Here is a 57396-nt window from a genome sequence, read left to right as displayed (position 1 = left end):
GACAAAAGCGCTTTTGAAAGCACACCGCGATAACGATTTGGAGCCGGCAAGATGCAGCAATAGATTGCTACTCACACCAGGGAGAACAGAGAGCCTATCTCAAGGCACTGCCAATATCACACAATGATCTCGGCCAATAACGCTGCTGATCTGAGCTGCCTTCCCTCACTCACGCTGAGGGAGACCAGGGCAGCTGATAATGGTGCAGCTTTCACCTCACAAGGACAGAGGACAGGGCAGCTGATCGCCCTCACTTCAAGGCACCGTGGCACTACCTTCCCCTTGGCTCTGAGGCAGAGCAGCTTTCCTCAGTCAGCAGGAAAGCAGCAGCAGCCACAGTGGATGCGCATCTTCGCTGGCTGCCACTGCTGGCTGCCCCGCTGCTGACAGCAACTTGTCACCCACTCAAGCCATACAGTGGAGGTGACTCTGTTTCTTTCCCCCCACCCACTCACCTGATCTCCGTGACTGCTCCTTCCCTCATCCTGTCTGATCTCAAATTTCAGACATTGCGCTATATCACGATGCTTAGCTGCTGATATACCACAATGTTGAAAAACAGTTATCGCTCAGCCCTAGTCTGCTTTTTTTGTATACCTAAAATCCATTGCTTATTAGGGGTTATGCCACATTTCCCCCCCCAAAAAATTGCTTTGCAGAGGTAACTACCATAGTTAGCAAAATTTTCAAAAATGGGGGGTCCATGGCTTGGCTTTTGAAAAAGAGGGGGTCCTTAGTAATTAGCTAATTGGGAACCACTGATCAAGGTACCAAGCTGGTGAAGGCAGCCCTAAAGGGTCCACCCCTTCATCTGCAAAGCATTGCCCTCGATTTTCTTATTACTGTATTTTTGTGTGTATTGAACGAGGTTTTTTGACTCAAAAATCATGTCAAAAAACTGGGGTCGTCCAATACACAGATAGTGGCATATGGGGGGGGGGGGGGAGAGAGAAGCTGTGCACTGCTAGCCAGCTCATTGGCGGCAGTGCACAGGAAACTATCTAGGGAGTGTTCCCTGCCCGCAGCTGCATGGGGGGAGAGGCCCATCTTTGGCCCATCTCCCCTCATTTTCCTAAAAATGAGTTCCCCAAAATAAGGGGTGCATCTTATAGACAGAAAAGTACAGCAGTTGCGTGGGATGTGATGAGATAAAATCAAATGTGGGTCCATAGTAGTGTGCACCTTTTTGAGGGGGAAAGATTGTGTCTTTAGAATATTGTTTATAATAATGTCCCTTATCACTTCAGTTTAATCTGATGAATTTAATGCAGACCTTCCCAGATATGATTGCACTTGGGAAATGCATGATATAAAAGCAGAAGGATATAACTCACTTATGGGAAACAAACAAACAAACAAACAAACAAACAACAACAACTGAACAGCATCGGTGTAAAGATGATGACTAATTCCAAATGTATGATGACCAATGTCTGCGCTAAATGGGTGCTTTGTGCAAAGTTAATTGATGGGTCTTTGGAAGGAGGCTAAGGTAAATATGACATTAAAAGCAGGGAAAAGGCCAATGATAAATAATCATACCATTGGTTGAAAATTCTGGCATCAAGAACAGTATAACTCTGTGGATATAACATGGCTGATGCAACTCCATATTTACAGGCTTATGGCACAGGGAGAACAATGTAGTGGAAAAGTTTCAGACAGAACCCTAGCTATTTGAGTTCCCAAATATTTGGTCTCTGTCCTGAAATTTTCATGTGATTTCACCTTGCTGAACAATGTGGTGTGATGCAATATCTGTGTTTATTTATATGACTGGGAGAGTCAGAGAACTATTTCCAATTTACCTGTTTGTTTTTAAATTTAAGCACGTAGTCCATGTATGTTTGCTGAACTTTTCCTTCATTTCAGTCTCCTTCCTCCATTCATCATTTTGTTATTGACAAGGAGAAATATTTGTTCTCTGAGGAAAATCAAATCAGTATCTCGTGTCCTTAGTTTGGAACAATCCTAATTGGAGGATATCAGTATTCAGAAAGGTATATTAACATCTTCGAAATTCTCCAGAAGCATAGAAGAAGAGAGTGTTTTCCCAACGATTTCTCTTCTGAATTTTCTTTACAAAGCCATTGAGGAAGACACCATGCTTTTAAGAAGAACCTCCATATCTGTGGCATTTTATCTCTGTCTGCTGCTTATGACTCCTCTGGCAACGCTAACTTTCAGAGAAGGTATGTTTCTGAGCCTGGGCATCAGTTTCCCTCATTTCTTCTCTCTTTTTCAGTGATTCCACCAACAGCAGGATTCCATTTATTTATTTATTTATTGCATTTACACCCACCTTTTTCTCCAAGGAGCTCAACATGGCATACATGGTTCTCCTCATTTAATCCAAACAACAGCCCTGTAAGGTAGGTAAGGCTGAGAGGCAGTGACTGGCCCAAGGTCACCCAGTCAGCTTCATGCTGAGTGGGGATTTGAACTCTGGTCTGCCAGGTCCTACTCTGATACTCTAACCACTGTAACACATTGGCTCTCTTTCAGAGGCTCATCAGCCCACAGGTATGTTCCAATTCACAGCATTCTCAGCACCTCTCCAAATCTGAACCACAGCAGAGTGTTTCTCTGCTCTCCCGTGACTAGCTGAAGTGTATTTTACTTCCAAAAGCAGTTGTGGCTGTGGGGAGGAAGGGAGCCTTCCAGGGCATCACAGGAAACCTCAGCCATTAGCTCTTGATGGGGGCAAAGAACCAACCAGTCATTCCCGCCTAAATGACCACTGGGAAGGTGTCCCAAGGGGAAAGGATAGATGGAATCTTCCCCTCTGAAGTGTTAAGCAGAGCTCTAACACCAGAGTGGTAGATTCCTTACTTTCTCTGCCACTGGCTCTTCCAAAGCGCTGGCCTTACTGGCACTGGCTCTACAGCTTCAGAAGGGCTGGGAAGGGGGCATTCTGGGAAGCAATGTGGACCCGAAACATCCTAAGCAGGGCCGTCTTAAGCATATCCGGCACTGTGGTGCAAAGATCCCTCCAGCGCCCCCCCCCCTTTCCCAGAGTTGTCAACTTTTCCCCAAGCCTCTGTGGTGATTGCTCTCCTCCCGCGGAGGCTTGGGAAGGAAGCTGCATGCCCGCCAGCCATATAGTTGGCGGGGCACAGCTTCCATCCTAAGCCTCTGCAGGGTTCACTCTCCTCCCACGGAGGCTTGGGAGGCAAGCTACATGCCCGCCAGCCATATGGTTGATGGGGCACAGCTGGCGGGTGTGCAGGGAAAGGGGAGGCCGCCGGCAAAGCCGCACAGCTCCCCCACTCACTGGGGCGCCCCTGAGAGGTCAGCGCCCTGGCGCAATGCGCCACAATGTCCAATAGGAAAGACAGCTCTGACCCTAAGCCATCCTGGTTCCCTAACACACCATTAAAATGGGAAAATATTGAGTCATGTTCCTGAGCGTGACTAAATCTCCCCCTCTCCTTTGGAAAACATTTTTTTTTATGGTAATGCGATAAAAGGAGACAGGAGGGCATGTGTGTTCAAGCCTATTCTCACAGTAAGAGAATAATAACCTGTGCTACAGCCCTATGAGTCTCTCTTAGCCAGTCGATCAGATTTGTATTGTTTGTGGTCAGTGGACACTGCAATATTATCTGTTAACTCTGCTGCTACTTGCAGGATTCACTTGCCCAAAGAACTGGTTGAAGCGCGAAGGAAACTGTTATGGCTACTTCAAGGAACCTGTGACCTTTGCGCAGGCTAAGGTAAGAGATTGTTTATCATTGTATTAGCTGTGCATATGAGGAGTCAACATCCCTTTCCTCTCTGTAAAAGTAGAGAGGCTGGCTATACTGAGGCTGGTGGCCATTCATGGAGCTCATGGTTTGGCACCCTTCCTCTGTGACAGGAATCGCTTTGTGACACAGCGTGGCTGGCTCCACACAATGTGGGAAGGCTGGTGTTGGCCCCCAAATCCCACAAGATCTCACTTGCTCGTGTTGCATGGTCTTGCGGGAGTTCTGGGAGTGGGTGGAAAGGAGACTTCCTTAAAGATGGTTGCTGTGCCTCAGGTCGGTCCTTTCCTCAATTGAGTTTCAGATAAGAAGGCACAACAATCCTTGGGGAGAGTGCAGAACCTCAGAGGTTGGTATAGGAGTTGTGGGGCGTCAGGAGTGAACCTACTCTACACTGGACTATTGGTTTGTTTATTTATTTACTCAAAGCAAAAGGGGAGTATCGCCAAAGAGTAGATCCCCAATGCACAGCATTAATCCAGTAATATTAAAGCAGAAGAAATAGCAATGCATATACTAAAGAACAATTATCATTATTATTTATTACATTTGTTAGTTGCTTTATCTTGCCCAGGGTAACCCAAAGCGTCTTCCAACCAACCAACCAACCAACCAGATAAAAAAAACACAACCCCACATAGATACATTAGAACCAAGAGGAAAAAGAAATACATGAAAAATGTCCCAACCACTTCAAAAAGGCTACAGAGAGTTGAAGGCCAAAGGCCTGGTTATAGAGGAAAGTTTTTGCCAGGCACAAAATTATGACTTTTCATCCTTTGTAATATTTGTGTGTTTCTCTTTCATTCTTCTGCATTATTGTTTTAATGTAAAAAAAAAAAAAGATGAAAACTGGAACAATGACAAAACTGGTATTAAATTATGTGCACTTGGCACTAGTGTTTGCACAGGGCTGGAAGACTTATCCTGCAAAGGCTAAACTGCAATCGGGGGCAACTTAATTGATAAAAAGAAAGAAAGAAAAAAGAAGCTAAACATGACTCTGTTGACAGCCGAGCTCTAGCTGTTGCAGCAAGCAAACCTTTGTTCAATTTTGGTAGAGGATGTTTTGATAAAAAAAGAAAGTCAAAGCTAGCCGCTGGGGACTGTGTCTAGAAGCTGGTGCAACCAATAGAGTGAATGGCATTCTTTGTGTCCTTGTGTAGGAGAAATGCAAAAGGGAACATCACGGTGACCTAGCCTCCTTCCATAGCAAGCAAGAAGTCTGTGCAATTGCGAAATTTGTTGCTGGATTCAAGGACAACAAAGATGTTTGGATAGGTCTCCACGATCCTCAAAAGGTGGGTGCAGCAAGCTCCCTGGTGCTTAACATCTAGGGATGTTTCCAACATTCTTCTCTTCTGAATTTCTCTCTGGATTTTGGAAATCAGAAACAAGACCAAGTAATTAAAAAGTGGAACTGATCCATTGGAGATCTCCATGATGATAAATGTCAACTGTAGCCACACACAATCTGACCTAGAAAGCCTTCTTCAATAATTCCTTATCTGTAGGAACTTTCTCAGGGTTGGGGAGAAACACCTACTGTATTGGACTAGCTGTAATGTCGAAGTGAGAGTGTCAAACTGGGTGGAGGAAGGCCCGGGTTCTAATGTTGAGCCAGTCGCAATCTAACCCAGGGAAGGGGAATCTGTGGCCTTCCGGGTGTTGCTGGGCTTCAACAGCCATCAGCAATAAATCACACAGACTAAGTGAAGTTAACTCTTCATTTGAAGAAACAGGATCTGCTCAGGAGTGCCAGGCCTAATGAGCACTACAATTCTTATTCGGTACAACTTGTCGTTACGAGGCAGTTTGAAGAATGGAGGCTTCCCACAGCTGCCTAACCCTCCTCCTCTCCCATGTTTTCCCCAAGCCATCTGAGACTGGGGCTGGGTGTCTGCCTTTGCAGACATGGGAGACACCCATGCTTCTTCACCAGCCTAGCTCATCCCTGCCTCTTGGTCTCACTTCTCTCCAGCTTCTGTTTCTGCTGCAGCTTCTGGACTTCTCTCTGCCACAAACTCTCCCTGATCACTAAACCCTTCAGCTTCTGACACCTCCTCCTCCTCCTCCCTCTGACCACTCATCATTGTCCCAACACCAATCTCCCGTCTCTGAGCCTTCTTCCCTTGGGGGTTCCGCAGCTGGTTCCTCTTACTTCCTCTGCATCCAACCAGTCCATGGCACCCATCAACCCCAGCCAGCATGTCCAGTGCTCAGGATGATGAGCGTTGGAGTCCAACCTGCCAATCACCTGACTTCATAGTGATGTCAGGTGATGCTTCCCCTGGGAACCCCAATGAGCACGACTTCAAAGCAAACTGTGGGGCTTTCAAACAGCCCTTTGTAAACACAGCACACAGGGATGTTTACAAAGGGCTATCAAATTCCGTACCTGTGCTTCTCCATCAAACCTTCACAGAGATTGGATGGGAATGCAATGGCCTGCATCAAAATTATCCAGAATCTGAAGAAAAAGACCATGTTGCTTATTGGCTCCCAACCAAGGCATATCACATTATGGGCCTCCTACTTAGCTGTAAACTCATACCACAGATGTGAGGAATCTTTGACCCTCCAAATGCTGCTGAACTAAAACTCGTAAGCTTTTGAAAGCATGGCTGATAGCCAGGGATGGTGGAAATGTAGTCCAAAAACATCTTGGGGATGGGTACAGATTCCCAACCACAATTTTATTCCCAGGCAGACTGGTATAGGACTGCAACCTTGGTAAGTTTCTGAGCCATTCCATGAGCATTCTTCAAAGTATTCCACATGCTTGAGTCCCCTACTAACCACATTTCCTGCCTTCCACCTACAGGATAATGTATGGTATTGGACTGATTCCACCAGGGTTAACTTATATGCTTGGCTGAATGACGAAGACAGAGAGGATGAACACTGTGGGCTGTTGCTCCACGACACAGGTAAGTGTGCAGGGGCTTGGGCAGATGGGGACACAGGGGCTCAGGAAGGAGAAGAGCAAAATACGACTGCTTTTGTGTACCTTCCAGCTCTAACATTTTGAAAGCTGAGATTTATGGGTGTTTCCTCTAAACAGCTGCAAAGCACTGCTTGGGTAAGAGGTGGGAAGGATGCAGTTTGTAGCAAAAAAAAAGTGGCTGACACACGTAGACACTCCTCTTCTGTTGCAGCCTCTTCCCTCTGGCCACATTCACCCCAGCCAGGGTTCCAGGCATGTGCTTGCTAGGTTGTTAAAGCAAGAGCAAAGGGGGAAGAGGATTCCAGAGAAAATTCATTCAGCAAGTTAGGTAGCCGTTCACCACCTGCTGTTCAGCAATTGTACTGTGAAATTGCTTTGAGGTGCTTCCTAGGATTCATAAAGGACATAAAGGACACCACCGTCACCCCCACTTAGCAACTGTTCAGTATGTTCAGTAGAGGCTTGGACTCCCAAATCTGCCAGCTTTGTAGCTCAAACCAGTGGTAATCCTGATGGGCTTAAAGACTTTTGCCCGCCAGGAAAGTTGGCATATACATCAACCAGGTGGCTAGCACAGGTAGTTATAAACACATTTTTAATATGCTGCCAGTGTGTCCACCTTAAATACCCCGTGCTGCCACTTGCATATGTCTGTGCATTCACCTCCAGCCAAGGAGGCTAGAAATTTGGTAATTCTCAAAATGCAAAAGTTTAAATCAAAACCCAAAATTCTCAATTGCACAGAGGATTGCATTTTGCACATCACATCTGCAGCTTTGCTTTTAGCTTTTCTCCTAATGGTGCATTCATATGCTTGTAAAACTGTAAACAGATAATAACTCTTCTAGAAACTTAGAAGTAGTGCTGAAGAGCGGACATTGGGCTTATCCGCACTTACCTTTCCTCTGCGCTTCCCAGACCCAGGGCTGCATTTTAAGCTTTGTGTCTGAACTGCTGAATTGGAGCAAACAGCACACTGCAGAAAATCCAGTTGACATTTGTTGCACTTCAGCTTTAAAGGGCGGGTTTTTGTGGGGAATACTCCAGGGCAGGGGAAAGAGTGCTTGGATACAGAGTTGTGCCTGGAAAGCACAGCCCAAAAGGTAAGTGTGCATAAGCCCATTGTCTGTGGTTTCTTACTCTTGCTGCAGCCTGTAGTTTAGCCAGTTTTGGAGGTTTCTGTGGTGCTTCAGGTAATACTTATGACCTTTCCGGACAGCCATTCTAGACAGTATATTCATGGTTATTTCTGCTCGTGATGGCACAGGGCAGTCCGACGAAAACTTGCTTTCAGTACTCTTTGTGGTTAAGAGCAGTAGACTCGTAATCTGGGGAACCGGGTTCGCGTCTCTGCTCCTCCACATGCAGCTGCTGGGTGACCTTGGGCTAGTCACACTTCTCTGAAGTCTCTCAGCCCCACTCACCTCACAGAGTGTTTGTTGTGAGGGGAGGAAGGGAAAGGAGAATGTTAGCTGCTTTGAGACTCCTTCGGGTAGTGATAAAGCAGGATATCAAATCCAAACTCTTCTTCTTCTTCTTTGTGCCTGAAATGTTTTGGGGCAGATATCCTGCTTGGTTTCATATCAGCGCATGTCCTGCAGCTTCCTGCTGAAATCCGGTAGCTTTGTATACTTCAAATGTCCCAGGTTACTGTTGTCTTGCCTTTGTTGCCCTGTGGTGCAAGAGTGGCCCCTCCAAATGCCAATGATGCAACAACACTAGGGAAGCATTGCAGAACAACTAATAAAGCAAAATGATATGTTGCAGAACATCCCCTCACACAAAACCCCCATTCTGGAGGAGCCCTCAGTGAAGATGAAAAGAGGGGTTGAGTCAGCCACTCATGCTTAGCGTTTGAAATCTCAGGAGCCGAATCGGTGAACTTCATCTAGGTCAAACATTGTGTTTATGGTGAAAGATACAGAAATTCTAGCCATGGTTTTGATCTGTGACAGCTGTTTCATACAAATGCATTTTCCATATAGGAAAAAAGACCTACGTAGTAATGTTCTATTGCTTCAGATGGGCATTGAAGACAGTTTCCCCCTTGAGGAATCCTGCTCCCAGCTGAATTTGATACTGTTATCTCTCTTGATTTTATTTTATTCAACAGAAAACACCTATATGTTTCTGTTCGTCGTGTGTGTTGTTTCTTGTGCATTGTAGGTGAACTTGGATAATTCATAGAGGTGGAATATACAGTGTGTATTATTTCAAAAGAAAATAAATACTTGAGGCTGTGGTCACCCCACATGAATGTGTGAACAGGCCTTAAAAGGCTGTGGCATGAACAACACTTTTCTAATAAGACAGAGGACAGTTAATATTTTAATTATTAGTTTTAATAACCTATACTGCATTTTTAATATTGTTTTGCAGTACAGTATGTTGTCCAGGGAATGTTTGTGGATGGGTAGCTATAAACATGTAATGAATAAAATAAACAACCCTGGGAGGTTGCATCCAAAGGAGAGCACAAATCCTGCAACCCACAAATCACTCTGGTATCTCAGCTGCCTTATTTTTCTTTCCGCATAGATTACATTTCATGGGACAGCAGAAATTGTGAAACCAAGAGCCCCTACCTTTGTAGATCGACACCACAAATTATCGTTACTGACTGCTAACAAGGAGGAACCCTGGTTGGCTGTCTAGAAGAACCTGCACCCAGAGGGATGTCAACTCCTTCCATGACTGCTAAACTCACCTGCTACTCATCTATGGGCTGAAATCCCAAATAAACAGTAGAACTTGCAACTCTGTGTGGCTGGGTGTGTCATCTGTTACAAGATGGGGAAACGTATTCCTTGTTTTTTCTTACCCATTTCATTTATTTAAATAGTCACAATCCTTACTTTTACGAAGTGGTGGTGTACCCAGCAGAAATAATTTAGATAGCAAACAATCTTGGGGGTTGAACCCAAGACCTTCTGTGTGCTGTGGCCCTTCCTGTTGAAGATACTCACCTGTCCCACCTGTCTTCCGTCATGGAACCCTGTGATTCTCAGGTAGTCACATGTCCAGGCAGTTACTAAACCTAGACCTAGCTACTTCAAAGTGATTGTCTCCTGTGCCTCCACACCATAATAAAAGGCTAATAATAGCACAGTGCACACTGATGCATTTATTAATTTACTGCATTTATACCTCACCTTTTTCTTCAAGGGGGTCAAGGTGGCGTACATGGTTCTCCCTGCTCAATTATGCTCCACAACAACCCTGTGAGGTGGGCCAGGCTCAGATGCAGTGCCTGGCCTGAGGTAACCCAGTAAACTTCATGCCAGAGCTCCAGTCTCTCATGTGTTAGTCTGACACAAACCACTACACCATGTGGTACTGTGTTCTCTCAGTACCTTTGGGGGCAAAGAGCAGCAGGTGGAAGGAAATTAAACCTGCCAACAAAATGGCATGTTTCCATGGGGCCCTTATCTTTGTCCCACAGAGAGCGAGAAAAAGCTGTCTTTAGTACATTGTACAGTAAACAGAAAAGCCCATGAAGACAAAAACAGCACAGTGTGCTTGCCTATCAGGTAGAGAGGGACACATATGTCAATTTCAGTTTCTCTCAGTTTCTCATTTTTTCCAGTCTTTAGTTTAGTTCCTCATATCAGTTTCTGTGGTTTTTTAAAAGTACTAAGAAATTTAACAACATTTTCCTTCAGATTTAACCTACTGTGCATATTTTTGTGTGCATCTTGCCCATACAAATGCCTGGTTGCTTCAATAAAACCTTCCCAAGTGGAGGGAGTTTGGAAGAACCCTTCTGGATTTCTGTATAAATATACCATAACAGAGATATAATGCATGAAACTGCAGCATGGCTCATGGGATTGGTTTTTGGGTAGAATATATATGAGAGAAAACCAGCCATGTTATTCTGTGGTGGCAAAAACACATTTAGAATGAGCAAAATGGTGATTCTACCCAACAGGTGAGGCAAGGGTTGGTTATACAACTGAGCTTGGCTGTGGACCAGATTCTCCTTATTGGGTGCCATCCAGATGTTGAACTATAACCCCAGGAGCCCAAGTCAGTTTGGTTGGAGAAGGTTACTGTAGGCATACAGATTGAACTGCTTGTCTCCTACTGCCATTCAACTACAGGTAGGTAGCCGTGTTGGTCTGCCATAGTCAAAATAAAATAAAAAATAAAAAAATCCTTCCAGTAGCACCTTAGGTAAAGGTAAAGGGACCCCTGACCATCAGGTCCAGTTGTGTCCGACTCTGGGGTTGCGGCGCTCATCTCACACTATAGGGCGAGAGAGCCGGCGTTTGTTCGCAGACAGCTTCCGGGTCATGTGGCCAGCATGACTAAGCCACTTCTGGCGATACTTCAAAGCATCTGAAGAAGTGTGCATGCACACGAAAGCTCATGCTAAGAACAAACTTAGATGGTCTCTAAGGTGCTACTGGAAGGATTTTTTTTTATTTTTTATTTTTTTTTGCCATTCAACTGCCATTCCTCCCCCATGTTGAACAAAGCTGCCAAACAATAATCTTACTTTGTGCATCTGATAAAGTGAACACTCTCTCTCTTTTGCACAGCTAGTGTTTGTTCATAACTTGCAAACAGGTCCATCAGGCTGTTCCCAAGGCTGCCAGATTAGATTAAATCTTTTCGCCTTGAAACAATTTTGCTGCAGTTGAATAATGTTGACTTTCAGGAGCTGAAGTTGCTAGCCTTGAACTCTGTTGCAGAAGAAGTTGAACGTATATTGACAGTTTTCCAGAAACCACAAGGCAGCAGAGTTCCAGCTGTCTTTTGCTAGGCAAAATAAAACTATCTTGCATGCCTCCCACCCTGCTTTTACTCTTGGGTTGGGAAACAGGGGACATGGTCTTAAAACTGTTTAGGAATGGGTGCACCTGTCCATTTTAGTTTCTCTCTGATTTCCCTTCTTCCATTCTGAAGTTCCAATGATGCCAGCATGGGATGGGGGTCCCTGCATCCACCCACTCAATCCATTGGCAAAAACTGTTGCCTATTTACATATATTAACTCAGCCTAGTCTGCCTCACAGGCCTGTTGCAAAGATAAAAAGAGGGGAGTACAAGATACACAATCCTGAGCTTCTGAGCTGAATAGCAAGATGCAAATATACAACAAGGCGCAACAAATGTTTGCTGTTTCTCTCAGCAAAATAAACACATTCAGGGGGGAAAACACCCCCCACAATTTTGTCAGCCTCTATAAATAAAAAGCAACAACCTACAGGACTTTAACTTTCTCTTAGCTGTAAGGTGTGCAATGATTTTAGGGCTGCATTTGCTGAGTCGGAACAAAAAAACCCCTGGCACATCAGAATTTTTGCAATAAGGAAAATAAGGGGAAATGCACTGGGAATTGTGGTCCAGAACCTCTAGAAGAGTGGTTCCCAATTTAGGGGGTCCGTGGCCCCATCCCCCCAACTTTTTGTTGTTTTTGCATGGTAATATCACAAATTTTATGGTCTGTTTTAGCGCTATGTGATTTCTCACTTTATTGGACAAAAGCGCTTTTGAAAGCACACCGCGATAACGATTTGGAGCCGGCAAGATGCAGCAATAGATTGCTACTCACACCAGGGAGAACAGAGAGCCGATCTCAAGGCACTGCCAATATCACACAATGATCTCGGCCAATAACGCTGCTGATCTGAGCTGCCTTCCCTCACTCACGCTGAGGGAGACCAGGGCAGCTGATAATGGTGCAGCTTTCACCTCACAAGGACAGAGGACAGGACTGCTGATCGCCCCCACTTCAAGGCACCGTGGCACTACCTTCGCCTTGGCTCTGAGGCAGAGCAGCTTTCCTCAGTCAGCAGGAAAGCAGCAGCAGCCACAGTGGATGTGCATCTTCGCTGGCTGCCACTGCTGGCTGCCCCGCTGCTGACAGCAACTTGCCACCCACTCAAGCCATACAGTGGAGGTGACTCTGTTTCTTCCCCCCCCCCACCTGATCTCCGTGACTGCTCCTTCCCTCATCCTGTCTGATCTCAAATTTCAGACATTGCGCTATATCACGATGCTTAGCTGCTGATATACCACGATGTTGAAAAACAGTTATCGCTCAGCCCTAGTCTGCTTTTTTGTATACCTAAAATCCATTGCTTATTAGGGGCTATGCCACATTTCCCCCCAAAAAAAATTGCTTTGCAGAGGTAACTACCATAGTTAGCAAAATTTTCACAAATAGGGGGTCCATGGCTTGGATTTTGAAAAAGAGGGGGTCCTTAGTAATTAGCTAATTGGGAACCACTGATCAAGGTACCAAGCTGGTGAAGGCAGCCCTAAAGGTTTGCCTTTCAGAAGCCTAGCTCCACCGCTTCATTTGCAAAGCATTGCCCTTGATTTTCTTAATTACTGTATTTTTTTGTGTATTGAACGAGGTTTTTTGACTCAAAAATCATGTCAAAAAACTGGGGTCGTCCAATACACAGATAGTGGCATATGGGGGGGGGGGAGAGAGAAGCTGTGCACTGCTAGCCAGCTCATTGGTGGGAGTTCAAATTCCCCCCGATGCCACTGTGCACCGGAAACTATCTAGGGAGTGTTTCCTGTCCGCAGCTGCATGGGGGGAGAGGCTCAACAACTTTGGCCCATCTCCCCTCATTTTCCTAAAATTGAGTTCCCCAAAATAAGGGGTGCATCTTATAGACAGAAAAGTACAGCAGTTGCGTGGGGTGTGATGAGATAAAATCAAATGTGGGTCCATAGTAGTGTGCACCTTTTTGAGGGGGAAAGATTGTGTCTTTAGAATACTGTTTATAATAATGTCCCTTATCACTTCAGTTTAATCTGGTGAATTTAATGCAGACCTTCCCAGATATGATTGCACTTGGGAAATGCATGACAGAAAAACATAAGGATATAACTCACTCATGGGAAACAAACAAACAACTGAACAAGATCGGTGTAAAGATGATGACTAATTCCAAATGTATGATGACCAATGTCTGCGCTAAATGGGTGCTTTGTGCAAAGTTAATTGATGGGTCTTTGGAAGGAGGCTAAGGTAAATATGACATTAAAAGCAGGGAAAAGGCCAATGATAAATAATCATACCATTGGTTGAAAGTTCTGGCATCATGAACAGTATAACTCTGTGGATATAACATGGCTGATGCAACTCCATATTTACAGGCTTATGGCACAGGGAGAACAATGTAGTGGAAAAGTTTCAGACAGAACCCTAGCTATTTGAGTTCCCAAATATTTGGTCTCTGTCCTGAAACTTTCATGTGATTTCACCTTGCTGATCAATGTGGTGTGATGCAATATCTGTGTTTATTTATATGACTGGGAGAGTCAGAGAACTATTTCCATTTTACCTGTTTGTTTTTAAATTTAAGCACATAGTGGTCTCACAGAACACAAAGAGGAATGAAGAGGGTGGAGCAATGAGAGACTAGATGAAGGAGCCTGAGATTGTGTGCGAAAGACCAAGGGAAAAGTGCAAATCTTGAAGGATGACTGTGTTTCAGTTAGCTCATTGGTTTGGAAAGTGTGAATCAGACAGATTCCTTCTGCAAATGTGAACTGAATTATATTTCTCTCCTAACCTTGGAAGTGTTCTTGCTTCTTTTGCTTCTGCTTTGATGTTGTGCTAATATCTAGAGAGGGATTTTCCCTGCTACCCCACCCCTTGTCCTAGGAAGCCTTATAAGAAGCTGCTGCAGGAGAGGGACACTGAGAAACATAATGGGAGGGAGGTTTCTAGGACCAAGGTGAAACCGTGAAGCTCGGGGTTTTTTCTGTTGGATGCTGCATGTACTTTCAGTAATCTTGTTATGCAGGCTGGACCATTTGTGCAGGGGTTCCGTTCCTGACCCCTGCACTCAGAAGCCTGCCCTGCCCCAATTCCTCCCCATTTTTGGGCCACCTCCAGGTCAGCAGTGATGAACATGTGCATGACCGCACTTTGATCGGATGCGAGTAAAATGGTTGCTCTAACTTTTTTTCTGAAAGGAAGAACTGGACTTCTATTTATTTTCATTTCAGACCATATTTCATGTACTGTTTCTCATCTTTTACCTCGTTTACCTCAAACTCTAGGGACACAGGGCTTGCCAATCAGAAGGTCGGCGGTTCGAATCCCCGTGACGGGGTAATCTTCCTTTGTTCAGTCCCTGCTCCTGCCAACCTAGCAGTTTGAAAGCACATCAAAGTGCAAGTAGATAAATAGGTACTGCTCTGGCGGGAAGGTAACGGTGTTTCCATGCACTGCTCTGGTTTTCCAGAAGCGGCTTTGTCATGCTGGCCACATGACCCAGAAGCTGTCTGCGGACAAACTCTGGCTCCCACGGCCTATAGAGTGAGATGAGTGCCACAATCCCAGAGTCGTTTTTTGGCTGGACCTAGCAGTCAGGGGAACCTTTACCTTTACCTTTACCTCAGACTCTGGCCTTTGTCAACCCTATTTTGTTGTAACTGGCAACAGGTCAAATATTTCTTCAAGCCACAAAATTAACCTTTGAAATGTACCTTTGAATGGTCTTAATTTTGAACAGTTCTCTGATTGGAGGTGAGCAGCATCCACCAGAGTTGAGTAACCTCGTACCAATTCTGTTTGGGGCACTCAAATCAAGAGCGCTAATCACCCACAGAGGACCTCTGTGGGAAGTGGTCTCTCCTGAGCCTTGCCAGCCTCTTTTTACAGATCCTACACAAAAGAGGACACAATGCTTCCAAGAAGGACCCTGAAATATTGCCTTTCGCTGTTGTTTTTGACCATCCTGCCTTCCCGATCTGCGCTGGAGGGTGCGTTACCAAGAACTGGGTGTCTTTCCTTCCCCCTATTTTTCTTCACTGGTCTTTCTTTTTATTGTCCCTTGCTTTCTTTTTCCTGTTTCTCTTCTTTGTTTCTCTTCTTTTTGTTCTTTCTTTTGAGTCTGATGGCTGGGGCCTTTATTAATGTCCAGTGACTGTATTCTCATGGGGGTGGTAAATGGCAGACTCCTGGGTGAGAGACGGGGGAAAGTCGGTCTCCCAGGTGAGAGGCTGGGGGGAGAAATGAAGGATTCCTGGTGAGAGCTGGGACTCTGTGGGTGGTTAGTGCTAAGAATTACTTTTAAGAGATGGCTCTGTATTCTGCTTGCTTGATTTGTATTCTTGGTAGTTCTCATTTTACTGTTTTATGAATATTTTAAAATAAAGCCTTAAAAGCCAGCCAGCCAATGTTGTGTATTAAGTATGATATTCTGTCAGCCGGGTAGAGTAATGTCTTTTTTTTTAATATAAAGATTTTATTGGGTTTTTTTTCAAAACAAAGAACAACAAAACACATAACACAACACATACACAACATTCAAAACATAATGAAAAACAAATACAAACCACCGCCAAAAACACCAATAATTCTTTTTCTTGCTTATAAAACAAAAAAAAATAATTCTTGTTCGAATCTAGGTGGGGTGACTTCCCCCGTTTTCTCTCCTTTGGTTCCAATTCTAATTTATTTTAATAACTTCTAAAATTCAAATCATCCAAAAAATCTAAACAAACTTCTTAATCTTTACTTTTACTTCAAAATACATCCTATTACTTCTTAACTCAACTCTTATTTCTTATGTCACTTAAACTGCTGCTAATTAGACATTCACATATCTCTTCACTTGTTCAAATTCTTAAAATCTTAACACACTGACTTCAGGGTACCATAGTGAGCCATCCCAGTTATATTTTAAATATTCTCACCCTATCCCTTTTCTAACCATTTCCCTTCGCCATCTCGGGGTCTCCCCCCAGACATTTCTCCATCTCTCTCCAACAACAATGTCCAGAATGTCCTCTCTTTGTCTTTCCATAAATCCACAGGTCCAGACATAGTCCAAAAATGTCCTTGCAGGGTACTTCAGGGTACACAGATCATCACCTTCCAGCATCTCCGTTTCAAAATTCCGGTCATCTTCTAATTGTAGATTCACAAATCTTCTCCCCATCATTCCTGGGCTCTCACCCCAGAAATTGGATATAAATTGTTTTCTAATCCTGGGTCTCTCACCCCAACAGGATTTTCCTTCGTCTCGGAGTTGCATAGTCATTGTACTTTGTTTCTCAAAAATTCCCTCAAGTTCTCTGCCAAGGTTTCCTTCCAAATTAACCAAAGTCTCATAAGTCTTTCCTGTGGAGTATAACCTCTCCTCAACATCCTGGTTCAGCAAAATTAATTTCTGATTTAGCAATTCTAACTTCAAAAAAATAATCCTTTGTTCATGAGTCAATTCTGAGTCCAAAGCCAGTTTAAAAACGAAACCAATCATAGTGAAAGCAGGCATAGGGTATCAAGTTTCAGTATTTTTCCATCTTAAACCATAAGTTTCCGCCGCCATTTTCCCCAGAGTCAGGGTGAAAAGATTACATTCCAGCAACTTCAAGAAGAAATATTTCCATCAATTTAGTTCCCCTTAAGGGAATTCAATCAGTCTCACTTGTCAGAGAAAAACTCAATCGAAACTTTATATCCAGTACTGCAGCAGCAGTCACCATCGGAAACAATGTTATTTTCTCCGTTTAGCAAAGGGGAGGAACGGGCTTCCTTTTTAACGTCCCTCCCGGAGTGCCAATTGTCAAATTTAAATCCGATTAATCCCGTACTCACGGCCTCCGTGTTTCTTCATTTTTTTTCCTGATCAGGTAGAACGACGCGCTCATGCAGGCGGCAGCCGCCGCATCGCCGCCTGGTTGGGGCATTGCCTCCACAGCCCGGCGCTGGGGACCCTTCACTCCCTTTCCCCTTTTACAAGGAGATCGGGAGAAGAGCCCAGCGCCATAGCGGGCTCGCTGGAGAGCCCAAGCCGCGGGACGCTCTTCCCGCGGCTTATCGGAGCCCCGCTGTGCGGTAGCGGGGCTCCTACCCCCGGGCTGGCCTGGGTCGTCTCGCAACCGAAACGACCCACGACCGCCCAGCATGGCGTCCTCGCCGGAAGTCCGGGTAGAGTAATGTCATTGGTCAATTTAAAGAGTACAAGCACAATCCACAGCCTGATTGGGTCCCGCCGGAAAGTTTGAATATTATTGGTTCCCGCTTAAATGTATCTTTTCCCTCTGTACCAGTGTGTCTATAAATAGAGCTTTCCCTACCCCCTATCCCCCAGTCTTGTCCTAGCCTTACAATAAAGAGCTGTTCACTAAGAAGTGTTGCTGGACTTATTGCTACCAGAACCCACGACATAACAGCCAACCAACCAACCAACCCAAAGAAGACCGTCTTATTTCCTGCTGGAAATGAAAAGGACAAGTTCATTGCTATCCTGATAATTTCAATAGGGCTTCCTATGTGACTGCCAGCCTTTAGATTAGGTTCCCTGTTTATGCTAAGAAATAATTCTTAACAGTAGTTAATCAGAGTCAAGATAAATTCCCAAAGTACTCAATGTGCCCCCTTTCTTGGGAAACTACTGTTTCCCACCAGCTTCTGCCTCCCCCGGCTCTTTTGAATATGGACTACAGCTAACTCTTCAGCAACAATTCATAATTATGGGAACTAATGGAAGCACTCCTAACTTATTTACCTCAGAGTAAGCTGCATTGAACTATGTCTGCACAGGGGTTAGTTTAATTGACAATGGGACTTGAATTGGTCATAACTAATTTGTTACTTTGGCCACCTCATGAGAAGAGAAAACTCCCTAAAAAAGACCCTGATGTTGGGAAGGATGGAGGGCACAAGGGGAAGGGGACGACAGAAAACGAGATGGTTGGACAGTGTTCTTGAAGCGACTAGCATGAGTTCGGCCAAACTGCGGGAGGCAGTGAAAGATAGGCATGCCTGGCGTGCTCTGGTCCAAGGGGTCACGAAGAGTTGGACACAACTGAACGACTGAACAACAACAACTTGTTTCTTTGGTTTCAATGGGGATTTTAGTGCCACTAAAGTAAACCCCATTGTTTTAATGAGATTTACTCCAGGTAAGATAGTACAAGAATGCCGTCTTAGCCACAACTAACATTTTGATTTGGTTGGAGTATGCAGCTGTTGTGCTGCTTGTTGCAGTATCCTCAAGTTGAATATGACATCTGTTTAGCAGCATCATTACACTTCTAGTTTTATTTTGCACTGGAAGGTTTCATACTAAGGAATGAGGTATGGCAATAAAATGAAAACTTTCCACCTCTCTCTTTCAGTCTCCAATGTGGCCCTCACCGGAGAAGCTTTACAATCCAGCACCTACGACCATAATGGAGGAGCTATGAATGCCATTGATGGGTCTTTAGTAGGTGTATATACAGGGGGCTCCTGCTCCCACACAGATTATGAAAGTAATCCATGGTGGACGGTAGACTTGCAGGCGACGTATCTAGTAGTCCATGTAAGGATCACCAATCGGCAAGACTGTTGTACTCACCGTCTTAATGGGGCTGAAATCCTAGTTGGGAACTCCACAGAGAGAGGAGGCACAACAAACCCTAGGTACTGTATATTGATTGGATGTTTTCTAGCCAGGGAAGGAGAAGCTGCGGCCCTCCAGGTGTTACTGGAGTACCACTCCCATCATCCTTAGCCATTGTCCATGTTGGTTGGGGTTGTTGCGAGTTGGGAATTCAACAGTAATTTGGAGGGACACAGGTTCCTTATCTCTGCCTTACATATTGAGATGTCATGAGGTACAATTTTCTGTTTTGCCCTGTTTTTGTCACATCCAGGACTGTTTTGGCAGTTCACTGTCTGCCAAAAACTATGTCTTTGGTAAATAAATGCCAGTGGCGGGTGGCTATCAATTCTTGCTTCCACCCTTTCCCTGGTTAGAGAAACCCTTTGGAAAGACCCTCTGAAGAAGGCAAGTAGTGCTGATAACTGCATCTGTTTCTCCTATGGGAAATATTCCACCTGGAAACTTCTGTGATTGTCTCAAAAAGTTTTTTTAGGTTTTTTTTCCTTGGAAAATGTACAACTAGGCCAGGGGTCTGCAACCTTTAAGACACAAAGAGCCACTTGGACCCGTTTCCAAAGGGGAAAAAAACAACTGGGAGCCGCAAAACCATTGCGACATTTAAAACAAATATAACGCTGCATATATTGTTTCTTACCTTAATGCAATAATAATAAATAACGTATAGGAGCCAATGCAAAGTATAATTAGTAAAAACAACAAGAATAAGTTATTACTTTTTTGCATTGACTCAGGGGCGTACCCAGGATCAAAACTGGGGGGGGGGGCAAGCCATGGTCGTTCAGGTTGTGACATTTCAGCACGGAAAGGCGAATGAAACCAAAATTTTAGGGAAATTATATATAATTATAGCAGTGCTTTATTACAGTAGTTATTACAATTATTTGCTTGGTTTTTTTAAATTTTTATTCTAGTTACATGTCTTATACCAGGGGTGGCCAACTCCCAAGAAACTGTGATCTACTTTCAGCAGTGATCTACCCCCGTTTTTTTGGGTTCAGCTCAAAGTTGTTTTTTGGGGGGTGTGGTGGGTGGGAGAGAGGGCTTCCCCCTCTAAGATAGGTTGGCAAGCGAACTAATAAAGAAAGAAAAAGGGGGGGTGGGAATGGAAAAGTGGGGTGGAAAAATATAAATTGGGGGTAGGGTGGGGTGGGGAGAATATCTATTAAAATATGTAGTAGTTTAAAAAATAAAAATAAAGGGGGAAAATCTTTTTCTTCCTTTTCCTTTTTTTTGAAAACAAAAACAAAAGGGGAAGAGAAAAGAAAAAGGGGGGATAGAGGGAGAAAAGGGTAATAATAAAAATTCAAATAGAGTGGCTGCAGCAGCTGTGGGGGGTGTTTGTTTGTTTTTCGTTTGTTTGTTTGTTTTAAAAATGGGATTTCTCCCCTTGGATTAAAAAAGGAGGGGAGGAAGAAAAAGAGAGGGGGGTGGGAGAGCAAGCAAAAAAGCAAAAAAGCAAAAAACAGGTTTTTTTGGGGGGGGAATCACGCCAGGCACTGCAGCGCGCCGGCCTCGGGGCTCCGGGCCCCCGAGCCGCCCTTGGGGCCGTCTTGAGCATGTACACCGCCCGCAGCGAGCGCTGGCGAAGCACCGGTTGGCAGAGGTTTCAGAAGCAGCCTGGACGTTTTCGCCGCCGCTGCCCCAAAGCAGCTCTACTTCATCTTGTCAGCGACCATCACCGCCCTCCCGCCACGGCGACGCCTGGCCCGCTTGCTCCGCCCTCCGCGCGGCCGCTTTGAAAAGGATTCCGCCAGACAGGGGCCGCTCAGAACAGGGGCCGCTCCAATCGCCGCCACCACCTCCCGCCGCCTTTATTATCCCGACTCTTTTCTCTCTCTCTCTCTCGATAACTCGCAAAGCCCAGCTCCTTCTTCTCCCCGCCCTAACGCCACCCTCATTGGCATGTTCCCCTCAAACAGGAACAGGCATCCCGGCGGCTGATTGGCCGGACGAAGCATCGCTCTCCCGTGCCCACCTCCCGCCTTCATCCTCAGTGGCTACCTCGGCGGTAAGGCCCTGGCTCCGAGCCTATGCGCCAAGGCGGGCGATCTGTCCTGCCAATCGGCACGCCGAGGTGGTAAAAGCTCAGCCCTCCCCACACGCTTATTGGTGTGAAGAAGTCGCTTCCTCTCTCTGGGAGTGGTCAAGGTGGACATCAATCTTGGGTCTGTCCTCGGGAACCCCGAGAGGGCTGAGAAAGACCACCCAGCTGTTCAACGTTGATGCGGATTATTCATGGTTTTTTTGGCCCTTTTTTTTGCCGATAACCATTTAATTATTATTGAAAGGGCATTGAAAGGGGGCATGCCGGAGCCGCGAGAGACCTGTCAGAGAGCCGCATGCGGCTCCGGAGCCGCAGGTTGCTGACCCCCGAACTAGGCAATGAGTCAAACCAAAACCACATGTCTTGTATGAAGTTGATGTCTACATTAAAAGTGTTCTCTTGTGGCTTAAAAAAAAGTACATTATTTCATTTTGCTATCTGCTGTGGGAAAATTACATAATTTATGTAATTTATGTAATTTCGTATGTAAATTATATAAGTTACATTGTCCTATGATGCCACCCCATTCATTTATATGTAAAAGATATGCAATGCAAATTGGGGGATGTAATGTAATCAATTATATATTGTCTGTAGAATGAAAGAAGCCAAACCAAATATTCACCGGATCTATTTCTGTTCCACACATGGGGTGGATTTGTGAACTTTGGCCATTTCCACTTCTGTTTTTGCAACATCCTGTGGCACCCTTGCTTTACAGGATTATGGCACAGGGGAAAAAATGTAGAGTACAAGTTTCAGACAGATCCCTAGCTATTTGAGTTCCCAAAACATAACAAACTATCTGACCCGGCCACGCCTTGCTGTGGCTGATTTGGTGAAATGGAAAAGTAAGATACAGTATGAAAGAGAAAGCGTATGCTTACCTACACCTGATCTCATTGAAGTTCAGTCTGCGTGTTCTCCGTTTGCCCCTCCTGTTTTTGTCTTCATTTCTACAACTTATTATTGCTACTATTTTAGTCTATGAGGTTTTTTGTCCTGATTTTGTCAATGGCCTTCTTCGATGTTGTTGACGTGTAGTGGAGGGCTGCATGTTTGTTTTTATAGGAAAACGTTTATAGCTGTGCTAGGTTTGGTATCTGTAGAATGTAAGTACTTACAGACACTGATATGGTGATGGATCGCCTCGCTCTGGAGCCAGGAGAGGCAAGGCCCCAAATGTGAGTAGCGGCGTTGTCGTCTGGCCTCTCTCTACACCTGGTCGAGGCCGTGCCGCAAACCACAAAAATGGCGATTCCACCTGTCGTGGCTATATACCTGCTGGCGGAGGCAGCAGCAGCGTTTGCGGCTGGCCTGCCTGTTGATTGGATGGTGGCATTGAAGTCGGGAGAGGAGGAGGAGGGGTCAGAAATGGGTGTGCTGTGCTGTGCTGTTTAATGTCCACTAGAGGGCGCTATTTTTGCACAAAATCACATTTTTATCTGGGAAAGGTGTGGTATTTGTACAATCTAAGTACATATGATCGCTCCCATATGGCCATGGAACGTTGTGTCCAAATTTGAACAAAATCGATCAAGGGGTTACGGAGAAAGGCAATCGTTAACAAACATCCAACTTGAACGATTTATATATATATAGATATTTGCTCTCTTTCCTGAAATTTTCATGTGATTTCACCTTGCTGATAAAGCTCTTCAATTATTGTTTAATACCGTTTCTTGACGTTTTCTTTTCTTTTCTAGATGTGCTACAATAAGTTATTGGGACGCTGGGGAAACACGCAGTTTTTACTGCGAAGCGTCAAAAGGGCAGTTTGTTACAATTACCCTACCAAGGGCCGGATACCTCACACTTTGTGAAGTCCAGGTGTTTGGTCAGAAGATAGATTCGAGCGGTAAGTAGGAAAGATATTGGTATCTGTTTATGTGGAAAGATATTGGTATCTGTTTATGTGCAAAGAGACTGAGGCTGCATACATGCCATGTATTTAAAGCACATTTAAATGCATGCTCCCCCCCCAAAAAAAAAACAATTCCTGGGATCTGTACTTTATAAAATGGTGCTGGGAACTGTAGCTTTCTGTGAGGTAAATTACAGTTCTCAAGATTCTTTACAGGAAGTTACGTGCTTTAAATGGATGGCAAACAGATCAATAGGTACCGCTCCGGCGGGAAGGTAAATGGTGTTTCCGTGCGCTGCTCTGGTTCGCCAGAAGCGGCTTAGTCATGCTAGCCACATGACCCGGAAGCTGTCTGTGGACAGACACCAGCTCCCTCGGCCTATAGAGTGAGATGAGTGTACAACCCTAGAGTCATCTGCAACTGGAACAACTGTCAGGGGTACCTTTACCAGCAGAGGGGAGCCTAGCCGAGCGCCCTTAGGAATGCAGGTTGTCAAGGGAACTAACTTGAGCCAGCTGGTTCGCAGCCAGGTCCCTCAGGGGGAGGGCAAAAGGTGAGGAAAATTGACAGCCTGTCTTCTCAGGAAGAAGTTGGAGGGGAGCCGATGAGCCCATGGAGCCGTCGCTGGGGGAGGGTGTGTGATAGGAGGTGGAGGCAGAAACGTAAGGTGGAGGCAGAAACGCCAGAAGTCCTATTTAAATTGGAGGAAGGGTATGGACTCAGCAGAAGAGTAATCGTAATTCATGAGGCTGGCGTTATCTATGTATTTGGTGAATAAATCATCTTTTCTAATCAACTACGCTCTCTGTGTCAAGCTGGAGGCTGGATTCCTGACAGCAGGGTAGAGATGGAATGGTTCTTCAGCTAATAGAGTCTTAGAGTCTTAAGGTCGACATGTTCTAAGCAACCAGTACATGTCAACCTTAAGACTTTAAGACTCTATTAGCTGGCAAATTAATTTCACCTGGTATATAAACTTTAGAAATAAATCTATCCATAAGAGACTTGAAAAACTTGAATCAATTGAATCATCATTGAGTTCTTGTTTTTCTACGATTTTCTTCATCGCTTCTATCAAGAACTCCAACTTTTTTAGAGATGGAATGCAGAATAGAAGGGACTGCAGTGTGGAAAGCAGCCCTTTCAGAGCATTGGAAGTTAATCCCTGTTATCTCTGTTTCCCCAGAGATAATTCAATAACCAAGATTTATACCTTGGCTATCATTAATCACCACATAATAATCTCTGCCAGTAGAGAGTTGACTAGAGATATCTAGTCCACCATGTTTCCTCCCCGGAAGTCTACTTTCCCGGACTTTTGATTATGACTTTTATACGCTCTGCTGAATTTTTAGGATTTTATCTTTGCATGTTTTTAATTGTTGTGATTGACATATCATTCTTTTTCTCTGCATGCTCCTCTGATACTTTTATCAACGGGAGCCCAAGAAAAAATAAATAAATAAAACAAAACTTTCTAGACTGTGCTGAATGAATTATATCAGCAGATAAAGGCTCAGCTAAGCCTTTTGTTTCTTTTTATTATAAATTTCTTTGACAGCCGACCGTGAGCCAGAGAAGAACAAGCCACTCACACCAGGAGAACAAGTTAACACTTCTGGTAAGTAGACCATTGCATACTGCTAGTTGGGAAGGAATATTGCTGGTGGTGTATTCTTGTAAATGTAGATGCCAGTTTGAGCCACTTTTAAGCACTTTTTGCAATGTGAGTTCTTTAAAGTCACAAGTAAAGGCCATTTTCAGCGCTAATTCCTGATATCCTTTAACTCAAGGGAAGCTGTGGCTTTCCAGATGCCGCTGAACTCCCTCCATCTTTGGCCATTGGACAGTGGTTGGTGGTGATGGGAGTTGGACTCCAGCCAATCTGGAGGGCCATGGATGCCCCATCCCTGCTTCAACTGGAGATGCTGGTGAATGAATTTGGAACTTGAGAATTCAAGGCATTTGCTCACCCACTGAGTGATGGGCCCTCTCCTTTGATATTAAGACTAGCACTTTTAATTCATTCACAATTGCCAATAAAGAAATGCAGGATACAGCTATGCAGAAGAAAACAATTAATGGCCTATGATTACAAAGGGTTCCATGGTCCAAATCAAAACAATTACACCCCCCCAAAAAGAAGAAGATAAAAAGTAACCTTTAACTGTACTAAATCCAGACATTCACATAGACCTGCTGGACTTGACGCTCCTGAGCTGCTGTGTATGTATATGAAGTGAAATTAAACCAAATGGGGAATAAGCGATCTTGGGCTCATTGGATCCTGAACACTTTCAATATTTTTTTTCATGATTTTCTATTCTTTCTTATAGTCCCCAATGTGGCTCTTGAAGGGAAAGCATTTCAGTCCAGTATCTACAATGCACTTGGAAACCCTGAGAATGCCATTGATGGGTCTATAATTAGTGACTATATGCGTGGCCACTGCACACACACACAACTAGAATTTAATCCATGGTGGACAGTGGATTTGGCAGAAGAGTTTCGTGTGTCCAGGGTTAGCATCACCAATCGAGGAGACTGCTGTGCAAGGCGGATAAATGGGGCTGAAATCCGAATTGGAAGCTCGCCAGTAAAAGGAGGAATCACAAATCCATGGTACGGTAACAGAGTGATGATATTGAAGGGTCATACTTGACCTTTCTTCCTTAAGATCCTAAGAAGAGCCATGCTAGATCAGACAAAGGCCAAGATTGAATAGACTAGCACAGGCTTCCTCAAACTCGACCCTCCAGCTGTTTTTGGCCTACAACTCCCATGATCCCTAGCTAGCAGGACCAGTGGTCAGGGATGATGGGAATTGTAGTCTCAAAACATCTGGAGGGCCGAGGTTTAGGGAGCATGGTCTAGCACCTTATGTTCTGTAGTAGCCAACCACATGCCTGCTGGGACCCCATATATAGAACATGAAGACAACAGCCCTCTTCAGCCATTGTCCCTAGTAACTGATCATCAGAGACATGTTGTCTCTCACCTATCCTACAATATGACTTCTGTTTAATACTAACACACAAACTGGTTTCCATTCAAGGTGTGCGACAATCAGGTCATTGGTCTCAGGGGCAACAGCCTTTTTTGACTGTGGAAAAATGCGAGGACGTTATGTGACTATCACCATCCCAGGCATTCGTATCCTCTCACTGTGTGAAGTTCAAGTTTTTGGTGAAAAGCTACCTTCCTCGGGTAAGTGTAGGGGTTTCCTTGTCATGTTGTGGTTTGGTTGGCTGCTGATCGATGTTGTCCTTGAAAAGAAATGGATTGGAGATGTATAGGCTAGGAAGTCTTTAATGACAGGGGAAGTTCTGGAGAAGGAAGCCATCTCTTCTATGGGATGCTTCATGTCACATATGCTTCATTGTCTTTTAATAGCTGAAGTATCAAGTGATGATGTACACAAGATGTGGGGAATCTTTAGCCCATAGACCTATATTGGCTTGCTAGGCCTCCCTGTTTGGGCCAGGAAAGCCATACTCACTTGCCCTACAACAGACAACATATAGGTGACTTTAACATCTGCATGAATAAGATGCTGATGTCCTGAGGGAAAAGCTGTGCCTGTAAACCTCTGCCATGCTCTCCTAAAGGCATAGAAGCTTTATCAGTAGAAAGGTGGCAACTTTAGTTAGGACTAGAGATGTGAAGCCGTGGAAAAAACCCGGAAAAATTCAGAGAAAACCGTTTTTTCTGGTTTTTTCCTGAAGCCTTTTTTGTCCCCCCCCCCCGGAAAAATAAGAAATAGATTATGAGAAATAGCCTTTTTTCCAATTTTTCGGAAAATTTCTTATTTTTTCCAGAAAAAAACCACCTGGAAAAAACTGGGGTTTCCCCCCCCCCCAAGCTTCAAATTTTCCAGAAATTTTACATCTCTAGTTAGGACAAGGCTCAGAGTTCAATTGTTGACTCAGTCTAGAATGTTTGCACCTGTTCCTCCCTTTCCCCATACCCATTATATTCATTGACATTCCTGTGGGACACTGACAAAATTCTTCTCGACTTCTGTGCTATTTGGAGGTGTGTGAAACCAGTGATCACCATCAACCAAGTATGCTTTGTGTTATTTTAGTATGATCTGGCATGGCTCAGATATTTTTAATCACATAGGAAGTGTTGCTTAGATCTTCAATATATGTTTTGTCTAGGAGATGAAAAAGAGACCTCATCTGGAACTAGGCAAGAAGCAGAAGGTCAGTAAATGATCCTCACATTCATATGTTCCAAAAGCCTAAAACATTATATACAAGACATGAACAACCAGTATTTATTTAGCTGATTAGTTTGGATCAATATGGTAAATATGGTCTTTCTTCTTCACTTTAGCAAGCACTTCCAGCAACTCTACACTTGTCCCTCTTGTTCCTAAGCCTCTATAAGGTGGCTCATTTCACCTTTCAGGGCACAGCCCTCCTTCCCACCCAGCAATCCTTGTTTTTTTTTTTATGAAGAATTTATTAACATTTTCATAATACAACACATACCCAGACCCACACCTACAAATACAAAACAAATACAAATACACATAATGCCAGGATTCTTCTTCTTGCTTGTATACCTTACAAAAAAAAAAATTCTATTTCTGAATCTTGACGTTTGACTTCCCCCGCCTTTTCACCTTCGGTTTTAAATCCATATTTTACTTTCTTAACAGCTTTTCTCTATATAAAATTTAACTTCAGTTAAAAATAACACAATTCTCTTAATCATCCTAATATAACATAAATCTTAACAGAATATTCTTATAAAAACTAAACTTATTTCTTCTGTCCTTTATCATGCTGCTTTTAACTTAAAATCCAATATCTCCTTACTTATTCAGAATAAACTTATAATTAACAAACTTCACTCTCCGATTTCAGATACCATAACAGACCATTTGGGTTTTACATTTAATACTTCATCCCACACCCCCTCTGTCCATTGTCTTTCTCTGTCTTTCGCCAGAATCCATCCTCCAGTTGTCTTCTTTTTCCAAATGTCCACAGATCCAGGCAGCGTTCACAACAGACCTTGCATCGAGCTTCAGGGTACACATCACATCCTTCCTGGGCTCCTCCGCTTCTTTATACCATACTTCTACTTCTTGTAGATATCTTAATTCCATGTCCCTTGCCCCCGAGCTCCCACCTCGGGGTCTGGATATTATAAATTTTCCCGTTCCAGGGCTGCCACCCCCAGAAAACGGTTCCTTTTCCCAGAGTCGCCCAGCCATTTCAGACCATCCTTCAAGCACCCCTTCCAGCTCTTTGCCAAGGTTTGCTTCCATTGTGTAAAACTTTTGAAAAGCCTCCTCTGTGGGAGATAGATCCTTTTTATTTATAATCCCACTCAAAACTTGCAATTTCCGATTAAGCAGTTCCAGCCTCAAGACAGTAAACATTTCTTCATCCTTTAGACCAGAGTTCAAAACAAGTTCGAACACAAAGTCCAGCATTTTGGAAGGGAGGGTGAGTGTCAAATTTCAATTCCTGTCTCTTCCTTCCTTTGTTTCAATTGTTTCCCATGTCAGTCCAAATTTTCCATCGCCATTTTTTCTGAAGTCAGAGTGTAAAGTCCAAAACTTTAAATGGAGATATTTTCTCCCCACTTAATCCCCAAAGGGAAAACTCAGTAGTCTCAGTTTTCAAATTCCAAGCACTTTGTATCCATTATTGTGGCAGCAGTCACTTAAACTGGTTACTTTCTTTCTCTCCCGAAGGGAGGGAGGCAGGCTCCCTTTCCTCTTCCCCCCAGATCGTTCCAAAGGTAGAAAAGTAAATCAAATACTCACAGCCACCGGGTTCTTTCAGATCGCTAAAGACAGGTAGAACTTAGACGCTCATCACAGGATTTGTCGCCGCATTTACATCCCGGTTGGGGCATGTCCCCTATAGCCCGGCTCCGTCGTCCCTTCACCCCCACTCCCCCTTTACAGGGGGAGCGAGGGAAGGGTTCGGAGCCACAACGGGCACAGCCGGGGAGCCCAGGGTGCGGGACGCTCTTCCCGCACCCCACCGGAGCCCCGCTTTGCGGTAGCGGGGCTCCAAACCCCCGGGATGGACTGGGCGCTTCGCAGCCGAAGCAGCCCACGAACACCCGCAATGGCGTCGCCGCCGGAAGTCCCAGCAATCCTTAAGGCAATGACCTGGGACCCTTCAGATCTTATTGGACTCTAACTCCAATCAGCCCCCACAAGCATGGCCAATGGCCAGGGATGATGGGAGTTGGAGTTCATTTTTTTCTTGGAACTAAATTTGCTTCTTGGAGCTGGATTCACCCTGAGCTCATTAAGGCTTGCTTCCTGGTATGTTTGCTTAGAAAAACAACAAGCACCCAGAATGAAATCATTGTCATATATTGCTAATCTTTAACTTACATTTATTTCTTCCACTAGTTTCTTCACCAATTGAACAATGGGAAAAGCCAAGAGAACCCAAACAGCCATGGGAAGAAGCAAAAGAGAAGTGGCAACCCTACACAACAGGTAAGCTGACCTTTGTACTGAAGATGGATGTGAAAGATAAGAGCTGGTGGTGTATGTATTTTGTTTTTATGGATTGCATAGGAAACTGGATAGTTTTGCTAAGCTGTTTATTAGTTGAAACACCTCTCTTCCTTTGGTTTTTTTTTCTTGTAGTCTACAATGCAGCTCTTGAAGGAAAGGCATTCCAGTCCAGCATCTATGACCGTCTAGGATCTGCTGAGCATGCCAATGATGGCTCTACATCTGCTAACTATTTGCGTGGACACTGCACTCACACCCAACAAGAAGCTAATCCGTGGTGGACAGTGGACCTTAGGGAAATATTTGATGTGTCCAGTGTAGTGATCACCAATCGAGGGGACTGTTGTGCGGAAAGGATAAAGGGTGCTGAAATTCGAGTTGGGGACTCTGATGAGGAAGGAGGCATCAGAAATCCCAGGTATTGCCAATGTCAGCTACCTAAGGATGCGAGGCCTAGGACTGGTCTGATTTAGTCAACAGGCCAATCAAATACGGGAAAGCAATGATAAAGTACTTCTTAAAGCATTAACTTTATTAGAAGAATAAGCAAGACACTTTATTCATCAGTAGGTTTTATACTCGTGGCAGCTATTGCCAAACAAGTTAGTCTACCAAATATGCCAAATATACTTGAAGAACTTGCCTGTTGCCTTCTTAGTACAACTACCTTAATAAACAGAATTTTGCTTTTTCAGTGTTTGCAGTTACTTTGTTTCATTCCAGGTTCCATGCATTTTTGTAATGTGCTGCTGTAAGCAGCGTTCCAGAATAAAAGTCAAATGCAACAAGTGTTTTGTAGCATTGTTTAAAGTTATAATAATGCTCTATTTTAAAAAAAGAAATAGACTCTTTCACACTCAACAGATGACTAGCTTTTTTAACAACAAGAATACAAAGCTGAAAATGAATGAACTGCAGCTAAAATCTTACGTTCATTTTTCACATGGTCTAGTCCTCATCTGAAGACTGCAAAAAACAAAACCAAATAATACTTGGTCGGTTTACTGGCTAAGTGTGAATGGCTAAGTGACAGTATTTGACGAGTGAATTGACTGGTATCCTTGCCCTATATTGGGTAAAGCATTTGTTCACATAAGACCTTGTTCATGCTTGGCCCTCATCCCCAGTAGGTATTGAACTTGTTACTCATTTTATGCTTTAAATCTCTCATTAAGGCTAACATACTGGTTTCTTTTCAAGGTGTGCCACCATCACTTCATTGGGTTTGGGAGAAACAAAAAAATATGACTGTGAAGGAAAGATGGGACGGTATGTGACTATTACCATTCCAGGTGAAGCCAAATATCTCACCCTCTGTGAAGTTCAAGTTTTTGGTCACAGGAGAGCTCCCACAGGTATGTATAAACATTTCCCAACAAATACCTGAGTTGGTATTTGTTGGCATAATTCCTTTTTGCTGGAGAAACAGTTGTCTGAGCTGGGTATGGGCACTGTCAGGTGTCTGAAATAAGAAGTTCTTAGTACTCTAGGCTGGAATATATTGTTACGGCTTTGAGGGCTCATTCTGGTTGATGATTCCCTTCAAAATCTGTGATCCTGCATATATGAGGTTAGACTCTACACAAGGAGACCCGTCAAACCAGTTACTTTGTTCAGGTAAGTACTGCCATTCATATTAGAAAGACTCATGTCTCACAACAAATGTAACTGATCTGTAGAAAACACAACCTGATAAAGAGACAATGCATGTACTTTTGTAAACTAAGAAAACCTTTAATAAAAATTATTTTTAAAAAGAAAAGAAAGAGTTTGCCCTGTTGCCATAGAGACAAAGCGGGGTAAACTCATTCACCTAGTTGGAAGTGACACCACTTTGTAAGGTAGAAGAAGAATAGCCAGGGTTTGGGGTGTGAGTTTTGGCTGCTGCTGGAAGATGGACACACGGAGGCATGTATGCTTTGTACTGGACCCAAAATGGAGTTAGGGCTTCCATGGAAACCCAATGGAAGGAAACATCTATTGGAGTGTTAATGCTGCAAAGCCCTTTGTCTTGTGCTCAGGTGTATGTATTTATAAATGCAACCATATATCCTAAAGACATCACAGTCTCCAAAGATCTTCATTCCAAGGAAACTGAACCCTGGGTAAGTGGCAGCACACCTGGAGTCCCTTGCTGCTTGGAGATTGGGGTGCACACAACAATATCCATTAGCCTTGTGACATTTGTCTATCATCTATCTATCTGTCTATCTATCTATCATCTATCTATCTATCTATCCTATTTATTTTTCCCTAACAGGGACTTAAGGTGGCTAACATGTAAAATAGGAACAGCTAAAAACACTGGGGGAAATATCATTAAAAACAATTAAGTTTAATATCTCTATCTCTTTCTCTATCTCTGTCTCATCTACACACACTCAAACACACTATCAACCAAGAAAAAGGGCCAGTCACCAGATGACCATACCATGGGCACGTCCATATTGGTGACTCATGTTGCTATGCAATCATTTGTTTCTCTACTGAGAGCTACAAGTTGAATTTTGTGTGTGTATGTGTGTGTGTGCGTGCGTGCGCGCGGCTCGCACACAATCTGCTATGTTGCATCCACACTAGTGGGTGTGGCAAAGCTGAGATAGGGACACTGCATTGTTCAAGCAATATCTGGAAACCCAGAACCAGTTTTCTTGTTTAGTTGTGTGAGCATTACTTTTCCTTTCCTGCAGTTCCCAATGTGGCCCTCAAAGGTGAGGCATCCCAGTCCAGTACCTACAACCGACTAGGAGTTGCAAAGAATGCCATTGATGGGTCCACCTCCACTAATTTTATGCGTAGATCATGCACTCACACGGATAGAGAGCCGAATCCATGGTGGGCAGTGGACTTGAAGGGAGAATATGATGTGTCTAGCATAAGCATCACCAATCGAGAAGACTGTTGTGCAGACCGGCTGGATGGGGCTGAAATCCGCATTGGCAACTCCTTTGAGAATGGAGGTTCTGCAAATCCCAGGTACCTGCTGGTTTAATTTTCTCAAGGGGATCACAAGAATCAGGCACAGAGAAGACAATAAAATGGGAAAGATGAGAAAATGCAGAAACCACAGATTAAAAATATATCTTTGTAATACAATGATCTCCCACTATTCATCTGTATCTTTTATTATTTTCAGTGTGGATCAGGTTGACCAGTGGTCAGCCAGATGTGAGTGGACTACAACTCCCATCACCCCTGACCTTTGGCCTCTGGCTGATGGGAGTTGGGTCCCTGCAACATCTAGAGGTCCACTGGTTAGCCATTCCTTGCATAAATCATGTTGCAGTTGATGGTGTCCTTCAGTCACCTAATATTAATAAATATGAATGGATTTCTTTTTCAAGGTGTGCCACTATCACCTCACTGGGTGCTGGAGAAACCCGCAATTACAATTGTGGAGGATTCAAAGGGCAGTACGTGACACTGACCATCCCAGGCACTCAGTATCTCACCCTGTGTGAAGTCCAAGTGTTTGGTGTGAAGGTGGATTCATCTGGTGAGTAAAAAGTTTTCTTGGGTGTCAGATCTGGCATGCATGGTGGCTACCCTTTCTTGGAGATGCTTTGGTTCTGGAGAGACAGTGATTTCTGTGGAGTAATGTAACATCTTAGAGTTTGCACACACTTCTGCCCTGGGGGAAGGCAATAGGATGAGAAGAAATGTGGATAAGCCCTTAGTGGTGCAATTGATGCCTATCCCCATTTGGTGATAACTGAGCACGAGGATCAGCATTATTGACAGTAGGCATGAGTTCAGCACTAAACGGTTCTAAAACAATTGTGCTTCTAGTCAAGACATACCCATTTGGAATGCACAAACTGTGAAAGTGAATGGGGACTTTTATCCCAACACCCAAAAAGAAGCCACCCTAAAGAGACAGGTGGAGATTGGGCAGATGGGGACCCTTTCCCCTCACCATCTGAGGAAGCTCAATGTTGTCAGAATAGGACACTTCTTGTTGTTTTGGATGTAGACACATATAATCATTCTCCCATCTTGAATTCTGTAGGACATCCAGACATCCCATCTGAAAAGGAAGAAGCATAATTGAAAGTAAGTTCATTTCTCTTAAAATTCACAGATCTCAAAGCTATGGCTCTACCATTTTTGCAGAGGTCTACAAGGACTGGTTCTGAACTCTGCCTTGGAGACTGATTTTTGGGTGAAATTTTGGGGTTCCACTCAGACAGGTTCCTCAAATTTGGCAGGGAGGCTTGCTTCAAATTGGCACCATTATTTCACGTGCTTAGGAGCTACAAACCTATAGGGAGGGGAGTTTTAGGCTATGCAGGTCTGACTTCAGTCGCATCTTTCCCTATAAGAACAAAGACCTCAGGAGCTGAATCAGAGAACTGCCTCTTTGGTCAAATGTTGTGTTTATGGTGATATATACATTTATTTTGATATAAATCTGTCCATGGTTTTAATGTGTGACAGCTGTTTCATTCATATGTATCCTTCCATATAGCAAATAAGACCTGGTAATGTTCTATTGCTTCAGATAGGCAAATTTCCAGTTTGCAAGATTTGCGAAGGATTGCTCCTAACTGAATTTCATATCGTTATCTCTCTTGAGTTTATTTTATTAGGCAGAAAACCCTGTGTGTGTTTTTTTTGTATTGTGTGCTGCTTGTAGTCCTTGTGTATCCTTGGTGAACTTGTATAATTCATACAGAGGCGGAAGATACAGTATATATTATTTCAAAAGAAATGAATGTGTGAACTAGCCTTAAAAAGTAGTGGTGTGAACAACACTTTTCTAATAAGACAGAGGACGGTTAATATTTTAATTATTAGTTTTAATAACCTATATTGCATGTTTAATATTGTTTTGCAGTACAGTATGTTGTCCAGGGAATGTTTGTGGATGGGTAGCTACAAACATGTAATGAATGAAATAAACAACCCTGGAAGGTTGCATCCAAAGGAGAGCACAAATCCTGCAACCCACAAATCACTCTGGTATCTCAGCTGCCTTATTTTTCTTTTCGCATAGATTACATTTCATGGGACAGCAGAAATTGTGAAACCAAGAGCCCCTACCTTTGTAGATCGACACCACAAATTATCGTTACTGACTGCTAACAAGGAGGAACCCTGGTTGGCTGTCTAGAAGAACCTGCACCCAGAGGGATGTCAACTCCTTCCATGACTGCTAAACTCACCTGCTACTCATCTATAGGCTGAAATCCAAAATAAACAGTAGAACTTGCAACTCTGTGTGGCTGGGTGTGTCATCTGTTACAAGATGGGGAAACGTATTCCTTGATTTTTCTTACCTATTACATTTATTTAAATAGTCATAACCCTTACTTTTACAAAGTGGTGGTGTACCCAGCAGAAATAATTTAGATAGCAAACAATCTCGGGGGTTGAACCCAAGACCTTCTGTGTGCTGTGGCCCTTCCTGTTGAAGATACTCACCTGTCCCACCTGTCTTCCGTCATGGAACCCTGTGATTCTCAGGTAGTCACATGTCCAGGCAGTTACTAAACCTAGACCTAGCTACTTCAAAGTGATTGTCTCCTGTGCCTTCACACCATAATAAAAGGCTAATAATAGCACAGTGCACACTGATGCATTTATTAATTTATTGCATTCATACCTCACTTTTTTCTTCAAGGGGCTCAAGGTGGCGTACATGGTTCTCCCCAGGACCGGTGCTAGGGCTTCTGGCGCCCTAGGCGAGACCAATCTTCTGGCCAAGCAGACCAAGGGCTTTAGCAGAGACGCAGCTACTCTCCCGTCCCACCCCCTGCCCCCCGCCAAAGCCTGCTTTAGCGGGAGCCGGGGGCTGGGGTGCCTCAGCATCCTCCAGCGGGCAGCCAAGGCGGCAGCCTGCGGGCTGCTGGGCAGCGGGCAGCCCTTGGTCTGCTTGGCGCCCATGCTGGATGGAGCCCAGCCGCTGGCCGGCCTTCAGCGGGACATCGCAGGCTCCGGCCCACGAGGAGCAGGCGCTGCTGTCAAAGCGCGGGGCAGCCGCTGGCCCACGAAACACCGTGGAGACGAAGAGGGGGAAGCAGTAGCTACGATGGCAGCGGCTTCTCCAGGCATCTCCTGCGCGCCTGACAACTGCCCCCTACCTCCTGCACGCCCGGCAACTGCCAGCCTCGGCCTCCAGAGGGCACGCCGCCGGCCAGGCAAAGAGAAGTGGGCGGGTGCAGGCAGGCCAGCAGCTCCCACTCCATTTTGGCGCTCTAGGCAGTTGCCTAGTTCGCCTAAATGGACGCGCCGGCCCTGGTTCTCCCTGCTCAATTATGCTCCACAACAACCCTGTGAGGTGGGCCAGGCTCAGATGCAGTGCCTGGCCTAAGGTAACCCAGTAAACTTCATGCCAGAGCTCCAGTCTCTCAGGTGTTAGTCTGACACAAACCACTACACCATGTGGTACTGTGTTCTCTCAGTACCTTTGGGGGCAAAGAGCAGCAGGTGGAAGGAAATTAAACCTGCCAACAAAATGGCATGTTTCCATGGGGCCCTTAACTTTATCCCACAGAGAGCGAGAAAAAGCTGTCTTTAGTACATTGTACAGTAAACAGAAAAGCCCATGAAGACAAAAACAGCACAGTGTGCTTGCCTATCAGGTAGAGAGGGACACATATGTCAATTTCAGTTTCTCTCATTTTCTCATTTTTCCAGTCTTTAGTTTAGTTCCTCACATCAGTATCTGTGGTTTTTTAAAAGTACTAAGAAAATTGAACAACATTTTCCTTCAAATTTAACCTACTGTGCATATTTTTGTGTGCATCTTGCCCATACACAATGCCTGGTTGCTTCAATAAAACCTTCCCAAGTGGAGGGCATTTGGAAGAACCCCTCTGGATTTCTGTATAAATATACCGTAACAGAGATATAATGCATGAAACTGCAGCATGGCTCATGGGATTTGTTTCTGGGTAGAATATATATGAGCGAAAACCAGTCATGTTATTCTGTGGTGGCAAAACATATTTAGAATGAGCAAAATGGTGATTCTACCCAACAGGTGAGGCAAGGGTTGGTTATGCAACTGAGCTTGGCTGTGGACCAGATTCTCCTTATTGGGTGTCATCCAGAGGTTGAATATAACCCCAGGAGCTCCAGTCTGCTTGGTTGAACGAGGTTACTCTAGGCAATGGTTATTTGACATCACAGATTGTACTGCTTGTCTCCTATTGCCATTCAACTGCCATTCCTCCCCCATGTTGAACAAAGCTGCCAAACAAGAATCTTAATTTGTGCATCTGATAAAGTGAACACTCTCTCTTTTGCACAGCTAGTGTTTGTTCATAACTTGCAAACAGGTCCATCGGGCTGTTCCCAAGGCTGCCAGATTAGATTAAATCTTTTGGCCTTGAATCAATATTGCTGCAGTTGAATAATGTTGATTTTCAGGAGCTGAAGCTGGTAGCCTTGCCTCCCACCCTGCTTTTACTCTTGGGTTGGGAAACAGGGGACATGGTCTAAAAACTGTTTTGGAATGGGTGCATCTGTCCATTTTAGTTTCTCTCCGATTTCCCTCCTTCCATTCTGAAGTTCCAATGATGCCAGCATGGGATGGGGGTCCCTGCATCCACCCACTCAATCCATTGGAAAAAACTGTTGCCTATTTACATATATTAACTCAGCCTAGTCTGCCTCACAGGCCTGTTGCAAAGATAAAAAGAGGGGAAGACAAGATACACAATCTTGAGCTTCTGAGCTGAATAGCAAGATACAAATATACAACAAGACGCAACAAATGTTTACTGTTTCTCTCAGCAAACATTCAGGGGAAAAACACACCCCACAATTTTGTCAGCCTAGATAAACAAAAAGCAACAACCTATAGGACTTTAACTTTCTCTTAGCTGTAAGGTGTGCAATGATTTTAGGGCTGCATTTGCTGATTCGATTGATATTTTACACTTTTGTTTTATGGTTACTGCATATGAATCAATAACAGCCCAGTGATGACATGCAGGCCAGGAGTGGCTGTGTGGGTGACATGAAAAACTGCCTTGGGGTGGGGTGGACACTGCAATATCAAGTAATCATACCAGTATCAAGTAAATCATACTCAAGCCAGCCAGTTGTGTTTTCCACTGTAAAGGCAGTACACTTGGGCAGTGGATGAAATACTGTGGACATGGAGGACTGCACTTAAACATGCGTATACAGTAGATATGATCCTTCTCCTTGCAGCATCAGACTAGCAGCAATAACAATATATTTATTTTTCCATACTGCTCTGGGGGGGGGGGGGGGCGTCTGGGAGACCCAGGCAGTGTCACGAGAGGATTGGGCCAAGAGGCAGAGATCAGGCTGGCTGCTGAAGAATCCAGGGAGTCTCTCACTCCAGTTCTGAGCAGCTCCCCTTCCCCCTGGTCTCACAGAACACAAAGAGGAATGAAGAGGGTGGAGCAATGAGAGACAAGATGAAGGAGCCTGAGATTGTGTGCGAAGGACCCAGGGAGAAGTGCAAATCTTGAAGGATGACTGTGTTTCAGTTAGCACATTGGTTTGGAAAGTGTGAATCAGGCAGACTCCTTCTGCAAATGTGAACTGAATTATATTTCTCTCCTAACCTTGGAAGTGTTCTTGCTTCTTTTGCTTCTGCTTTGATGTTGTGCTAATATCAAGAGAGGGATTTTCCCTGCTACCCCACCCCTTGTCCTAGGAAGCCTTATAAGAAGCTGCTGCAGGAGAGGGACACTGAGAAACATAATGGGAGGGGGGTTTCTAGGACCAAGGTGAAACCGTGAAGCTCGGGTTTTTTTTTCTGTTGGATGCTGCATGTACTTTCAGTAATCTTGTTATGCAGGCTGGACCATTTGCGCAGGGGTTCCGTTCCTGACCCCCGCACTCAGAAGCCTGCCCTGCCCCAATTCCTCCCCATTTTTGGGCCACCTCCAGGTCAGCAGTGATGAACATGTGCATGACCGCACTTTAATCGGATGCGAGTAAAATGGTTGCTCTAACTTTCTTTCTGAAAGGAAGAACTGGACTTCTATTTATTTTAATTTCAGACCATATTTCATGTACTGTTTCTCATCTTTTGCCTCATTTACCTCAAACTCTAGGGACACAGGTGGCACTGTGGACTAAACCACAGAGCCTAGGGCTTGCCAATCAGAAGGTCGGCGGTTCGAATCCCCGTGACGGGGTAAGCTTCCTTTGTTCAGTCCCTGCTCCTGCCAACCTAGCAGTTTGAAAGCACATCAAAGTGCAAGTAGATAAATAGGTACCGCTTTGGCGGGAAGGTAACGGTGTTTCTGTGCGCTGCTCTGGTTTGCCAGAAGCGGCTTTGTCATGCTGGCCACATGACCCAGAAGCTGTCTGCGGACAAACTCTGGCTCCCACGGCCTATAGAGTGAGATGAGTGCCACAATCCCAGAGTCGTTTTTTAGCTGGACCTAACAGTCAGGGGAACCTTTACCTTTACCTTTACCTCAGACTCTGGCCTTTGTCAACCCTATTTTGTTGTAACTGGCAACCTTTACCTTTACCTCATACTCTGGCCTTTGTCAACCCTATTTTGTTGTAACTGGCAACAGGTCAAATATTTCTTCAAGCCACAAAATTAACCTTTGAAATGTACCTTTGAATGGTCTTAATTTTGAACAGTTCTCTGATTGGAGGTGAGCAGCATCCACCAGAGTTGAGTAACCTCGTACCAATTCTGTTTGGGGCACTCAAATCAAGAGCGCTAACCACCCACAGAGGACCTCTGTGGGAAGTGGTCTCTCCTGAGCCTTGCCAGCCTCTTTTTACAGATCCTGCAAAAAAGAGGACACAATGCTTCCAAGAAGGACCCTGAAATACTGCCTTTCGCTGCTGCTTTTGACCATCCTGCCTTCCCGATCTGCGCTGGAGGGTGCGTTACCAAGAACTGGGTGTCTTTCCTTCCCCCTATTTTTCTTCACTGGTCTTTCTTTTTATTGTCCCTTGCTTTCTTTTTCCTGTTTCTCTTCTTTGTTTCTCTTCTTTTTGTTCTTTCTTTTGAGTCTGATGGCTGGGGCCTTTATTAATGTCCAGTGACTGTATTCTCATGGGGGTGGTAAATGGCAGACTCCTGGGTGAGAGACGGGGAAATGTTGGTCTCCCAGGGGAGAGGCTGGGAGGGGAAATGAAGGATTCCTGGTGAGAGCTGGGACTCTGTGGGTGGTTAGTGCTAAGAATTACTTTTAAGAGATGGCTCTGTATTCTGCTTGCTTGATTTGTATTCTTGGTAGTTCTCATTTTACTGTTTTATTGAATATTTTAAAATAAAATCTTAAAAGCCAACCAACCTACCCAGAGAAGGCCGTCTTACTTCATGCTGGAAATGAAAAGGACAAGTTCATTGCTATCCTGATAATTTCAATAGGGCTTTCTATGTGACTGCCATTCTTTAGATCAGGGCCCCTGTTTATGCTAAGAAATAATTCTTAACAGTAGTTAATCAGAGTCAAGATAGATTCCCGAAGTACTCAATGTGCCCCCTTTCTTGGGAAACTACTGTTTCCCACCAGCTTCTGCCTCCCCCGGCTCTTTTGAATATGGACTACAGCTAACTCTTCAGCTGTAGTCTAATCGAAGCACTCCTAGCTTATTTACCTCAGAGTAAGCTGCATTGAATTTGATAGGACCCTCGGGGCAATTCTAACTATGTCTGCTCAGAGGTTAGTTTACTTGACAATGGAACTTGAATTACCGGTAGTTGTAACTAATTTGTTCCTTTGTTTTCGATGGGGATTTTAGTGCCACTTAAGTAAACCCTGTTGTTTTAGTGAGATTTACTCCAGGTAAGTGAGTACAAGAATACCGCATTAGCTACAACTAACATTTTAATTTGTTTGGAGTATGCAGCTTTTGTACTGCTTGTTGCAGTATCCTCAAGTTGAATATGACATTTGTTTAGCAGCATCATTACACTTCTGGTTTTATTTTGTACTGGAAGGTTTCATACTAAGGATTGAGGGATGGCAATAAAATGAAAACTTTCCCACTCTCTCTTTCAGTCACCAATGTGGCCCTCACTGGAGAAGCTTTACAATCCAGCACCTACAACCCACTAGGAGGAGCTATGAATGCCATTGATGGGTCTTTAGTAGGTGTATATACAGAGGGATCCTGCACCCACACAGATTATGAAAGTAATCCATGGTGGACGGTAGACTTGCAGGCACAGTATCAAGTACTCCGTGTCAGCGTCACCAATCGGCAAGACTGTTGTGCTGAGCGTCTTAATGGGGCTGAAATCCTAGTTGGGAACTCCACAGAGAGAGGAGGCACAACAAACCCTAGGTACTGTATATGGATTGGATGCTTTCTAGCCAGGGAAGGGGAAGCTGTGGCCCTCCAGGTGTTACTGGAGTACCACTCCCATCATCCTTAGCCATTGTCCAGGTTGGTTAGGGTTGTTGCGAGTTGGGAATTCAACAGTAATTCAGAAGGACACAGGTTCCTTATCTCTGCCTTACATATTGAGATGTCATGAGGTACAATTTTCTGTTCTGCCCTGTTTTCGTCACATTCAGGACTGTTTCCGTTCCACTGCAGTTCACTGTCAGCCAAAAGCTACATTATTTTGTTTTGCTGTCCGCTGTTGCAAAATTACATAATTTATGTAACTCCATATGTAAATTCTATAAGTTACATTGCCCTATGATGCCATCCCATTCATTTAAATGTAAAGAAAATGCAATGCACATTGGAGGATGTAGTGTAATTAATTAAATTGTCTGTGGACTGAAAGATGCCACACTAGCAAATGCTGATTGTATTCACCGGATCGATTTCTGTTCCACACATGGGGTGAATTTGTGAACATTGGCCATTTCCACTTCTGTTTTTGCAACATCCTGTGGCACCCCTGCTTTACAGGATTATGGCACAGGGGGGGAAATGTAGAGTACAAGTTTCAGACAGATCCCTAGCTATTTGAGTTCCCAAAACATAGCAAATATTTGCTCTCTTTCCTGAAATTTTCATGTGATCTCACCTTGCTGATAAAGTTCTTCAATTATTGTTTAATACCGTTTCTTGACGTTTTCTTTTCATTTCTAGATGTGCTACAATAGGTTCTTTGGATGCTGGGGAAACACGCAGTTTTTACTGCGAAGCGTCAAAAGGGCAGTTTGTTACAATTACCCTACCAAGGGGCGGATACCTCACGCTTTGTGAAGTCCAGGTGTTTGGTCAGAAGATAGATTCCAGTGGTGAGTAGTAAAGATATTGGTATCTGTTTATGTGCAAAGACACTGAGGCTGCATACATGCCATGTATTTAAAGCACATTTAAATGCATGCTCCCCCCCAAAAAAAATAATTCATGGGATCTGTACTTTATAAAAGGGTGCTGGGAACTGTAGCTCTCTGTGAGGGAAATTACAGTTCTCAAGATTCTTTACAGGAAGTTATGTGCTTTAAATGGATGGCGTGCACCCAGCCTAATATGCAGGAGAAACATAATGTCTATAATGCTGACTTATTCATTAATGGTCATTCAGGATGCTGTAGTAGCAGATTTTCTTCATTGATAAGGTATTGGAGCAGATTACCTTTGGGGTTCCTTCCAATGCTATGATTCTGTCATGCCAGAGAACCCTCGGAACTGTAGTGTTATATGAGGGAATTTTTCATTAAAGTAATTCCCCCCACAATTCTATGGAGGAAGTCATGACAGTTACATCATTATAATCCATTCCAAAGCCAGCACAATATTTTCTAAAATTCCCCCGCCTCCTCCCTTCTACACTGTTTGTTCATTTCCCAGGTGGGGGAACAACCTTTTAAATAAAAAAACATGGAGCCAAGAAAATAACAACAACAGATTCAGTAGAAACTGGGTTTATTAACACTATTGCAATAGGACAACCTTGCTAACCAGTTGTTCAGCAGAACTGCTAGTTGGAATAGACCAGGGCCATCTTAAGCATATCTGGCGCTGTGGTGCAAAGCTCCCTCCGGTGCCTGCTCGCCCCCCGTTTCCCAGAGTTGTCTACCTTTTTTTAAAGGGAGAATGGCGTTGCTGGCGGAGCTGGAGGAGGTGGGCAGCAGCTGGAGGGTGGCTCCTCCGATGGGGAAGAGTCAGAGGCTGGCCGCTTCGTGCCACGATGGACAGGGCAGATGGAGGCTCCAGACGTGGTGCTGCTTTGGCACGGCATAGCAGAGGCAGGCGATGGCGGTGAGCTCATGCCAGGAGGCGCCACATCCAGCCTCTGCCTCTTCCCTGGCACTCTCCAGAAATTGGCACCCCGGCGCCCCACGCCACTAGCCTCTATGGGTAAGATGCCCCTGGAAAAGACTGACATGAGGCACATCAGAACAATATATAGCAGTTTCAAAAACAGCACACACACAAAAAGTCACAAAATTTCAAAACATCCTTCTACGTGCATCAAGAAAGTTTACAAGTCATGGGATGTAAAGATATGTACATGACTCCACTTTGGAATCAACCTCCTTGGGGTGCCCCAAAACATTAGGTCTCAACTATCTCATTTTAACCCCAGTTACCTTGGCAAGCAAGCTTTCAATAGGGACTGTGGGCATTCCAATCCCACATTTTACTTCTCTGTTCCCAAAACATGTAAAAGAGCTTCAAGAAGAGATGCTGGATTAACACCCTGGTGCTGACTCAAAACAGAAATAGCAAAAAGTTTTGCCTGACCATTTGTGTCACTTTCCAGGTCAGATAAGAGAGATGGAATGCAGCATTGAAAGGACTGCAGTGTGGAAAGCAACCCTTTCAGAACATTGGAAGTTAATCCCTGTTATCTCTGTTTCCCCAGAGATAATTCAATAACCAAGATTTATAGCTTGGCTATCATTAATCACCACATAATAATCTCTGCCAGTAGAGGGTCGACCAGAGATATCTAGTCCACCATGTTTCCTTCCCGGAGGTCCACTTCCCCAGACTTTTGATTATGACTTTTATATGCTCTGCTGAATTTTTAGGTTTTTATCTTTGCATGTTTTTAATTGTTGTGATTGACATATCATTCCTTTTCTCTGCATGCTGCTCTGATAATTTTATCAACGGGAACCCAAGAAAATAAATAAATAAATAAATAAATAAATAAATAAATAAATAAATAAATAAAACAAAACTCTCTAGAATTATCAGCAGATAAAGGCTCAGCCAAGCCTTTTGTTTCTTTTTATTATAAATTTCTTTGACAGCTGACCATGAGCCAGAGAAGAACAAGCCACTCACACCAGGAGAACAAGTTAATACTGGTAAGTAGAACCTTGCATACTGCTAATTGGGAAGGAATATTGCTGGTGGTGTATTCTTGTCAATGTAGATGCCAGTTTGGGCATGATTGAGCTACTTTTAAGCACTTTCTGCAATGTGAGTTCTTTAAAGTCACAAGTAAAAGCCATTTTCAGCGCTACTTCCTGGTATCCTTTAACTCAAGGGAAGCTGTGGCTTTCCAGATGCCGCTGAACTCCCTCCATCCTTGGCATTTGGCCAGTGGTTGGTGGTGATGGGAGTTGGACTCCAGCCAATCTGGAGGGCCATGGATGCCCCATCCCTGCTTCAACTGGAGATGCTGGTGAATGAATTTGGAACTTGAGAATTCAAGGCATTTGCTCGCCCACTGAGTGATGGGCCCTCTCCTTTGATATTAAGACTAGCACTTATAATTCATTCATATATTTATTGCAGATCCATTTCGTGTATTCTCACCACCATTGCTCATTGATTTAAGTGCAGACAGGTTACATAAAAAAGAAATAAAATAAGCATTATTTAAAAAATAATCACAATTGCCAATAAAGAAATAAAAGATACAGCTTTGTGATTTACTAAGTCAATAATAAAACATATGCAGAAGAAAACAATGACTTGCCTATGGTTACAAAGGGTTCCATGGTCTAAATCAAAACAATTACACACACACCCCACCAAAAAGAAGATAAAAAGTAACCTTAAACTGTACTAAATCCAGACTTTCACATAGACCTGCTGGACTTGATGCTCCTGAGCTGCTGTGTATGTATATGAAGTGAAATTATTTTTTTTTAACAGAATTTATTGGCATTTTCACAAAACAACATAAACCCAACCCCCACACCTACAAATATCAAAACACACACAAATACAAATACACATACACATAATGTCAGGATTCTTCTTCTTATCTGTATATCTTACTATAGAAAAAAAAAAAAAAAAAATTCTAGTTCCGAATCTTGACACTTGACTTCCCCCGCCTATACACCTTCGGTTTTAATACAATACACTTTCTCCTTAACATCTTTTCTCCATAGAAGTTTAACTTATCTTGATATAGAAAGAAAAAACACCTTTGTCTTATCTTTTGCATTATAACCTAAAACTTAACCAAATATTCTTAGAGCTAAACTTATTTCTTCTATCATTTAGCATGCTGCTTTTAACTTAAATTCAATATCTCCTTACTTATTTAAAATAAACTTATTTAACAAACTTCACACTCCGATTTCGGATACCATGGCAGACCATCTATGTTATACAATGATTAATTCAACCCACTCCCCTTTTGTCCATTGTCTTCTCCTGTCTTTCACCAGAACCGAATCCCCTATTGTATGCTTCTGAATGTCCACAGATCCAGGTTACAACCACAACAAACCCTGCATCGAGCTCCAAGATGTTCATCCTCTGCATTCTGAGCTTCTCCGTAGCTTTGTACCAAAATTCTTCTTCTTGTAGAAATCTTAATTCTCTGTCCCTCGACCCCGAGCTGCCACCTCGGAATCTAGATATTAAAAAACTTTCCGTTTCAGGGTTTCTGCCACCCCCTGAAAACAGTCCCTGTTCCAATCGGATTTGCTCTGCCATCTCAGACCATCCTTCCAGCACATCTTCCAGCTCTTTGCAAAAGTCTGTTTCCATTGAGTAGATTTTTTGGAAAGCCTCCTCTGTGGAATACAGATTATTTCCATTTATAATCCCACACAAGACTCTTAATTTTCGATTAGCCAGCTCCAATTGAAAGACAGTGAGCTTTTCCTCTACCTCCCAGTCCTTCTGTGCCAGCATGAGCGCAAAGTCCAACATCTTCGGGGAAGGGAGGTGGGTATCAAATTACATTTCCTGTCTTTTTCCTCCTTTGTCTCAATTTTCTCCTGCGCAATTCCAAATCGCCGCCATTTCTTCCGAAGCCAGAGTATAAAGACCAAAACTTCAAATGGAGATATTTTTCCTCAATTAACCCCTGAGAGGGAATCTCTACAGAGTCAGTTTTCAAATTCCAAGCACTTTCAAGTGATTAGTGTAGCAGCAGTCACTTAAAGAGTTAATTCCTTCCAACCCCCGAAGGGAGAGAGGCGGGCTGCCTTTTCTTTTGATCCCAGAGCTTTTCCCGAAGTACAAAGAGTCAGTCAATTACTCACAGCTTCTGGTTTCTTAGCAACTTCTTAATGACAGGTAGAACAGAGACGCTCCTCACGGACTTTGCCGCCGCATGTAAACATCCCGGTTGGGGCATATCCCCTGAAGCCCGACTCCGTGGTCCCTTCACCCCCACTCCCCCCTTACAGGGGGCGCGGGGGAAGGGTTCGGAGCACAACGGGCATAGCCGGGGAGCCCAGGGCGCGGGACGCTCTTCCCGCTCCCCAACCAGAGCCCTGCATGCGGCTGCAGGGCTCCTAACCCCCGGGATGAACTGGGTGCCTCGCCACCGAAGCAACCCAGGACCATCCGCAATGGCGCCAGCCGCCGGAAGTCGTATATGAAGTGAAATTAAACCAAATGGGGAATAAGTGATCTTGGGCTCATTGGATCCTCAACACTTTCAAGATTTTTTTCATGATTTTCTGCTCTTTCTTATAGTCCCCAATGTGGCTCTTGAAGGGAAAGCATTTCAGTCCAGTATCTACAATGCACTTGGAAACCCTGAGAATGCCATTGATGGGTCTATAATTAGTGACTATATGCGTGGCCACTGCACGCACACAGAACTAGAATTTAATCCATGGTGGACAGTGGATTTGGCAGAAGAGTTTCGTGTGTCCAGGGTTAGCATCACCAATCGAGGAGACTGCTGTGCAAGGCGGATAAATGGGGCTGAAATCCGAATTGGAAGCTCGCCAGTAAAAGGAGGAATCACAAATCCATGGTACGGTAACAGAGTGATGATACTGAAGGGTCATACTTGACTTTTCTTCCTTAAGATCCTAAGAAGTGCCCTGCTAGATCAGACAAAGGCCAAGATTGAATAGACTAGCACAGGCTTCCTCAAACTCGACCCTCCAGCTGTTTTTGGCCCACAACTCCCATGATCTCTAACTAGCAGGACCAGTGGTCAGGGATGATGGGAATTGTAGTCTCAAAACATCTGGAGGGCCGAGGTTGAGGGAGCATGGTCTAGCACCTTATGTTCTGTAGTAGCCAACCACATGCCTGCTGGGACCCCATATATAGAACATGAAGACAACAGCCCTCTTCAGCCATTGTCCCTAGTAACTGATAATCAGAGACATGTTGCCTCTCACCTATCCTACAATATGACTTCTGCTTAATACTAACACACAAACTGGTTTCCGTTCAAGGTGTGCAACAATCAGGTCATTAGCCCCAGGGGAAACAGCCATTTTTGACTGTGGAGAAATGCAAGGACGTTATGTGACTATCACCATCCCAGGCATTCGTATTCTCTCACTGTGTGAAGTTCAAGTGTTTGGTGAAAAGCTACCTTCCTCGGGTAAGTATAGGGGTTTCCTTGTCATGTTGTGGTTTGGTGGGCTGCTGATCGATGTTGTCCTTGAAAAGAAATGGATTGGAGATGTATAGGCTAGGAAGTCTTCAATGGCATGGGAAGTTCTGGAGAAGGAAGCCATCTCTTCTATGGGATGCTTCATGTCACATATGCTTCGTTGTCTTTTAATAGCTGAAGTATCAAGTGATGATACACAAGAGGTGGGGAATCTTTAGCCCATAGGCCTATATCAGCTTGCTAGGCCTCCCTGTTTGGGCCAGGGGGCTATATCAGGAAAGCCATGCTCACTTAACCCTACAACAGACGACATATAGATGACTTTAACATCTTCATGAATAAAATGCTGATGCCCTGATGTTAAATCTGTGCCTGTAAACCTCTGCCCTGCTCTCCTAGATGCAAGAGAGATTTACCAGTAGAAAGCTGGCAACTTCAGTTAGAACAAGGCTCAGAGTTCAATTGTTGACTCAGTCTAGAATGTTTGCACCTGTTCTTCCCTTTCCCCATACCCATTATATTCATTGACATTCCTGTGGGACACTGACAAAATTCTTCTCGACTTCTGTGCTATTTGGAGGTTTGTGCAACCAGTGATCACCATCAACCAAGTATGCTTTGTGTTATTTTAGTATGATCTGGCATGGCTCAGATATTTTTAATCACATAGGAAGTGTTGCTTTGACCTTCAATATATGTTTTGTCAGATGAAAAAAAGACCTCATCTGGAACTAGGCAAGAAGCAGAAGGTCAGCAAATGATCCTCACATTCATATGCTCCAAAAGCCTAAAACATTATATACAAGACATGAACAACCAGTATTTATTTAGCTGATTGGTTTGAATCAATATGGTAAATTTGGTCTTCTTCACTTTAGCAAGCACTTCCAGGAACTCTACACTTGTCCCTCTTGTTCCTAAGCCTCTATAAGGTGGCTCATTTCACCTTTCAGGGCACAGCCCTCCTTCCCACCCAGCAATCCTTAAGGCAGTGACCTGGGACCCTTCAGATCTTATTGGACTCCAACTCCCACCAGCCCCCACCAGCATGGCCAATGGCCAGGCATGATGGGAGTTGAAGTTCATTTTTTCCTTGGAACTAAATTTGCTTCTTGGAGCTGGATTCACACTGAGCTCATTCAGACTTGCTTCCTGGTATGTTTGCTTAGAAAAACAACAAGCACCCAGAATGAAATCATTGTCATATATTGCTAATCTTTAACTTACATCTATTTCTTCCACTAGTTTCTTCACCAATTGAACAATGGGAAAAGCCAAGAGAACCCAAACAGCCATGGGAAGAAGCTAAAGAGAAGTGGCAACCCTACACAACAGGTAAGCTGACCCTTGTACTGAAGATGGATGTGAAAGATCAGACCTAGTGGTATATGTATTTTTCTTATGGATTGCATAGGAAACTTACCCAGGAGTTCCTGTATGCTCACACAGGCGACACTTGATTTATAAATGCCAGTGTTAAAATATTACTGTTGATATCATAAACCACTCTTCCCTAATTACATCCTATCAAGCAGTTCCTACACCTGTGGATGGGAACATGAGATTTGGGAGGCATAAAGTAAAACGTCTCGTGTGGATGGAGGTGCTCAAATACACACACAGAAACAATGACTCATGAATCCATGAATGCAATGCCCTGGTGTGCACAGAACCCCCAAATGTTCATTATTCATTCCATCAACATTTGAGAGCCTACTTTACAAGTTCCTTTTCCTTCTGGATAGTTTTGCTAAGCTGTTTATTAGTTGAAACATCTCTCTTACTTTGGTCTTTTTTTCTTGTAGTCTACAATGCAGCTCTTGAAGGAAAGGCATTTCAGTCCAGTATCTTCAATGATCTGGGATCTGCTGAGCATGCTAATGATGGCTCTACGTCTGCTGACTATTTGCGTGGACACTGCACTCACACCCAACAAGAAGCTAATCCGTGGTGGACAGTGGACCTTAGGGAAAGATTTGATGTGTCCAGTGTAGTGATCACCAATCGAGGGGACTGTTGTGCGGAAAGGATAAATGGTGCTGAAATTCGAGTTGGGGACTCGGATGAGGAAGGAGGCATCAGAAATCCCAGGTATTGCCAATGTCAGCTACCCAAGGATGCCAGGTCTAGGACTGGGCATTTGACTGGTCAGATTTAGTCAACTGGCCAATCAAAAATGGTAAAGCAATGATAAAGTACTTCTTAAAGCATTAACTTTATTACAGGAATAAGCAGGACTCTTACACAATTAACAGAAGACTAGCTTTTTTAATAACAAGAATACAAAGCTGAAAATGAATGAACTGCAGCTAAACTCTTACATTCATTTTTCACATGGTCTAGTCCTCATCTGAAGACTGCAAAAAACAAAACCAAATAATACTTGGTCGGTTTACTGGCTAAGTGTGAATGGCTAAGTGACAGTATTTGACGAGTGAATTGACTCGTATCCTTGCCCTATATTGGGTAAAGCATTCGTTAGCATAAGACCTTGTTCATGCTTGCCCCTCACCCCCACCAGGTATTGAACTTGTTACTCATTGTATTCTTTAAATCTCTCTCTCTCTCTTTTTTTTTAAAGTAAATATTTTATTATTGGTCACAGAATACACTGTTGAGTCTAGAAGGTAAGAGCCAATCTGCATTCAGTTGAAGCAAACTCATGAGTCACAGTATGGCAGCTTGTATTCTTCTGGTCCATCAAGCTTCAGTGATACTTCCTCCAGCGATCATGCTTTATATGGTCAAAGGTCCAGACGTAGCTCAAAACCACATAGGCAGTTAGCATCATGGCGAGGCCACCAATTCCTGGTTTCCTCACATCAATGTACTTTTTGACAAATCTGTCATAGCCTCCACGGACACCCGTAACAAACCCAGCTGGGGTGTAATCTCGAGTTGCTAACCAGGCTGGCAACTGCCCCACTTTTACATCCAGCAGCCTCATATCTTTTACTGGAACGGGTCGGTCCGCCATCTTGAAGCTGCCACAGCGTCTCCCTGTATTCTTTAAATCTCTCATTAAGGCTAACATACTGGTTTCTTTTCAAGGTGTGCCACCATCACTTCATTGGGTTTGGGAGAAACAAAAAAATATGACTGTGAAGGAAAGATGGGACGGTATGTGACTATTACCATTCCAGGTGAAGCCAAATATCTCACCCTCTGTGAAGTTCAAGTTTTTGGTCACAGGAGAGCTCCCACAGGTATGTATAAAAATTTCCCAACAAATACCTGAGTTGGTATTTGTTGGCATAATTCCATTTTGCTGGAGAAACAGTTGTCAGAGCTGGGTATGGGCACTTTCAGGTGTCTGAAATAAGAAGTTCTTAGTACTCTAGGCTGGAATATATTGTTACGGCTTTGAGGGCTCATTCTGGTTGATGATTCCCTTCAAAATCTGTGATCCTGCATATATGAGGTTAGACTCTACACAAGGAGACCCGTCAAACCAGTTACTTTGTTCAGGTAAGTACTGCCATTCATATTAGAAAGACTCATGTCTCACAACAAATGTAACTGATCTGTATAGAAAACACAACCTGATAAAGAGACAATGCATGTACTTTTGTAAACTAAGAAAACCTTTAATAAAAATTATTTTTAAAAAGAAAAGAAAGAGTTTGCCCTGTTGCCATAGAGACAAATCGGGGTAAACTCATTCACCTAGTTTGAAGTGACACCACTTTGTAAGGTAGAAGAAGAATAGCCAGGGTTTGGGGTGTGAGTTTTGGCTGCTGCTGGAAGATGGACACACGGAGGCATGTATGCTTTGTACTGGACCCAAAATGGAGTTAGGGCTTCCATGGAAACCCAATGGAAGGAAACATCTATTGGAGTGTTAATGCTGTGAAGCCCTTTGTCTTGTGCTCAGGTTGTATGTATTTATAAATGCAACCATATATCCTAAAGACATCACAGTCTCCAAAGATCTTCATTCCAAGGAAACTGAACCCTGGGTAAGTGTCAGCACACCTGGAGTCTCTTGCTGCTTGGAGATTGGGGTGCACACAACATTATCCATTAGCCTTGTGACATTTGTCTGTCTGTCTATCTATCATCTATCTATCTGTCTGTCTGTCTGTCTGTCTGTCTGTCTGTCTGTCTGTCTGTCTGTCTGTCTGTCTGTCTATCTATCATCTATCATCTATCTATCTATCTATCATCTATCTATCTATCTATCTATCTATCTATCTATCTATCTATCTATCTATCTATCATCTATCTATCATCTATCTATCCTATTTATTTTCCCCTAACAGGGACTTAAGGTGGCTAACATGTAAAATAGGAACAGCTAAAAACACTGGGGGAAATATCATTAAAAACAATTAAGCTTTAATATATCTATCTCTTTCTCTATCTCTGTCTCATCTACACACACTCAAACACACTATTAACCAAGAAAAAGGGCCAGTCAGCAGATGACCATACCATGGGCACGTCCAGATTGGTGACTCATGTTGCTATCCAATCATTTGTTTCTCTACTGAGAGCTACAAGTTGAATTTTGTGTGTGTGTGTTTGTGTGTGCGTGTGCGTGTGTGCGTGTGGCTTGCGCACAATCGGCTATGTTGCATCCACACTAGTGGGTGTGGCAAAGCTGAGATAGGGATACTGCATTGTTCAAGCAATATCTGGAAACCCAGAACCAGTTTTCTTGTTTAGTTGTGTGAGCATTACTTTTCCTTTCCTGCAGTTCCCAATGTGGCCCTCGAAGGTGAGGCATCCCAGTCCAGTACCTACAACCGACTAGGAGTTGCAAAGAATGCCATTGATGGGTCCACCTCCACTAATTTTATGCGTAGATCATGCACTCACACGGATAGAGAGCCGAATCCATGGTGGGCAGTGGACTTGAAGGGAGAATATGATGTGTCTAGCATAAGCATCACCAATCGAGAAGACTGTTGTGCAGACCGGCTGGATGGGGCTGAAATCCGCATTGGCAACTCCTATGAGAATGGAGGTTCTGCAAATCCCAGGTACCTGCTGGTTTAATTTTCTCAAGGGGATCACAAGAATCAGGCACAGAGAAGACAATACAATGGGAAAGATGAGAAAATGCGGAAACCACAGATTAAAAATATATCTGTGTAATACAATGATCTCCCACTATTCATCTGTATCTTTTATTCTTTTCAGTGTGTTTCAGGTTGACCAGTGGTCATCCAGATGTGAGTGGACTACAACTCCCATCACCCCTGACCTTTGGCCTCCGGCTGATGGGAGTTGGGTCCCTGCAACATCTAGAGGTCCACTGGTTAGCCATTCCTTGCATAAATCATGTTGCAGTTGATGGTGTCCTTCAGTCACCTAATATTAATAAATATGAATGGATTTCTTTTTCAAGGTGTGCCACTATCACCTCACTAGGTGCTGGAGAAACCCGCAATTACAATTGTGGAGGATTCAAAGGGCAGTACGTGACACTGACCATCCCAGGCACTCAGTATCTCACCCTGTGTGAAGTCCAAGTGTTTGGTGTGAAGGTGGATTCATCTGGTGAGTAAAAAGGTTTCTTGGGTATCAGATCTGGCGTACATGGCGGCTACCCTTTCTTGGAGACGCTTTGGTTCTGTAAAGACAGTGATTTCTGTGGAGTAATGTAACGTCTTAGAATTTGCCCACACTTCTGCTGGTGCAAAGTTTGAGTGGCAGTGGACCTGCACTTTCTAGACATGGATATGGACTGTTTCCCACTTGTCCTGCTCCTTTCCGAGAGTGATAGATTGGAACAAATGGCACTCTGGGGGAAACCCAAGTTGCCATTTGGTCTGACTGAGCACTAAAGAGTGGTTTTCCCTGGGGGAAAGCAATGGGATAAGAAGAAATGTGGATAAGCCCTTAGTGGTGTAATTGATGCCTATCCCCATTTGGTGATAAAGCCTCTCCTCCTCAGCGAGGGGAGGAGTTGTGAACGGGAGCCGGCTCCTGCATCTGCGTGGGGGCGTTTAGCCCCTAGCCTTACCTGGCCCGCCGCCGCGCCCCGCCCCTAGCAGTCAGCCAATAGGGCTGGCTTGGGGGGCGGGGTTTTGGCTGTACCTTAGCAGCCGCGGCGGCCCCCATCCGCCATTCCGCTTCGTTCCTGCGCCATTTGGTGATAACTGAGCACGAGGATCAGCATTACTGGCATTAGGCATGAGTTCAGCTTCTAGTCAAGACATACCCATTTGGAATGCACAAACTGTGAAAGTGAACGGGGACTTTTATCCCAACAACCAAAAAGCAGCCACCCTAAAGAGACAGGTGGAGATTGGGCAGATGGGGACCCTTTCCCCTCACCATCTGAGGAAGCTCAATGTTGTCAGAATAGGACACTTCTTGTTGTTTTGGATGTAGACACATATAATCATCCTCCCATCTTGAATTCTGTAGGACATCCAGACATCCCATCTGAAAAGGAAGAAGCATAATTGAAAGTAAGTTCATTTCTCTTCAAATTCACAGATCTCAAAGCTATGGCCCCACCATTTTTGCAGAGGTCTACAAGGACTGGTTCTGAACTCTGCCTTGGGGACTGAATTTTGGTTGAAATTTTGGGGTTCCACTCAGAGAGATTCCTCAAATTTGGCAGGGAGGCTTGCTTCAAATTGGCACCATTATTTCACATGTGCATAAGAGCTACCAGCCTATAGGGAGGGGAGTTTTAGGCTCTGCAGGTCTGACTTCAGTCGCATCCTTCCCTATAAGAACAAAGGCCTCAGGAGCTGAATCAGAGAACTGCCTCCATGGTCTAATGTTGTGTTTATGGTGATATATACATCTATGGTGATATAAATCTGTCCATGGTTTTAATGTGTGACAGCTGTTTCATTCATATGTATCCTTCTATATAGCAAATAGGACCTGGTAATGTTCTATTGTTTCAGATAGGCAAAGAAGACAGTTTTCCACTCTGCAAGATTTGCGAAGGATTGCTCCTAACTGAATTTCATATTGTTATCTCTCTTGAGTTTATTTTATTAGGCAGAAAGCCCTGTGTTGTTGTTGTTGTTTTGTATTGTGTGCTGTTTATAGTCCTTGTGTATCCTTGGTGAACTTGTATAATTCATACAGAGGCGGAATATACAGTATATATCAGGCATGTCCAACCAGTAGATCGGGATCTACCGGTAGATCCCCAGCTGATCCTGGTAGATCACGGGATCCTTATCAATTGTGGGATTAAATAAAGTTTATCAAAAGTTAACAAATAAAAGCTACAGGTAGGTAGCCGTGTTGGTCTGCCATAGTCAAAAAAATAAAAATAAAAAATCCTTCTAGTAGCACCTTAGAGACCAACTAAGTTTGTTCTTGGCATGAGCTTTCGTGTGCATGCACACTTCTTCAGATACCCTTGGTATGAGCTTTGAACTCTGGGCAATCCTACCCTAAAAAAAGCTTAACAACTCTGGGAAATCCACCCACCCCACGCACGCTCCTCCTCCCTCCAATGACCAGGGGTAGATCACTGCCAGGTTTTTTTATATTGGGAGTAGATCCCAGTCTCTTGGGAGTTGGACGTGCCTGATATATATTATTTCAAAAGAAAATAAATACTTGAGGCCACCCCACATGAATGTGTGAACTAGCCTTAAAAATCAGTGGCGTGAACAACACTTTTCTAATAAGACAGAGGAAGTTAATATTTTAATTATTAGTTTTAATAACCTATATTGCATGTTCCACAACGGCTGTATGTTGTCCAGGGAATGTTTGTGGATGGGTAGCTATAAACATGTAATGAATGAAATAAGTAACCCTGGGAGATTGCATCCCAAGGAGAGCACAGATCCCACAACCCACAAATTACCCTGGTATCTCAGCTGCCTTATTTTTCTTTCTGCATAGATTACATTTCATGGGACAGCAGAAATTGTGAAACCAAGAGCCCCTACATTTGTAGATCGACACCACAAATTATCGTTAGTAGGTGCTAACAATGAGGAACGCTGGTTGGCTGTCTAGAACATTGGTAGGCAAACTAAGGTCCGGGGGCCAGATCCAGCCCAATCGCCTTCTAAAACTGGCCCACAGACAGTCCAGGAATCAGCATATTTTTACATGAGTAGAATGTGTGCTTCTATTTAAAATGCATCTCTAGGTTATTTGTGGGGCATAGGAATTCGTTCTTCTTTTTTCCTTCTTTCCCCCCACAAGTTCTGAGGGACAGTGGACCGGCCCCCTGCTGAAAAAGTTTGGTGACACCTGGTCTAGAAGAACCTGCACCCAGAGGGATGTCAACTCCTTCCATGACTGCTAAGCCCACCTGCTGTTCATGTATATGTCAAAATCCCAAATAAACAGTAGAACTTGCAACTCTATGTGGCTGGATGTGCTGTCTGTTACAAGACAGAAATGCATATTCCTTTATTTTTCTTACAATATTTATTTAAATAGTTATAACTCTCACTTTTTCAATGTGGTGGTATACCCAACAGAAACAATTTAAAAATAGCAAACATATCAGTAAAAGCTGTTGGGAAGCAATCTCAGATTTGAAAGGCCTTCGTGACTGAGTCAGACCAATGGGTCCATTTGGATCAATATATAAATGGACTGTAACAGAGATGGGACACGTGAAACCACAGCATGGCCCATGGGCTTTGTTTCCATGTAGAATATATATGGGAGAAAACCGGCCATGTTATTCTGTTGTGGCAAAAACACATTTGGAATGAACAAAATGGTGACTCTGTCCAACACGTGAAGTAAGGGTATGGTTGTACCACTGAGCTTGGTTGTGGACCAGACTCTCCTTATTGGATGTCGTCCAGATGTTGAACTACAGATGTTGAACTACATCCCCTACTGTAGGCAATGGGTTTTTGAGATCACAAGTTGTACTGCTTGCTTCCTACTGCCATTCAACTGGCATTCCTCCTCCTTTATGGCCATATTGCACAAAGCTGCCAACTGATCTGATAAAGGAGACACTCCTCTCTCTCTCTCTCTCTCTCTCTCTCTCTCTCTCTCTCTCTCTCTCTCTCTCGTAAGCTGATTGAGTTTGTTCATAACTTGCAATCAGGTCCGCCAGACTGTTCCCAAGGCTGTCCTATTTTCCAGGTAAGATTACATCTTTCAGCATTGAATAAATATTGCTACAGTCAAATAATGTTGATTTTCAGGTACTGAAGTTGCTAGCCTTGAACTATGTTGCAGAAAAAGTAGAATGGATATTGACAGCCTTTTAAAAACCACCAGGCAGCAGAGTTTCAGCTGTCTTTAGCTAGGCAGGATAAAATATCTTGGATGCCTCTCATCCTGCTTTTAGTCTTGGGTTGGAAAACAGGGAACATGGTCTTAAAACTGTTTAGGAATGGGTGCATCTTTCCATTTTAGTTTCTCTCAGATTTCCCTTCTTCCCTTCTGAAGTTCCAGTGATGCCAACACTGGATTCCCTGGGCCAGTTGACTGCATGTTGATTGGGGGTCCGGCATCCACCCCCTCAGTCCATTGGCAAGAACTGATGCTTATGTACATATATAAAATTACCCTAGTCTGTCTCACAGGGTGATTGCAAAGCTAAAAAGAGGGGAGAACAAGGTACACAGCCTTGAGCTCCTGAGCTGAAAAACAAAATACCGGTACAAATAAACAAGAGGCAGCAAATGTGTGCAGTTTCAGAACTCTCAGCAAAATAAACACATTCAGAAAGAAATTTTGTCAACCTTGATTATTTTTTAAATAATAATTTTAACTTTCTGTAACTTTAAGGTGTGCAATGATTTTATGGCTGCATTTGCTGATTCGTTTTAAATTTTACATTAATGTTTTGTGGTTACTGCCTATGAATCAATGGTAGCCCAGTGATGACAAAGAGACTGGTAGGTGGTTGTGTGGCTGGCTTGGAAAATTGCATTTGGGTGGGCTGGACACTGCAATATCACCACTTTTACTAAGTAGCAGAGAAGCCTCATTTATTCATTTACTTGCAAGTAAATCATACCAAAACCAGACAGTTGTGTTTTCCACTGTAAAGGCATGAGACTTGTTGAGTGAATGAAATAATGTGGACATGCAGGACAGCACTTAAACATGCATACAGCTAATCTCTTCATCCAGTGCCAGACTAGCAGGAATAACAAGATATATTCCTCTTATTTTCTGCTACCCTGGGAGGCCATCTAGGAGTCCCAGGTAGGGGTGCTCAACATTCCTTCCTCTGACTGCTTAACAACAGAGATTAAATTATTGAGCATTCTTGCCAATAACAGCTTCTCCATATCTCCCTAATTGTTGCCTCCACAGCTTGCTTTCTAGCTTTCTTTATAGATGTTTTAT

The 57396-nt window shown here is 43.8% G+C and overlaps 2 protein-coding genes and 1 long non-coding RNA gene across 5 annotated transcripts; all 3 read left to right on the top strand.

Annotated features, from left to right (window-relative positions):
- Positions 1 to 3634: 3634 nt before the first annotated feature.
- On the top strand, positions 3635 to 9454 carry LOC117053770. Its single transcript, XR_004427444.1, has 4 exons — positions 3635 to 3716; positions 4913 to 5047; positions 6571 to 6676; positions 9232 to 9454. It is a non-coding gene; the product is annotated as an uncharacterized LOC117053770 (long non-coding RNA).
- Positions 9455 to 15303: 5849 nt separating this feature from the next.
- Positions 15304 to 34696, top strand: LOC117053767. Of its 2 annotated transcripts, XM_033161901.1 has the most exons (14): positions 15305 to 15431; positions 18798 to 19083; positions 22817 to 22968; positions 24537 to 24596; positions 25312 to 25597; positions 26031 to 26182; positions 27139 to 27183; positions 29367 to 29456; positions 29610 to 29895; positions 30678 to 30832; positions 32168 to 32453; positions 32822 to 32973; positions 33487 to 33530; positions 34474 to 34696. In XM_033161901.1, exons 1-13 carry the CDS (start codon positions 15353 to 15355, stop codon positions 33522 to 33524), a joined length of 2067 nt encoding a protein of 688 aa, XP_033017792.1. In that variant the 5' UTR covers positions 15305 to 15352; the 3' UTR covers positions 33525 to 33530; positions 34474 to 34696. The 2 variants fall into 2 exon arrangements, with proteins under 2 accessions (XP_033017794.1, XP_033017792.1); XM_033161903.1 differs by lacking the exon at positions 27139 to 27183 and having other exon boundaries at positions 15304 to 15431.
- A 4443-nt stretch (positions 34697 to 39139) lies between these two features.
- Positions 39140 to 55434, top strand: LOC117053768. 2 transcript variants are annotated; one of them, XM_033161905.1, is made up of 13 exons: positions 39140 to 39312; positions 40439 to 40724; positions 41487 to 41638; positions 43607 to 43663; positions 46248 to 46533; positions 46967 to 47118; positions 48376 to 48465; positions 48936 to 49221; positions 50182 to 50336; positions 51830 to 52115; positions 52484 to 52635; positions 53509 to 53552; positions 55273 to 55434. In XM_033161905.1, the coding sequence occupies exons 1-12, from the start codon at positions 39234 to 39236 to the stop codon at positions 53544 to 53546; spliced, it is 2019 nt and encodes a 672-aa protein (XP_033017796.1). In that variant the 5' UTR covers positions 39140 to 39233; the 3' UTR covers positions 53547 to 53552; positions 55273 to 55434. The 2 variants fall into 2 exon arrangements, with proteins under 2 accessions (XP_033017796.1, XP_033017795.1); XM_033161904.1 differs by lacking the exon at positions 55273 to 55434 and adding an exon at positions 54964 to 55001 and having other exon boundaries at positions 39141 to 39312.
- The last annotated feature ends 1962 nt before the right edge of the window (positions 55435 to 57396 follow it).

Source organism: Lacerta agilis, chromosome 10 (genome assembly GCF_009819535.1).
Source record: "Lacerta agilis isolate rLacAgi1 chromosome 10, rLacAgi1.pri, whole genome shotgun sequence".
NCBI classification, from domain to species: Eukaryota; Metazoa; Chordata; class Lepidosauria; order Squamata; family Lacertidae; genus Lacerta; species Lacerta agilis.
Note: the sequence above shows the minus strand (reverse complement) of the source record. Positions and strands in the feature narration are given on the sequence as shown.

Coding starts and splice junctions, on each gene's coding strand:
- LOC117053767 (XM_033161901.1), top strand. CDS start 15,353: ATGCTTCCAAGAAGGACCCTGAAATATTGCCTTTCGCTGTTGTTTTTG. Junction 15,432..18,797: donor TTCCCGATCTGCGCTGGAGG/GTGCGTTACCAA, acceptor TCTCTCTTTCAG/TCTCCAATGTGGCCCTCACC. Junction 29,457..29,609: donor GTGGCAACCCTACACAACAG/GTAAGCTGACCT, acceptor TTTTTCTTGTAG/TCTACAATGCAGCTCTTGAA.
- LOC117053768 (XM_033161905.1), top strand. CDS start 39,234: ATGCTTCCAAGAAGGACCCTGAAATACTGCCTTTCGCTGCTGCTTTTG. Junction 48,466..48,935: donor GTGGCAACCCTACACAACAG/GTAAGCTGACCC, acceptor TTTTTCTTGTAG/TCTACAATGCAGCTCTTGAA. Junction 49,222..50,181: donor GGAGGCATCAGAAATCCCAG/GTATTGCCAATG, acceptor TTTCTTTTCAAG/GTGTGCCACCATCACTTCAT.